This window comes from Paramisgurnus dabryanus, chromosome 16, assembly GCF_030506205.2.
Source record: "Paramisgurnus dabryanus chromosome 16, PD_genome_1.1, whole genome shotgun sequence".
Classification (NCBI taxonomy): domain Eukaryota; kingdom Metazoa; phylum Chordata; class Actinopteri; order Cypriniformes; family Cobitidae; genus Paramisgurnus; species Paramisgurnus dabryanus.
This window is the reverse complement of record NC_133352.1, coordinates 454726-526814: the sequence shown is the minus strand read 5'-3', so window position 1 is coordinate 526814 and position 72089 is coordinate 454726. Positions and strand designations below refer to the sequence as shown.

The 72089-nt window shown below is 36.5% G+C and overlaps 2 long non-coding RNA genes across 3 annotated transcripts; one reads left to right on the top strand and one right to left on the bottom strand.

Moving 5' to 3' along the window:
• The first annotated feature begins 35984 nt into the window (after positions 1-35984).
• Positions 35985-37763, top strand: LOC135731752 (uncharacterized). 2 transcript variants are annotated; one of them, XR_010526455.2, is made up of 5 exons: positions 35985-36461; positions 37003-37096; positions 37195-37327; positions 37410-37513; positions 37624-37763. It is a non-coding gene; the product is annotated as an uncharacterized lncRNA (long non-coding RNA). The 2 variants fall into 2 exon arrangements; XR_012335212.1 differs by lacking the exon at positions 35985-36461 and having other exon boundaries at positions 36607-37096.
• LOC135731753 (uncharacterized) lies at positions 37679-39117 on the bottom strand. The gene is made up of 3 exons (XR_010526456.2): positions 38613-39117; positions 38142-38278; positions 37679-37818 (listed from the first exon to the last, which is right to left on the bottom strand). It is a non-coding gene; the product is annotated as an uncharacterized lncRNA (long non-coding RNA).
• Between the last annotated feature and the right edge of the window lie 32972 nt (positions 39118-72089).

Here is a 72089-nt window from a genome sequence, read left to right as displayed (position 1 = left end):
ATGTTCCTTGGAGTTCGAATATCAATAATTATTGAAAAAAAGTTGAACTTTCGACTCACGGTCGACATGCCACGCCCAAACGTCTGAAGTGTGCGCAGCCACTAGGGATTTATTGGATATAACTGCGGACAAGAATGAAGTATTAACACGACACTTGGTACTTGTGATGACAGTCATGGCCTGAGGTGGCATGCGTCGTTTCGTCACAGCGCCACCTAGTGGTCAGACAAATCATTTAAACGCTTATAACTTAGGCTGAGTTTAACATATTTTCATGCAACTTTTTTCTTTGGAGTCCTGAATTGTTGCCGAGTCCAACGATACCAAGCATGCCAGGTTTTGCTTTACGGTTGGTTCTGCACAGGAAAATAGCGCTTAAAAAACACGCGCGAATAACTCCGCGAGGGTTATTCCGATCGACTCGAAACGACCATAGGAAGAACATTGTATTACCTTCTGAACAAAAAGTTCTATTGGCGTTATGTTAAAATTTTCATCAGAAATGGCCGAAAATTGCAAAAAACGAAAAATTACCTCAACATTTTGTGTTTTTACACATAAATGGTTATAACTCCGCAACGAAATGATATTTTTTCACCAGATTTGATACGCTGATGCCTGAGCACAGTCTGAGGCAATACAAAAAAAATGGTATGCCTGCACCACTAGTTGGCCTCATAATTTAACAAAACCTATGACATTGAGCAAACCCTATGGTCAAACAACTGTTTTTTCAATAAACTAAAGTGTACAGCCATGATACTAGCTAGATGTAACACAGTCATGACCTGAGATTCCATGCACGAGTTTGTCATAGCGCCACCTAGTGGTAATTTGTTATTTTCACTTAAAAATACTGTAACCTTACATTTAAAATCATGAGTCATCATGGATTATTCCTTTCATGGCTTTGAGTATAATCATTGATGGATTGCAAGTCACTCCCTAGCAACCAATGAGAATACCCTAGCAACCATTTAGCAAGCTGTATCTCTGTATCAGAACATCGTAGAGACGTGGGGTTCGGCTCTTTTGACTCATTAACCCTATTTTAACATTTTGTGACCCGAGTTTTGCCATTGCAAGCACCACAAACATTTCCTTCAGTGTTCCATTTGTCAATGTTCCGTGAGAAGAGAGGGAGACATTTCACTGAACGATAGCAATTTTTGCTAATAACTTTGAACACGTGTGTCTGGTATCTTATTTTTCATCATTTATTTTGTACAATGCAGCAAATCTACACAGCCATGCCCTTAATGGTCTTAATGTCCCAAATCGCTTGAACCCCGGTAATCGCTGCTTGCAGCTATATTTATTATTATTTTTATTATTTTTCTTCTGCCGTAAAACGGATCGTGCAGACCAAACCGTAAGGCCTAGAGACTTGAGACTTGGCCAAATGGTAGGTCTCATTCGTGCGCGAAGTTGACAGAGTGTCATCCCAATCGGCCTATGGGGGGCGCTACAGCGATGGCAAACGCGTTGATGCTCATAACTTCGACAATTCTTGTCCAAATGTCAAGTGTCTTATGATCCTGGATTCCTTGCGTCACGACGAACAAAATGTATATCTCCGATTTCATTTCCGTCATTAAAAATTTTCCGCTATTTTCAATTTTTTCGATAAAAATAAAAACGAACTAGTCCTAGGTTTTTCGCTCGATCGGAATCGTTTTGGTGCTAAAATGTTCCTTGGAGTTCGAATATCAATAATTATTGAAAAAAAGTTGAACTTTCGACTTACGGTCGACATGCCACGCCCAAACGTCTGAAGTGTGCGCAGCCACTAGGGATTTATTGGATATAACTGCGGACAGGAATAAAGTATCAACACGACACTTGGTACTTGTGATGATAGTCATGGCCTGAGGTGGCATGCGTCGTTTCGTCACAGCGCCACCTAGTGGTCAGACGAATCATTTAAACGCTTATAACTTAGGCTGAGTTTAACGTATTTTCATGCAACTTTTTTCCTTGGAGTCCTGAATTGTTGCCGAGTCCAACGATACCAAGCATGCCAGGTTTTGCTTTACGGTTGGTTCTGCACAGGAAAATAGCGCTTAAAAAACATGTGTGAATAACTCCGCGAGGGTTTCTCTGATCGACTCGAAACGACCATAGGAAGAACATTGTATTACCTTCTGAACAAAAAGTTCTATTGGCGTTATGTTAAAATTTCCATCAGAAATGGCCGAAAATTGCAAAAAACCAAAAAATACCTCAAAATTTTGTGTTTTTACACATAAATGGTTATAACTCCGCAACGAAATAATATTTTTTCACCAGATTTGATACGCTGATGTCTGAGCACAGTCTGAGGCAATAAAAAAAAAATGGTATGCCTGCACCACTAGTTGGCCTCATAATTGAACAAAACCTTTGACATTGAGCAAGCCCAATGGTCATAAAACTGTTTTTTCACTAAACCAAAGTGTATAGCCATGATACTAGCTCGATGTAACACAGTCATGACCTGAGATTCCATGCACAAGTTTGTCATAGCGCCACCTAGTGGTAATTTGTTGTTTTCACTTAAAAATACTGTAACCTTACATTTCAAATCATGAGTCATCATGGATTATTCCTTTCATGACTTTGAGTATAATCATTGCTGGATTGCAAGTCACTCCCTAGCAACCAATGAGCATACCCTAGCAACCATTTAGCAAGAGCTGTATCTCTGTATCAGAACATCGTAGAGACATGGGGTTCAGTTCTTTTGACTCATTAACACTATTTTAACATTTTGTGACCCGAGTTTTGCCAATGCAAGCACCACAAACATTTCTTTCAGTGTTCCATTTGTCAATGTTCCGTGAGAAGAGAGGGAGACATTTCACTAAATGATAGCACTTTTTTGCTGATAACTTTGAACACATGTGTCTGGTATCTTATTTTTCATCATTTATTTTGTACAATGCAGCAAATCTACACAGCCATGCCCTTAATGGTCTTAATGTCCCAAATAGCTTGAACCCCGGTAATCGCTGCTTGCAGCTATATTTATTAGGGTTTCGAGCACGAAGTGCTGAAAACCTATTGTATTTGTCTGTTTTATTATTATTATTATTATTATTTTTCCGCCATAAAACGCGTCGCCCAGCACAAACCGTAAGTCGTAGAAACTTGCCACTTGGTCAACTGGTTGTATATTAGCAGGCTACTCAGATACAGTGAACCAGCCAAATCGGCCCATAGGTGGCGCTATAGCAATGCCCGACGCGTTTGGGCTCATAACTCCTAAACCGGACATCCTACACTCAAGTGTTTGGTATCATTGTAATCCCTGGCTCCAAACTTAAAAAATGTATATCTCCGATTTCATTTCCGTCATGAAAAATGTTCCGCTATTTTCGATTTTGTCGAAAAAAATAAAAACGAACTAGTCCTAGGTTTTTCGCCCGATCGGAATCATTCCAGTGCTAAAATGTTCCTTGGAGTTTGAATATCAATAATTATCAAAAAAAAGTTGAACTTTCGACTCACGGTCAACATGCCACGCCCACACGTCTGAATTGTGGGCAGGCACTAGAACATTATTGGCTATAACTGGGGACAGGAATGAAGTATCAACACGACACTTGGTACTTGTGATGAGAGTCATGGCCTGAGGTTTCATGCATCGTTTCGTCACAGCGCCACCTAGTGGTCATACGAATCGAATAATGCTTATAACTTAGGCTGAGTTTAACGTATTTTCATGCGACGTTTTTCCTTGGACTCCTGAATTGTTGCCGAGTCCAATGATACCAAGCATGCCAGGTTTTGCTTTACGGTTGGTTCTGCACAGCAAAATAGCGCTTAAAAAACATGCGCGAATAACTCCGCGAGGGTTCATCCGATCGACTCGAAACAACCATAGGAAGAATATTGTATTACCTTCTGAACAAAAAGTTCTATTGTCATTATGTTAAAATTTCCATCAGAAATGGCCGAAAATTGCAAAAAACGAAAAATTTACTCCAAATTTTGTGTTTTTTACACATAAATGGTTATAACTCCGCAACGAAATGATATTTTTTTACCAGATTTGATACGCTGATGTCTGAGCAGAGTCTGAGGCAATACAAAAAAAATGGTATGCCTGCACCACTAGTTGGCCTCATAATTGAACAAAACCTTTGACGTTGAGCTAGCACAATGGTCATACAACAGTTTTTTTCACTAAACTTAAGTGTATAGCCATGATACTAGCTAGATGTAACACATTCATGACGTTGCATGCACAAGTTTTTCATAGCGCCACCTAGTGGTTATTTGTTATTTTGACTTAAAAATACTGCAACCTTATATCTAAAATCATGAGTCATCGTGGATTATGCCTTTCATGGCTTTGAGTATAATCATTGGTGGATTGCAATTCACTCCCTAGCAACCAATCAGAATACCCTAGCAACCATTTAGCAAGAGCTGTATCTTTGTATCAGAACATCGTAGAGATATGGGGTTCGGCTCGTTTGACTTTTTTACACTATTTTAACATTTTGTGACCCAAGTTTTGCCACTGTAAGCACCACAAACATTTCCTTCAGTGTTCTATTTGTCAATGCTTCGTGAGAAGAGAGGGAGACATTTCACTGAATGATAGCACCTTTTTTGCTGATGACTTTGAACAGGTGTGTGAGGTAGCTTATTTTTTATAATTTATTTTGTACAATTCAGCAAAACTACACAGGCATGCCCTTAAAGGTCTTAAGGTCCCAAATCGCTTGAACCCGACTCAATGGCCTTGTAATTCAACTAAACACGGCCATTTCTGAATTGTATTTTACGGTATAAATCTGAAAAACTAATTCTCGTTAACAAATTATCAGAATGACTTAACATTAAGGATGTGACATGTTTGTCCTATAGGTGCACCTGTGTGTAAGCTACATAGTCTGTCTGAACCGTTTCTGACCATCTCTTACGTTTTTCTGGATGCGATGTGGTGTATCAGCCTGGTCGACGACATCTGACATGTTGTATGTGCTTTAATGCTCGAAACCCGGTAAACGCTGCTTGCAGCTTTAATTATTATTATTATTATTATTATTATTATTTTTCCGCCATAAAACACGTCGCCCAGCACAAACCGTAAGTCGTAGAAACTTGCCACTTGGTCAACTGGTTGTATATTAGCAGGCTACTCAGATACAGTGAACCAGCCAAATCGGCCCATAGGTGGCGCTATAGCAATGCCCGACGCGTTTGGGCTCATAACTCCTAAACCGGCCATCATACACTCAAGTGTTTGATATCATTGTAATCCCTGGCTCCAAACTTAAAAAATGTATATCTCCGTTTTCATTTCCGTCATGAAAAATTTTCCTCTATTTTCGATTTTGTCGAAAAAAATAAAAACGAACTAGTCCTAGGTTTTTCGCCCGATCGGAATCATTCCAGTGCTAAAATGTTCCTTGGAGTTTGAATATCAATAATTATCAAAAAAAAGTTGAACTTTCGACTCACGGTCAACATGCCACGCCCACACGTCTGAATTGTGGGCAGGCACTAGAACATTATTGGCTATAACTGGGGACAGGAATGAAGTATCAACACGACACTTGGTACTTGTGATGAGAGTCATGGCCTGAGGTTTCATGCATCGTTTCGTCACAGCGCCACCTAGTGGTCATACGAATCGAATAATGCTTATAACTTAGGCTGAGATTAACGTATTTTCATGCGACGTTTTTCCTTGGAGTCCTGAATTGTTGCCGAGTCCAATGATACCAAGCATGCCAGGTTTTGCTTTACGGTTGGTTCTGCACAGGAAAATAGCGCTTAAAAAACATGCGCGAATAACTCCGCGAGGGTTCATCCGATCGACTCGAAACAACCATAGGAAGAATATTGTATTACCTTCTGAACAAAAAAGTCTATTGGCATTATGTTAAAATTTCCATCAGAAATGGCCGAAAATTGCAAAAAACGAAAAATTTACTCCAAATTTTGTGTTTTTTACACATAAATGGTTATAACTCCGCAACGAAATGATATTTTTTTACCAGATTTGATACGCTGATGTCTGAGCAGAGTCTGAGGCAATACAAAAAAATGGTATGCCTGCACCACTAGTTGGCCTCATAATTGAACAAAACCTTTGACGTTGAGCTAGCACAATGGTCATACAACAGTTTTTTTCACTAAACTTAAGTGTATAGCCATGATACTAGCTAGATGTAACACATTCATGACGTTGCATGCACAAGTTTTTCATAGCGCCACCTAGTGGTTATTTGTTATTTTGACTTAAAAATACTGCAACCTTATATCTAAAATCATGAGTCATCGTGGATTATGCCTTTCATGGCTTTGAGTATAATCATTGGTGGATTGCAATTCACTCCCAACCAATCAGAATACCCTAGCAACCATTTAGCAAGAGCTGTATCTTTGTATCAGAACATCGTAGAGATATGGGGTTCGGCTCGTTTGACTTTTTTACACTATTTTAACATTTTGTGACCCAAGTTTTGCCACTGTAAGCACCACAAACATTTCCTTCAGTGTTCTATTTGTCAATGCTTCGTGAGAAGAGAGGGAGACATTTCACTGAATGATAGCACCTTTTTTGCTGATGACTTTGAACAGGTGTGTGAGGTAGCTTATTTTTTATAATTTATTTTGTACAATTCAGCAAAACTACACAGGCATGCCCTTAAAGGTCTTAAGGTCCCAAATCGCTTGAACCCGACTCAATGGCCTTGTAATTCAACTAAACACAGCCATTTCTGAATTGTATTTTACGGTATAAATCTGAAAAACTAATTCTCGTTAACAAATTATCAGATTGACTTAACATTAAGGATGTGACATGTTTGTCCTATAGGTGCACCTGTGTGTAAGCTACATAGTCTGTCTGAACCGTTTCTGACCATCTCTTACGTTTTTCTGGATGCGATGTGGTGTATCAGCCTGGTCGACGACATCTGACATGTTGTATGTGCTTTAATGCTCGAAACCCGGTAAACGCTGCTTGCAGCTTTAATTAGGGTTTCGAGCACGAAGTGCTGAAAACCTATTGTATTTGTCTGTTTTATTATTATTATTATTATTATTATTATTATTATTATTATTATTATTATTTTTCCGCCATAAAACGCGTCGCCCAGCACAAACCGTAAGTCGTAGAAACTTGCCACTTGGTCAACTGGTTGTATATTAGCAGGCTACTCAGATACAGTGAATCAGCCAAATCGGCCCATAGGTGGCGCTATAGCAATGCCCGACGCGTTGGGGCTCATAACTCCTAAACCGGACATCATACACTCAAGTGTTTGGTCTCATTGTAATCCCTGGCTCCAAACTTAAAAAATGTATATCTCCGATTTCATTTCCGGTATGCAAATTTTTTCGCTAATTTGCATAATATGCATTTCAAGCCAAAATGAACTAGTCCTAGGTTTTTCGCCCAATCGGAATCGTTCCAACGCAGGAGAAATCTGTGGAGTGAGTAGGTGAATAATTATCGAACAGAATGTGTAATTTCGCTTCAGTGTCACTAAGGGGCGCCAAAATTCAATACCGGAAGTAGACTATCTCCAGGAAAATGGCTATAACTCGTGAACGGTTAGAGATATCTTAACGCGGTTTGGTACACATGTGTATCAGCTCACTCCCGGGTCACAGGACAAAATACGCGGATTTTGGCCACTAGGTGGCGCTATAATAAGCTTGAGGTCGAAAATGGCTATCACTACACAACCGTAAGCCCGATACACTTCATATTTGGTATGGTGTGTCTTTGTGCAATGTACCATGAGGGTCTAGAAGGACATTGGCGTATCTGCAAAAACATGGCCGTCATCGGCCAATGAAGTGTGAGGGCTGATTTGACAGGGTTAACAAAGGTCGATCGGAACGACATTCACTGTGCTTGTTCGTGTACTGCTCCAGAAGGTCTGTAAGAATTATGGTATCATTTCGCCACTAGGGGGCGTAATACCGTATTTCGGTGCCTTTATCACGTGACGTTTGACATACACACACAAACATGACATCATATGATAGATCGGTTCATGACGAAAAACTTTGCCTCTTGAAGCGTTGCTGTCAATCAAACGGTTCGTTAGTTATTGGCGATAACGTTCAAACCTACTTTTGCGAACTAGTCCTAGGTTTTTCATCCGATCTGAACCTAACGAAATCTGATTGATTCTGTGGAGTGGGAATATGAATAATTATCGAAAAAAAGTTGAAATTTGTATTCAAACACGCAAGGAGTGGCCAAAAACCGAACTGAGCGGAGCTTAAAACATTTAAACGGCCATAACTCGAGAGGCGTTTGAGATATCATCATGGGGCTTGAATCATATGTGTAGGCCATCGGTCTAAGGTCGTGATGTGAAAAGCTCGCCGATTGGACACTAGATGGCGCTATAACGGGGAAAATAGCACTAAATACTGTGATTATGCAATGGTTGCAACTTTCACGCCTATAACTTTATCTGTGGTCAAGAGATTTTCATGGGAGTTATTTTTTTAGCATCCTGAATTGTTTCTGAGTCCTACGATACTAAGCATGCCAGATTTCGCCTTACAGTTAGTTCTGCACAGGAAAATAGCGCTTAAAAAACACACGCGAATAACTCCGCGAGGGTTATTCCGATCGACTCGAAACGACCATAGGAAGAACATTGCATTACCTTCTGAACAAAAAAGTCTATTGGCGTTATGTTAAAATTTCCATCAGAAATGGCCGAAAATTGCAAAAAACGAAATTACCTCAAAATTTGTCGTTTTTTACACATAAATGGTTATATGGAGAGATTTCACTGAATGAGAGCCGTTTTTTTGCTGATAACTAATGTATTTAAGGTTGTATCTTCACCAAACGTATGCATAATGACATGGTACTTGGTAATTCTGATGGCAGTCAGGACCTGAGGGAGCCTTCAGTTTCGGAAGCATATTTTACACGCCTATAACTTTGGCTGCAGTCACCATATTTTTATGGGACTTTTTTCACAGGAGTCCTGAATTGTTGTAGAGTCCAACGATACCAAACATGCCCAGTTTTGCCTTATGCTTAGTCCTGGGGTTACTGTTCACTGTAGGTCCTTGCGGTCTGCTGCGCTGCTGTGTTTCTGTCTTATGTACACGTGTGCAGTCTGTTTGCACCATTGCACCATACCACGACTCAATGGCCTTGTAGTTCAACTAAACACGGCCATTTCTGAATTGTATGTTACATTATAAATCTGAAAAACGAATTCTAGTTAACAAATTATCCTCATAACGTCACATTAAGGACATCACATGTTTGTCTTGTAGGTGCACCTGTGTGTAAGCATACATAGTCTGTATGATCTTTTTTTGACCATCTCTTTCATTTTTCTGGAGCAAGGTGGTCTATCATTCATTGTGGCTGTGTTCTGGTGTAACTGCTCCGCCTGGTAAGCGACGTGTGAGGTTTTTGACGTTGCCTTAAAGCTCGAAACCCGGCAATTGCTGCTTGCAGCTATATTTATTATTATTTTTCCGCCATAAAACGCGTCGCCCAGCACAAACCGTAAGTCGTAGAAACTTGCCACTTGGTCAACTGGTTGTATATTAGCAGGCTACTCAGATACAGTGAATCAGCCAAATCGGCCCATAGGTGGCGCTATAGCAATGCCCGACGCGTTGGGGCTCATAACTCCTAAACCGGACATCCTACACTCAAGTGTTTGGTATCATTGTAATCCCTGGCTCCAAACTTAAAAAATGTATATCTCCGATTTCATTTCCGGTATGCAAATTTTTTCGCTAATTTGCATAATATGCATTTCAATCCAAACTGAACTAGTCCTAGGTTTTTCGCCCGATCGGAATCGTTCCAACGCAGGAGAAATCTGTGGAGTGAGTAGGTAAATAATTATCGAACAGAATGTGTAATTTCGCTTCAGTGTCACTAAGGGGCGCCAAAATTCAATACCGGAAGTAGACTATCTCCAGGAAAATGGCTATAACTCGTGAACGGTTAGAGATATCTTAACGCGGTTTGGTACACATGTGTATCAGCTCACTCCGGGGTCACAGGAAAAAATACGCGGATTTTGGCCAGTAGGTGGCGCTATAATAAGCTTGAGGGTCGAAAATGGCTATCACTACACAACCGTAAGCCCGATACACGTCATATTTGGTATGGTGTGTCTTTGTGCAATGTACCATGAGGGTCTAGAAGGACATTGGCGTATTTGCAAAAACATGGCCGTCATCGGCCAATGAAGTGTGAGGGCTGATTTGACAGGGTTAACGAAGGTCGATCGGAACGACACTCACTGTGCTTGTTCGTGTACTGCTCCATAAGGTCTGTAAGATTTATGGTGTCATTTGGCCACTAGGGGGCGTAATACCGTATTTCGGTGCCTGTATCACGTGACGTTTGACATACATACACAAACATGACATCATATGATAGATCGGTTCATGACGAAAAACTTTGCCTCTTGAAGCGTTGCTGTCAATCAAACGGTTCGTTAGTTATTGGCGATAACGTTCAAACCTACTTTTGCGAACTAGTCCTAGGTTTTTCATCCGATTTGAACCTAACGAAAGCTGATTGATTCTGTGGAGTGGGAATATGAATAATTATCGAAAAAAAGTTGAAATTTGTATTCAAACACGCAAGGAGTGGCCAAAAACCGAACTGGGCGGAGCTTAAAACATTTAAACGGCCATAACTCGAGAGGCGTTTGAGATATCATCATGGGGCTTGAATCATATGTGTAGGCCATCGGTCTAAGGTCGTGATATAAAAAGCTTGCTGATCGGACAATAGGTGGCGCTATACCGGGAAAGAAGGCATTAAATACTGTGATTATCCAACGGTTACACTTTATAAGCCTATAACTCTATCTGTGATCAACGAATTTCCATGGGAGTTGCTTTTGTATGATCCTGAACTGTTTTCGAATCCTACGATACCAAGCATGCCAGGTTTCGAATTACGGTTCGATCAGAACTACGTTTTCCCACATAAAAAACAATCACTAATAGCTTCGTAACCGTAACTCCTATCGATTCGAAAACACCATAGGAAGAACAATGCAATAGCTTCTGAACAAAAAAGTATATTGGCGTTATATTAAAATTTCCATCAGAAATGGCCGAAAATTGTGAAAAACCAAAATAGTCCTATAGGTGCACGTGTGTTTAAGCATACATAGTCTGTATGAACCGTTTCTGACCATCTCTTTCGTTTTTGTGTGATGCTGGATCAGCCTAATCGACGACGTGTGATGTCTTTGACGTGCCTTAATGCTCGAAACCCGGTAAATGCTGCTTGCAGCTTTAATTATTATTATTATTATTATTTTTCCGCCTTAAAACGCGTCGCCCAGCCCAAACCGTAAGTCGTAGAAACTTGCCACTTGGTCAACTGGTTGTATATTAGCAGGCTACTCAGATACAGTGAACCAGCCAAATCGGCCCATAGGTGGCGCTATAGCAATGCCCGACGCGTTGGGCCTCATAACTCCTAAACCGGACATCCTACACTCAAGTGTTTGGTATCATTGTAATCCCTGGCTCCAAACTTAAAAAATGTATATCTCCGATTTCATTTCCGGTATGCAAATTTTTTCGCAAATTTGCATAATATACATTTCAAGCCAAAATGAACTAGTCCTAGGTTTTTCGCCCGATCGGAATCGTTCCAACGCAGGAGAAATCTGTGGAGTGAGTAGGTAAATAATTATCGAACAGAATTTGAAATTTTGCTTCAGGGTCACTAAGGGGCGCCAAAACTCCATGCAGGAAGTAGCCTATCGTCAATGAAATGGCTATAACTGGTGAACGGTTTGAGATATCTTAACGAGGTTTGGTACACATATGTACCAGCTCACTCCGGGGTCACAGTAAAAAAGATGCGGATTTTGGCCACTAGGTGGCGCTATAACAGGCTTGAGCTCGGGAATGGCTATTACTACACAACCGTTAGCCCGATACACTTAATATTTTGTTTTGTGTGTCTTTGTGCAATGTACCATGAGGGTCTTGAAGCACATTGGCGTATCTACAAAAACATGGCCATCATCGGCCAATGAAAGTTGAGGACTGATTTGACAGGGTTAACAAGGGTCGATCGGAACAAAACGCACTGTGCTTCTTCGTGTACTGCTCTTGAAGGGCTGTAAGAATTACGGTGTCATTTGGCCACTAGGGGGCGTAATACCGTATTTTGGTGCCTGTATCACGTGACGTTTGACATACACACACAAACATGACATCATATGATAGATCGGCTCATGACGAAAAACTTTGCCTCTTGAAGCGTTGCTGTCAATCAAATGCTTCGTTAGTTATTGGCGATAACGTTCAAACCTACTTTTGCGAACTAGTCCTAGGTTTTTCATCCGATCTGAACCTAACCAAGGCTGATTGACTCTGTGGAGTGTGAATATGAATAATCATCAAAAAAAAGTTGAAATTTGTATTCATACACGCGAGGAGTGGCCAAAAACCGAACTGGGCGGAGCTTAAAACATTTAAACGGCCATAACTCGAGAGGCGTTTGAGATATCATCATGGGGCTTGAATCATATGTGTAGGCCATCGATCTAAGGCCGTGATATAAAAAGCTCGCCGATCGGACACTAGATGGCGCTATAACGGGGAAAATGGCACTAAATACTGTGATTATGCAATGGTTAAAACTTTCACGCATATAACTTCATCTGTGGTCAAGAGATTTTCATGGGAGTTGTTTTTTAAGCATCCTGAATTGTTTCCGAGTCCTACGATACCAAACATACCAGGTTTTGCCTTACGGTTAGTTCTGCAATGCAAAAACAGTGCTCACAAAACATGCGTGAATAACTCCGTGAGGGTTATTCCGATCGACTCGAAAACACCATAGGAAGAACATTGCATTACCTTCTGAACAAAAAACTCTATTGGCGTTCTGTTAAAATTTCCATCAGAAATGGCCGAAAATTGCAAAAAACAAAAAATTGCATTACATTTTTTTGTTTTCTACACATAAATGGTTATAACTCCGCAATAAAATGACATTTTTTCACCAGATTTGATACGCTGATGTCTGAGCAGAGTCTGAGGCAATACCCAAAAAATAATATGCCTGCACCTCTAGTTGGCCTCATAATTGAACAAAACCTGTGACATTGAGCGAACCCAATGGTCTTACAACTGTTTTTTCACTAAACTAAAGTGTTTAGCCATGATACTAGCTAAATATAACAAAGTCATGACCTGACGTTGCATGCACAATTTTGTCATAGCGCCATCCTGTGGTTAATTGTTATTTTCACTTAAAAGTGAGAAGAGAGCGGAGAGATTTCACTGTATGAGAGCCTTTTTTGCTGATAACTAATGTATTTAAGGTTGTATCTTCGCCAAACGTATGAGTAATGACATGCTACTTGGCAATTATGATGGCATTCAGGACCTGAGGGAGCCTGCAGTTTCATCGCAGTGCCACCTAGTGGTTGGACACATATTTTACACGCCTACAACTTTGGCTGCAGTCAGCGTATTTTCATGGGACTTTTTTCACAGGAGTCCTGAATTGTTGCAGAGTCCAAAGATACAAAACATGCCAGGTTTTGCCTTATACTTAGTCCTGGGGTTAACAGAACACAAATCAGGAGGACATTAAATAAGTCAAGCATTATCTTTCCAGCTGTGTTTGCTGTCCACTTTAGGTCCTTGCGGTCTGCTGCCCAGCTGTGTGTGTGTCTTATGTGCACGTGTGCAGTCTGTTTGCACCATTTAACCATACCACGCCTCAATGGCTTTGTAGTTCAACTTAACACGGCCATTTCTGAATTGTATGTTATGGTATAAATCTGAAAAACTAATTCTCGTTAACAAATTATCCGAATGACTTAACATTAAGGACGTGACATGTTTGTCCTATAGGTGCACCTGTGTGTAAGCATACATAGTCTGTATGAACCGTTTCTGACCATCTCTTTCGTTTTTCTGGACGCGATGTGGTGTATCAGCCTGGTTGACGACGTCTGACGTCTCTGACGTGCTTTAATGCTTGAAACCCGGTAAATGCTGCTTGTTCTTTTTATTATTTTTCTTCTGCCGTAAAACGGATCGTGCAGACCAAACCGTAAGGCCTAGAGACTTGAGACTTGGCCAAATGGTAGGTCTCATTCGTGCGCGAAGTTGACAGAGTGTCACCCCAATCGGCCTATGGGGGGCGCTACAGCGATGGCAATCGCGTTGATGCTCATAACTTCCACAATTCTGGTCCAAATGTCAAGTGTCTTATATCCCTGGATTCCTTGCGTCAAGACGAATAAAACGTATATCTCCGATTTCATTTCCGTCATTAAAAATTTTCCGCTATTTTCGATTTTGTCGAAAAAAATAAAAACGAACTAGTCCTAGGTTTTTTGTCCGATCGGAACCGTTCCAGTGCTGTAATATTCCTTGGAGTGTGAATATAAAAAGTTATCAAAAAAAAGTTGAACTTTATGTTCGTCGTCGTCAAGCCACGCCCAGACGCCCCCAATGGGCGGAGCCTCTTTGACTTAAATGGCTATAACTTGGGATTGGAAAGAGGTATCGAAACCAAATTTGGTACACATATACAGCGGGCTATTCTGGGGTGACGTGAAAAAAATTACATTGCTTGACCACTAGTTGGCGCTATAACACTACCTCAACTTTGAAGGGCTGTAACTAGAGAAATATGGGACCGATCAACTTGAGATTTGGCACGGGTACTCTTGGTCTAGGGTACTATCTGTGTGAGAAAGGAATTTCGCGTAGGTCAAAAATACATGGCCGCCATCGGCCAATCAATAAAAAGCAGCTATTAGACAGGGTTAACGGAGCCCGATCGAAACGAAACGCGGTGGGCCTGTTTGTCTCTTGGCCATGAAGGTCTGTGCAGAGTAAGAAAAAATTCGGCCTCCGGGAGGCGCTATCACGTTTTTGCGGTGTTTAAGTGATTCTGTATTATGCAGTGTTTCAGATATCAACAAGATCTTCATATCATTTAATAGAGGTACTTACAATGAATAACTTTTCCTCAAGAAGCACTTGTCTCAGTCAAATCGTTTATTAGATATTCATCATTTTCTTTGAAACCTACTTTTGCGAACTAGTCCTAGGTTTTTTGAGCGATCTGAACCAATCAAGTGCTAGAACATTCCTTAGACACTGAATATCAATAATTATCAAAAAAAAGTTGAACTTTGCACTCCTGGTAGCAACACCACGGTCAAAAGTAAGAAGAGGCGGGGCCACAAATACTACAATGGTTATCATTTATGATAGGAATGAGATATCAACACGAAACTTGGTACACATATGTATAGACCTAGGCTGAGGTCACATGCAAAAAATTCCAGAGATTGTCCACTAGGTGGCGCTATAACCTAAGAACAAAGAACGATGACTATGGCATATGTATACGACACATAAATATTTGTATGACCTACTTGTTATTTTGCACTTAACATCTGCTTTCAGATTCTTATAAGGGTCTATTAGGATAATTACATATCTTAGAAAACATGCCGACCAACAGTCAGCCAGCATTGACCATGTACGAGTCCAGCGTAATGGTGTGCGATTACAACTAAACTGATGGGCCTGTGTGTCTTATGTTCTCAAGTGTCTGTGAGGATTTTTGGCTCATCATTCCGGAAATATTTGCATCTAGAACAACGGGTGTTACGTTAACTGTCCTATTCCTGGAGGCCCACTGATCTGCACATATACAAAAGTCTTCTATTTTAAACAAATCTACTTTAATCATTAGTAGAGATTTGTATGAACTGAACTGATTGTGTCAGATGAGATAATCATACAAAATGTGCCGAGCATTGGGTCTCGAGAAACCACTGCATTTCGCTGAGTTGAAAGTACTGCTCTATGTTTATATGAAAAACAATTTTGTGAATTTGCTGTACTATCTGGGCAAATATCAATATGAAACATAAGATAAACTTTTGCCGTTGTATTCCTAGATTTGATGTGATGTCACATAGTGATGTGGGCACCATTTGTAATCTGTATTCGTTATTTCATTTGTAGCTGCTGTTATGTTCCTTTTGTCCATGGGTTTGCATCTGTATAAAAATTATTATAAGATTCAATGATTTGCAGTCATTTACCTCAAAGACTTGAGGTAATCAATTCAAGCATTTTTAAATATGACATTTTCAAAATGGACCAGACTAAGTATATATAACTAATTAACTAGTAATGTGAAGCTTATGACAAAATATTAATAGTTTTATTAAGATCAGACAATATATGTCTTTCCAAGACTAGGGCTGGTTGAATAAACATAAAGTAGCCATTCAGTTAAGACTGTGTTTTAAGGACTAGTCTGAAGAACTAGTAGTTAGTTAGGGCTAATCAGTCTTACAATTTAAACCTGTGGAAAACAACCCAATAAAGTTATAAAGCTTCAAATGTTGTCTTAGAATTCTTCAAATCCTAAAGGTATGAAAAAGATTGCTGTAAATATGTGGATCCTTAAAGAACAGGCCAACATTAGAAATAATAACTAATAATCATACATAAAGAGAATATATATTTGGTTATCAGTAGCTTTAGTATTCTAATCTATTTTCCATGACATAAACATGTCATGATGTGTCTTATAAAGTTTTTAATAATTGTTTATATAATTATTGCAATGAAATTGTAATGTTATGATACAAGTGGTTGTTTTAAATGTAAATGATTTACTGAAAACTTACTCTAGCACAGCACATGTGTGAACACAAATTAGTGCTTGATAGCAAATCTGACTGACATCTGCTTAATGACACCATATTTGTTATTAACTCCATTTGATATAAACAACACATCTGGATCAGTTATGTATGGGCATAGCCAGTGGTTAAATATAAAAATATGTACTTTAGTACTAATTTTAGGCCTACTATAATATGACAGAGACTCTGTCATCTGAAATACTTGTAAGTTTGCACACAATATCTATGTCAAAGAATATATATGTTCTATAAGAACAATTACTTTTGTTAAAAATAGTCTCAAATATTTAAACAAGCAAACAAATTTATGTAATTAAGGTGATGTATTGACATAATGCTTGTGTAGGAATTGACCTTTGCCCTGCTAAAAAACCTTGTTTTGTCTTTGTTGGTCTCTAATGGTATGTATTGGTTTTATTGGTTCTATGTATTGGTTTTGTTGGTTCTATGTATTGTTTCTAATAGAATATGGCCCAAAATACACTATAGTGTAGTGGTTTTAATGGTAAAAGCTAATGGTTCCTATTGGTATTTTAACAGAAACAATTACAATTTTCTGTAATGGTTTTATTGTTTTTTTCAGCAGGGTGGTTTCTTTCTGAATAGAAATATGAAAACTAAGAAGTAGAAATCTTACTCTAGACTGACTTTACATGTTTTATCATCTGACTTTTATAACCTATCTTATATTTGTTTTATTTTATAATCAAATCATCAAAATGTATTAAAACTGTTTTTAAAAAACAACAATAGTATTAAATGACAAATGTGTCTATTAACTTGAAATAAAATCTAATTATCTCCACTTCTGTTATCAAATTAAAATATGAATAATTTCTATATATATATATTAATTTTACAAACTCACTACTATAATATTAAAATCAAATAGTTTAAATTAAAACTTGTTTAAAGGTTGAACTGCAGATTAGAGTTAAACCAACATTAAAATCCAAACTTTGACATTTTATCCACTAGATGGCAGTAGAGGATTAATAATTGGGTAGTTGTTAAAAGCTTTTTTTATTATTCATTTCAAGATCAAAAACATTGCATACATACAAGAGGTTTATAATGTGCTTATTTAACATTCAACATAACAATGGATCAAAAAAATAATAAATAAATTAACAACAACATGGGGATATTCTACAATAATTCAATAAAAGAAAAGGTTTAAAAAATGTTATATATTTGCTTTGCTTTTTTATTTTTTAGACTTTTAATAGTTTCAAAATAATTTCTTAATTCCGTTCTAAATAAAATGCTATTGGGTTTATTATTTGCCCATTTTTGTTTATGGATGTGAAATTTTCCATATATAATCAATAAGTTGATTAACAAGTCTTTCTCCACACAGTTACTTTTATAATACAAAAATATATCCTTACCCGCCAACTGAATTAATATTTTGTGAGTTTAAATATCAAGTATTCCACATCAATCCAAAAAGATTAAGTAAATATACATGGATAAAAAAATATTTTATGGATTCTACTTCCAAATTGCAAAAAATGCAAGTAAATTCTATATCTCTTTAGAATCTAAAGACTACTTGTTTCACTGGATAAATTAAATGAACCAATTTATAAGTAATTTCTCTAACCTTATTCATGAGACAGTATTTATGTGATAAACTACAAACCTCTTTCCATACACGTTGACTATATAAGGAGTTCCAGTATGGTTTACATCTAGGCAAATATTCATTTCTACATAGTGTTCTTATAAAAAAGTTATTAATTTTTTTTTCTGGAATATTTACTTCTTTGATACATAACTGAGTATTATGTAAGGAGTTACAATCATAAGATGTATAACCTTGAAATAGTTGAATAAGTCCACTAGGTATGGCATCAAATACAACTGCAAATTCCTTAGCAGTTACTGGAATCTTATAGTGATTGAGGAATTCACAATTATTAAATAGGTGACCATCATCTTTAAATAACTGCCTCACTAATATTATTTTATTATCATACCAATTTCTATAAAATAAGGATTTGTTTTTGTATAGAATATTCTTGTTATTCCAAATAACAGATCTATGTGGAGAAAAGTTTATATCAAAATTGTATCGCAAAAAAATTCCAAACCACCCAATTTCTTAAAAATCATTTCTGGTATGATGTTCCATATACTACCTTTGCAACTTCAGTAACTTTTTATCCACTTATTTAAAAAAAACACAGTTAGCAGTATTAAAATCTAGTACATTTTAAACTCCTTCCTCAACTGGATTGCATAGAATTGACTTTTTAATGTAGTGCGGTCTGTTCTTCCATATGAAATTAAACAAAATAATATCCACCTCTTTTATAACTGATTGTGGGACTTCTAAAGCAAGAGCTGTATACACTATAGTTGTTAAAAGCTTTCACTGCTGGGTCCGTTGTTCATACGTAGATTACTCGGTTAGCTGGATTTCATTGTTGACAATTTAGCTTCATGTTGAATTATTTGGTTCTTCGAAGCTCATCCTAGAGTTGTTGTTATAGTAACATGTCTGTTAGGTTAAAACTGCTCAGGATTCAAATTCAACTCGTAATAAAAAATGATACATACTATTTTAGTAATGTTATTTAAAAAACTATATAATATAAAAAATATAATTAAGACTTTAAGGACTAGTCTGAATAACTAGTAGTTAGTTAGGGCTAATCAGTCTTACTATTTGGATTTAAATATAATTTAAATAATTTAAATATTTTTTCACATGATAATTAAAACAGTTATTTTCAATCAAAAAGGTAAAAATGTATTACTAACTTTGAATACTAGTCTTAGAGATTAATGTTAATGACCATTGGTTTAAGTGTAGTTCCAGACTAAAATTTAGGCTTAAGTTTTAGTTGTCTAACTTGAAAATAGCTTACACTGGCCTACCTTTAAATATATCAGGGCCATAGTTTTGTCTTAAGATGTACACCAGTAATGTTTTTATAAGGTTTGTTTGTAAAAAGTACCTAAATGTTTTTACATAACTAATGGCTAGTCATGCATCAATTTAAACCTGTGGGAAACAACCCAATAAAGTTATAAAGCTTCAAATGTTGTCTTAGAATTCTTAAAATCCTTTATTACCTTAGAACGAGACCTTTTTATCTACATACACCTAGGGTCCCCTTACATGGAAGTCACCATTTTGTTCTGCCATTTTTCTACAGAAGCCCTTAACGGACATTTTTTTTACTAAGTTGTCTCCGAAGATGAAATGTTTGTCTGGTGGCGGCTCCGTAGCTTCTCTATGTGTTTCAAAAGCGAGGGGTGAGCAGTGTAATAAGGCATTGGTTGCATTTCGTGACATCACCACTAGATGCCGCTAAAATTTACACACTGCACCTTTAACTTCATGATTTTACTGTTATAATATTAAAATCACATTTAGTGAAAGACTACCACTTCAATTGTTCTCAGTTATCAGTTTTAACACTCATGTCACTTTATGATAGCTGTGAAACGTGAACATAATTTTGGAGGCACTTACATGACATTTGCAGTAAGACTTTTTTTATTTTAAAAAACTACATACCAAATGAGTGTGTAACCATGTCAATTTTAAGTCTTGTTCTTTAACAGTCTTGTTTCTCCTTTCTCAGGTAAATGTGTGTGCGTACAATATACAATGCAGAATATCTATATGGCCATGTCCTTAAACGTCTTGTGATCCCAAATAGCTTGAACCCCGGTAATCGCTGCTTGCAGCTATATTTATTTTTATTATTTTTCTTCTGCCGTAAAACGGATCGTGCAGACCAAACCGTAAGGCCTAGAGACTTGAGACTTGGCCAAATGGTAGGTCTCATTCGTGCGCGAAGATGACAGAGTGTCATCCCAATCGGCCTATGGGGGGCGCTACAGCGATGGCAAACGCGTTGATGCTCATAACTTCAACAATTCTTGTCCAAATGTCAAGTGTCTTATATTCCTGGATTCCTTGCGTCAAGACGAACAAAATGTATATCTCCGATTTCATTTCCGTCATTAAAAATTTTCCGCTATTTTTGATTTTGTCGAAAAAAATAAAAACGAACTAGTCCTAGGTTTTTCGCTCGATCGGAATCGTTTCGGTGCTAAAATGTTCCTTGGAGTTCGAATATCAATAATTATTGAAAAAAAGTTGAACTTTCGACTCACGGTCGACATGCCACGCCCAAACGTCTGAAGTGTGCGCAGCCACTAGGGATTTATTGGATATAACTGCGGACAGGAATGAAGTATTAACACGACACTTGGTACTTGTGATGACAGTCATGGCCTGAGGTGGCATGCGTCGTTTCGTCACAGCGCCACCTAGTGGTCAGACGAATCATTTAAACGCTTATAACTTAGGCTGAGTTTAACATATTTTCATGCAACTTTTTTCTTTGGAGTCCTGAATTGTTGCCGAGTCCAACGATACCAAGCATGCCAGGTTTTGCTTTACGGTTGGTTCTGCACAGGAAAATAGCGCTTAAAAAACACGCGCGAATAACTCCGCGAGGGTATTTCCGATCGACTCGAAACGACCATAGGAAGAACATTGTATTACCTTCTGAACAAAAAGTTCTATTGGCGTTATGTTAAAATTTTCATCAGAAATGGCCGAAAATTGCAAAAAACGAAAAATTACCTCAAAATTTTGTGTTTTTACACATAAATGGTTATAACTCCGCAACGAAATGATATTTTTTCACCAGATTTGATACGCTGATGTCTGAGCACAGTCTGAGGCAATACAAAAAAAAATGGTATGCCTGCACCACTAGTTGGCCTCATAATTTAACAAAACCTATGACATTGAACAAACCCTATGGTCAAACAACTGTTTTTTCAATAAACTAAAGTGTACAGCCATGATACTAGCTAGATGTAACACAGTCATGACCTGAGATTCCATGCACGAGTTTGTCATAGCGCCACCTAGTGGTAATTTGTTATTTTCACTTAAAAATACTGTAACCTTACATTTAAAATCATGAGTCATCATGGATTATTCCTTTCATGGCTTTGAGTATAATCATTGATGGATTGCAAGTCACTCCCTAGCAACCAATGAGAATACCCTAGCAACCATTTAGCAAGCTGTATCTCTGTATCAGAACATCGTAGAGATGTGGGGTTCGGCTCTTTTGACTCATTAACCCTATTTTAACATTTTGTGACCCGAGTTTTGCCATTGCAAGCACCACAAACATTTCCTTCAGTGTTCTATTTGTCAATGTTCCGTGAGAAGAGAGGGAGACATTTCACTGAACGATAGCAATTTTTGCTAATAACTTTGAACACGTGTGTCTGGTATCTTATTTTTCATCATTTATTTTGTACAATGCAGCAAATCTACACAGCCATGCCCTTAATGGTCTTAATGTCCCAAATCGCTTGAACCCCGGTAATCGCTGCTTGCAGCTATATTTAGGGGTTCAAGCCCGTAGGGCTGAAACCCTATTGTAATTGTTAAGATTTTTATTTTTATTAATTATTATTATTTTGCCGTAAAACGGAACGTACAGCCCAAACCGTAAGGCCTAGAGACTTGAAACTTGGCCAAAGGGTAGGACCCAATTTGGGGAGAGGTTGATAGAGTATCAACCCGATTGGCCTATAGGTGGCGCTATAGCGATAACAAACGCGTTGATGATCATAACTCCCACAAATCTTGTCCAAATGTCAAGTGTCTTACATCACTGGAATCCTTGCGTCAAGACGAACAAAACGTATATCTCCGATTTCATTTCCATCATGAATTTTTTTTCGCTATTTTCGATTTTGTCGAAAAAAATAAAAACGAACTAGTCCTAGGTTTTTTGTCCGATCGGAACCGTTCCAGTGCTGTAATATTCCTTGGAGTGTGAATATCAAAAGTTATCAAAAAAAATGTGAACTTTTGACTCATCGTCGTAAAGCCACGCCCAAACGCCCCCAATGGGCGGAGCCTCTTGGACTTAAATGGCTATAACTTGGGATTGGAAAGAGGTATCGACACCAAATTTGGTACACATATACAGGGCACTATTCTGGGGTCACGTGCAAAAAATTGCGCCGCTTGACCACTAGTTGGCGCTATAACACCACCTCAACTTTAAAGGGCTGTAACTACAGAAATATGGGGCCGATCAACTTGACCTTTGGCACCGGTGCTCCTGGTCTAGGGTACTATCTGTGTCTAAAAGGAATTTCGCGTAGCTCAAAAAACATGGCCGCCATCGGCCAATCAAGAAAAAGCAGCTATTAGGCAGGGTTAACGGAGGCCGATCGAAACGAAACGTGGTGGGCCTGTTTGTCTCTTGGCCATGAAGGTCTGTGCAGAGTAAGAAAAAATTCGGCCTCCGGGAGGCGCTATCACGTTTTTTCAGTGTTTAAGTGATTGTGTATTATGCAGTGTTTTAGATATCAACAAGATCCTCATATCATTTAATAGAGGTACTTATAATGAACAACTTTTCCTCAAGCAGCACTTGTCTCAGTCGAATCGTTTGTTAGATATTCATCATTTTCTTATAAACCTACTTTTGCGAACTAGTCCTAGGTTTTTTGACCGATCTGAACCAATCCAGTGCTGGAATATTCCTTAGACACTGAATATCAATAATTATCAAAAAAAAGTTGAACTTTGCACTCGTCGTCGCAATACCACAGTCAAAAGTACGAAGAGGCGGTGCCACAAATACTTAAATGGCTATCATTTATGATAGGAATCAGATATCAACACGAAATTTGGTACACATATGTATAGACCTAGGCCGAGGTCACATGCAAAAAATTTCAGAGATTGTCCACTAGGTGGCGCTATAACCTAAGATCAAAGAACGATGACTATAGCATATGTATACGACACATATATATTTGTCTGACCTACTTGTTATTTTGCACTTAACATCCGCTTTTAGATTCTTATAAGGGTCTATTAGGATAATTACATATCTTAGAAAACATGAGACCAATAGCCGCCAGCATTAACCATGTACCAGTCCAGTGTAATGGTGTGCGATTACAACTAAACTGATGGGCCTGTTTGTCTTATGTTCTCAAGTGTCTGTGAGGATTTTTGGCTCATCATTCCGGAAATATTTGCATCTAGAACAACGGGTGTTACGTTAACTGTCCCCTAGATCAATGGTTCTCAAAATTATTCCTGGAGGCCCACTGCTCTGCACATATACAAAAGTCTTCTATTTTAAACAAATCTACTTTAATCATCAGTAGAGATTTGTATGAACTGAACTGATTGTGTCAGATGAGAGAATCATACAAAATGTGCCGAGCATTGGGTCTCGAGAAACCACTGCGTTTCAGTGAGTTGAAAGTACTTCTCTAGATGTTTATGTTTATATGAAAAACTATTTTGTGAATTTACTGTACTATATCTATTTTATTTTATAATCAAATCATCAAAATGTATTAAAACTAATTAAAATCTAATTATCTCCACTTCTGTTTTCAAATTAAAATACGAACAATTTATATATATATATATATATATTAATTTTAGAAACTCATTACTACAATATTACAATCAAATAGTTTAAATTAAAACTTGTTTAAAGGTTGAACTGCAGATTAGTATGGTTTACATCTAGGCAAATATTCACTTCTACATTCATTTCTGTTCTTATAAAAAAGTTATTCATTTTTTTTCTAGAATATTTACTCTATTAATACATAACTGAGTATTATGTAAGGAGTTACAATCATAAGATGTATAACATTGAAAGAGTTGAATAAGTCCACTAGGTATGGCATCAAATACAACTGCAAATTCCTTAGCAGTTACTGGAATCTTATAGTGATTGAGGAATTCACAATAATTAAAGAGGTGACCATCATCTTTAAATAACTGCCTCACTAATATTATATTATTATCATACCAATTTCTATAAAATAAGGATCTGTTTCTTGTATAGAATATTCTTGTTATTCCAAATAACAGATCTATGTGGAGAAAAGTTATGTTTTTATATGAGCATCCAAGATAAACAAACCTGTTTATGGAAACCTGACAGTTTTATGGGAAACTTGTTTATATCAAAATTGTATCGCAAAAAAAATTCCAAACCACCCAATTTCTTAAAAATCATTTCTGGTATGATGTTCCATATACTACCTTTGCAACTTCAGTAACTTTTTATCCACTTATTTTTAAAAACACAGTTAGCAGTATTAAAATCTAGTAAAAAAAAGTATCCTCCTTTCTCAACTGGATTGCATAGAATTGACTTTTTAATGTAGTGCTTCACTGCTATGTCTGTCGTTCATACGTGGATTACTCAGTTAGCTGGATTTCATTGTTGACGATTTAGCTTCATGTTGAATTATTTGTTTCTTCGAAGGTCATCCTAGAGTTGTTGTTATAGTAACATGTCCGTAAGGTTAAAACTGCTCGGGATTCAAATTCAACTCGTAATAAAAAATGATACATTTAATATTTTAGTAATGTTATTTAAAAAAACTATATAATATAAAAAACATAATTAAGACTGTGTTTTAAGGACTAGTCTGAAGAATTAGTAGTTAGTTAGGGCTAATCAGTCTAACTATTTGGATTTAAATATATTTTAAATAATTTAAATATTTTTTCACATGATACTTAAAGCAGTTATGTTCAATCATGAAGACAAAAATGTATGACTAACTTTGAATACTAGTCTTAGAGATTAATGTTACTGACCATTGGTTTAAATGTAGTTCCAGACTAAAATTTAGGCTTAAGTTTTAGTTGTCTTACTTGAAAATAGCTTACACTGGCCTACCTTTAAATATATCTGGGCCATAGTTTTGTCTTAAGATGTACACCAGAAATGTTTTTTATAAGGTTTGTTTGTAAAAAGTACCTAAATGTTTTTACATAACTAATGGCTAGTCATGCATCAATCTAAACCTGTGGGAAACAACCCAATAAAGTTATAAAGCTTCAAATGTTGTCTTAGAATTTTTCAAATCCTAAAGGTATGAAAAAAATTGCTGTAAATATGTGGATCCTTAAAGAACAATAATAGGCCAACATTAGAAATAATAACTAATAATCATACATAAAGAGAATATATATTTGGTTATCAGAAGCTTTAGTATTCTAATCTACTTTCCAGAACATAAACATGTCATGATGTATCTTATAAAGTTTTTAATAATTGTTTATAGAATTATTGCAATGAAATTGTAATGTTATTATACAATTGGTTGTTTTAAATGTAAATGATTTGCTGAAAACTTACTCTAGCACAGCACATGTGTGAACACTAATAAGTGCTTAATAGCAAATCTGACTGACATTTGCTTAATGACATCATTTGTTATTAACTCCATTTGATATAAACAACACATCTGTATCAGTTATGTATGGACATAGCCAGTGGTTAAATATAAAAAATGTAGAGCTTTAGTACTACTTTTAGACCTACTATAATATGACAGAGGCTGTTATCTGAAATACTTGTATGTTTGCACATAATATCTATGTCAAAGAATATATATGTTCTATAAGAACAATTACTTTTGTTAAAAAAATGTCTAAAAGATTTAAACAAGCAAACATTTAGTAAGACCTACAGAATAGATCTCTATGAACTAAAATGACTGTTTCAGATGAGAGAAACATACAAAATGTGCAGAGCATGTTTGTGTATATGTTCCTTTTGTCCATAAAAATATATACGGTTAAATAACTTGCATACCTCACTTTATTTACCTAATTAAAACAGAAAGCCTTCATGGTACTCGATTAAAGGACATGAACATGAATCTGCTAAATGAAATGATATTTGTTATTGACAGGATTTAATAACACCATCCACCATTCTGATAACGTATCTGGTTGTTTTAATAAATTGTTTCAGTTCTTACACTCAACAACAGTAAAGCCAGTGCAGTACAATTTTCTCTACACTGTATATATATATATATATATATATATATATATATATATATATATATATATATATATATATATATATATCAAATACAAAAACAACTTTGCAAAAGTATAGCTATCACACAGTCATTTTGAAAATGGCCCTGACGAACGGCCCCTAAAGCTTATGACAAAGCATACAATGTATTATTGAGATCAGGCAATATACTCAAATTCCTTATTGTGGATTTTAGGTGCAATTTTCTGTTATGTCCACTAGATGGCAGAAGAGGATCAATCACTGGCTGACATTTGAACTCACAGAAAACACAGAAGATGATTACTCTTTAACTAATTCTACTATTAATAGAAATCTGTTCACATTTAAATGTGCAGTGTGTAATTTTTAGAAGGATCTCTTGACAGAAATGCAAAATTATATAGAAAACTATATTATCAGGGGTGTATAAAGACCTTTCATAATGAACCGGTATGTGTTTATTAGCTTAGAACGAGACCTTTTTATCTACAAACACCAAGGTCCCCTTACATGGAAGTCAACATTTTGTGGCGCCATTTTTCTACAGAAGCCCCTAACGGACAAATTTTTTACTAAGTTGTCTCCGACGATGACATGTTTGTCTGGTGGCGGCTACCGTAGCTTCTCTATGTGTTTCAAAAGCGAGGGGTGAGCAGTGGACTAAGCCATTGGTTGCATTTCGTGACCTCACCACTAGATGCCACTAAAATGTACACACTGCACCTTTAACTTCATGATTTTACTGTTATAATATTAAAATCAAATTTAGTGAAAGACTACCACTTCAATTGTTCTGAGTTGTCAGTTTTATCACTCATGTCACTTTATGATAGCTGTGAAACGTGAACATAATTTTGGAGGCACTTACACGACATTTGCAGTAAGAATTATATTTTTATGTTTTTTATAAAAAAAAACTACATACAAAATGAGTGTGTAACCATGTCAGTATTAAGTCTTGTTATTTAACAGTCTTGTTTCTCCTTTCTCAGGTAAACGTGTATGTGTATAATATACAATGCAGAATATCTATATGGCCATGTCCTTAAACGTCTTGTGATCCCAAATAGCTTGAACCCCGCTAATCGCTGCTTGCAGCTATATTTATTATTAGGGGTTCAAGCCCGTAGGGCTGAAACCCTATTGTAATTGTTAAGATTTTTATTTATTATTATTATTTTGCCGTAAAACGGAACGTGCAGACCAAACCGTAAGGCCTAGAGACTTGAAACTTGGTCAAATGGTAGGACCCAATTTGGGGAGAGGTTGATAGAGTATCAACCCGATTGGCCTATAGGTGGCGCTATAGCAATAACAAACGCGTTGATGATCATAACTCCCACAAATCTTGTCCAAATGTCAAGTGTCTTATATCACTGGAATCATTGCGTCAAGTCGAACAAAACGTATATCTCCGATTTCATTTCCGCCATGGAAAATTTTTCGCTATTTTCGATTTTGTCGAAAAAAATAAAAACGAACTAGTCCTAGGTTTTTCGTCCGATCGGAACCGTTCCAGTGCTGTAATATTCCTTGGAGTGTGAATATGAAAAGTTATCAAAAAAAGTGGAACTTTAGACTCGCCGTCGTCAAGCCACGCCCAAACGCCCCCAATGGGCGGAGCCTCTTGGACTTAAATGGCTATAACTTGGGATTGGAAAGAGGTATCAACACCAAATTTGGTACACATATACAATGGACTATTCTGGGGTCACGAAACAAAAATTGCGCCGCTTGACCACTAGCTGGCGCTATAAGACCACCTCAACTTTGAAGGTCTGTAACTACAGAAATGTGCGACCGATCAACTTGACATTTGGCACCGGTGCTCCTGGTCTACGGTACTATCTATGTGTAAAAGGAATTTCGCTTGGATCAAAAAACATGGCCGCCATCTGCCAATCAAGGAAAAGCAGCTGTTAGACAGGGTTAACGGAGGCCGATCGAAACGAAACGCGGTGGTCCTGTTTGTCTCTTGGCCATGAAGGTCTGTGCAGAGTAAGAAAAAATTCGGCCTCCGGGAGGCGCTATCACGTTTTTTCAGTGTTTAAGTGATTGTGTATTATGCAGTGTTTCAGATAGCAACAAGATCTTCATATCATTAAATAGAGGTACTTACAATGAACAACTTTTCCTCAAGAAGCACTTGTCTCAGTCAAATAGTTTGTTAGATATTCATCATTTTCTTTTAAACCTACTTTTGCGAACTAGTCCTAGGTTTTTTGACCGATCTGAACCAATCCAGTGCTGGAATATTCCTTAGACACTGAATATCAATAATTATCAAAAAAAAGTTGAACTTTGCACTTGTCGTCGCAACACCACGGTCAAAAGTACAAAGAGGCGGTGCCACAAATACTTAAATGGCTATCATTTATGATAGGAATCAGATATCAACACGAAACTTGGTACACATATGCATAGACCTAGGCCCAGGTCATATGCAAAAAATTGCAGAGATTGTCCACTAGGTGGCGCTGTAACATAAGAACAAAGAATGATGACTATAGCATATGTATACGACACATAAATATTTGTCCGACCTACTTGTTATTTTGCACATAACATCTGCTTTCAGATTCTTATAAGGGTCTATTAGGATAATTACATATCTTAGAAAACATGCGACCAAAAGCCAGCCAGCATTAACCATGTACGAGTCCAGCGTAATGGTGTGAGATTACAACTAAACTGATGGGCCTGTTTGTCTTATGTTCGCAAGTGTCTGTGAGGATTTTTGGCTCATCATTCCCTAAATATTTGCATCTAGAACAACGGGTGTTACGTTAACTCTACCCTAGATCAGTGGTTCTCAAAATTATTCCTGGAGGCCCACTGCTCTGCACATATACAAAAGTCTTCTATTTTAAACAAATCTACTTTAATCATCAGTAGAGATTTGTATGAACTGAACTGATTGTGTCAGAAGAGAATCTTACAAAATGTGCCGAGCATTGGGTCTCGAGAAACCACTGCTTTTCACTGAGTTTGAAAGTACTGCTCTAGATGTTTATGTTTATATGAAAAATCTATTTTGTGAATTTACTGTACTATATCTATTTTATTTTATAATCAAATCATCAAAATGTATTAAAACTGTTTTTCTATTAAAAAAACAACAATAGTATTAAATGACAAATAATCGAGTAATAATTATAGTTGTCATCATCAAGACTTTTCACTGTATTCTACATTTTATTTTGAATTCAAGTGAATGTGTCTATTAACTTGAAATAAAATCTAATTATCTCTACTTCTGTTATCAAATTAAAATATGAACAATTTATATATATTAATTTTACAAACTCACTACTATAATATTACAATCAAATAGTTTAAATTAAAACTTGTTTAAAGATTGAACTGCAGATTAGTATGGTTTTCATCTAGGCAAATATTCATTTCTACATTCATTTCTGTTCTTATAAAAAAGTTATTAAATTTTTTTTCTAGAATATTTACTCCATTAATACATAACTCAGTATTATGTAAGGAGTTACAATCATAAGATGTATAACATTGACAGAGTTGAATAAGTCCACTAGGTATGGCATCAAATACAACTGCAAATTCCTTAGCAGTTACTGGAATCTTATAGTGATTGAGGAATTCACAATAATTAAAGAGGTGTCCATCATCTTTAAATAACTGCCTCACTAATATTATATTATTATCATACCAATTTCTATAAAATAAAGATATGTTTCTTGTATAGAATATTCTTGTTATTCCAAATAACATATCTATGTGGAGAAAAGTTATGTTTATATATGAGCATCCAAGATAAACAAACCTGTTTATGGAAACCTGACAGTTTTATGGGAACCCTTGTTTATATCAAAATTGTATCGCAAAAACAATTCCAAACCACCCAATTTCTTTAAAATCTTTTCTGGTATGATGTTCCATATACTACCTTTGCAACTTCAGTAACTTTTTATCCACTTATTTTTAAAAACACAGTTAGCAGTATTAAAATCTAGTAAAAAAATTGTATTCTCCTTTCTCAATTGGATTGCATAGAATTGACTTTTTAATTTAATGCGGCCTGTTCTTATATGAAATTAAACAATATAATATCCAACTCTTTTATAACTGATTGTGGGACTTCTAATGCAAGAGCTGTATACACTATAGTTGTTAAAAGCTTTCACTGCTGGGTCCGTCGTTCATACGTAGATAACTCAGTTAGCTGGATTTCATTGTTGACGATTTAGCTTCATGTTGAATTATTTGTTTCTTCTAAGGTCATCCTAGAGTTGTTGTTATAGTAACATGTCCGTAAGGTTAAAACTGCTCGGGATTCAAATTCAACTCGTAATAAAAAATGATACATTTAATATTTTAGTAATGTTATTTTAAAAACTATATAATATAAAAAACATAATTAAGACTGTGTTTTAAGGACTAGTCTGAAGAACTAGTAGTTAGTTAGGGCTAATCAGTCTAACTATTTGGATTTAAATATAATTTAAATAATTTAAATATTTTTTCACGTGATAATTAAAACAGTTATGTTCAATCGTTAAGATAAAAATGTATGACTAACTTTGAATACTAGTCTTAGAGATTAATGTTACTGACCATTGGTTTAAATGTAGTTACAGACAAAAATTTAGGTTTATGTTTTAGTTGTCTTACTTGAAAATAGCTTACACTGGCCTTTCTTTAAATATATCAGGGCCATAGTTTTGTTTTAAGATGTACACCAGTAATGTTTTTTAAAAGGTTTGTTTGTAAAAAGTACCTAAGTGTTTTTACATAACTAATGGCTAGTCATGCATCAATTTAAACCTGTGGGAAACAACCCAATAAAATTATAAAGCTTCAAATGTTGTCTTAGAATTCTTCAAATCCTAAAGGTATGAAAAAGATTGCTGTAAATATGTAGATTCTTAAAGAACAGGTCAACATTAGAAATAATAACTAATAATCATACATAAAGAGAATATATATTTGGTTATCAGTAGCTTTAGTATTCTAATCTATTTTCCATGACATGTCATGATGTGTCTTATAAAGTTTTTAATATTTGTTAATAGAATTATTGCAATGAAATTGTAATGTTATGATACAATTGGTTGTTTTAAATGTAAATGATTATCTGAAAACTTACTCTAGCACAGCACATGTGTGAACACAAATAAGTGCCTAATAGCAAATCTGACTGACATTTGCTTAATGACATCATATTTGTTATTAACTCCATTTGATATAAACAACACATCTGGATCAATTATGTATGGGCATAGCCAGTGGTTAAATATAAAAATATGCAGAGCTTTAGTGCTATTTTTAGGCCTACTATAATATGACAGAGGCTGTCATCTGAAATACTTGTACGTTTGCACATAATATCTATGTCAAAGAATATATATATGTTCTATAAGAACAATTACTTTTGTTAAAAAATAGTCTAATACATTTAAACAAGCAAACATTTAGTAAGACCTACAGAATAGATCTCTATGAACTAAAATGACTGTTTCAGATGAGAGAAACATACAAAATGTGCAGAGCATGTTTGTGTATATGTTCCTTTTGTCCATAAAAATATATACGGTTTAATAACTTGCATACCTCACTTTATTTACCTAATTAAAACAGAAAGCCTTCATGGTACTCGATTAAAGGACATGAACATGAATCTGCTAAATGAAATGATATTTGTTATTGACACGATTTAATAACACCATCCACCATTCAGATAACGTATCTGGTTGTTTTATTAAATTGTTTCAGTTCTTACACTCAACAACATTAAAGCCAGTGCAGTACAATTTTCTCTACACTGTATAAATTAATTTATATATATTTATATATATCAAATACAAAAACAACTTTGAAAAAGTATAGCTATCACACAGTCATTTTGAAAATGGCCCTGACGAACGGCCCCTAAAGTTTATGACAAAGCATACAATGTATTATTGAGATCAGGCAATATACCCAAATTCCTTATTGTGGTTTTTAGGTGCAATTTTCCGTTATGTCCACTAGATGGAAGAAGAGGATCAATCACTGGCTGACATTTGAACTCACAGAAAACACAGAAGATGATTACTCTTTAACTATTTCTACTATTAATAGAAATCTGTTCACATTTAAAGGTGCAGTGTGTAATTTTTAGAAAGATCTCTTGACAGAAATGCAAAATGATATCCAAAACTATATTATCAGGGGTGTATAAAGACCTTTCATAATGTGTTTATTACCTTAGAACGAGACCTTTTTATCTACATACACCAAGGTCCCCTTACATGGAAGTCAACATTTTGTGGCGCCATTTTACTACAGAAGCCCCTAACGGACACATTTTTTACTAAGTTGTCTCTGGCGATGACATGTTTGTCTGGTCGCGGCTACCGTAGCTTCTCTATGTGTTTCAAAAGCGAGGGGTGAGTAGTGGACTAAGCCATTGGTTGCAATTCGTGACCTCACCACTAGATGCCACTAAAATGTACACACTGCACCTTTAACTTCATGATTTTACTGTTATAATATTAAAATCAAATTTAGTGAAAGACTACCACTTCAATTGTTCTGAGTTATCAGTTTTATCACTCATGTCACTTTATGATAGCTGTAAAACGTTAACATAATTTTGGAGGCACTTACACGACATTTGCAGTAAGAATTATATTTTTATGTTTTTTATTAAAAAAAACTACATACATACAAAATGAGTGTGTAACCATGTCAATATTAAGTCTTGTTCTTTAACAGTCTTGTTTCTCCTTTCTCGGGTAAACGTGTGTGTGTACAATATACAATGCAAAATATCTATATGGCCATGTCCTTAAACGTCTTGTGATCCCAAATAGCTTGAACCCCGCTAATCGCTGCTTGCAGCTATATTTCTATTTATTATTTTTCTTCTGCCGTAAAACGGAACGTGCAGACCAAACCGTAAGGCCTAGAGACTTGAGACTTGGCCAAATGGTAGGTCTCATTCGTGCGCGAAGTTGACAGAGTGTCACCACAATCGGCCTATGGGGGGCGCTATAGCGATGGCAAACGCGTTGATGCTCATAACTTCCACAATTCTTGTCCTAATGTCAAGTGTCTTATATCCCTGGATTCCTTGCGTCAAGACGAACAAAATGTATATCTCCGATTTCATTTCCGTCATTAAAAATTTTCCGCTATTTTCGATTTTGTCGAAAAAAATAAAAATGAACTAGTCCTAGGTTTTTTGTCCGATCGGAACCGTTCCAGTGCTGTAATATTCCTTGGAGTGTGAATATAAAAAGTTATCAAAAAAAAGTTGAACTTTTTACTCGTCGTCGTCAAGCCACGCCCAAACGCCCCCAATGAGCGGAGCTTCTTGGACTTAAATGACTATAACTTGGGACTGGAAAGAGGTATCGAAACCAAATTTGGTACACATATACAGCGGACTATTCTGGGGTCACGTGAAAAAAATTGCATCGCTTGACCACTAGTTGGCGCTATAACACCACCTCAACTTTGAAGGGCTGTAACCAGAGAAATATGGAACCGATCAACTTAAGATTTGGCACCGGTGCTCCTGGTCTAGGGTGCTATCTATGTCTCAAAGGAATTTCGCGTAGCTCAAAAAACATGGCCGCCATCGGCCAATCAAGAAAAAGCAGCTATTAGGCAGGGTTAACGGAGGCCGATCGAAACGAAACGCGGTGGGCCTGTTTGTCTCTTGGCCATGAAGGTCTGTGCAGAGTAAGAAAAAATTCGGCCTCCGGGGGGCGCTATGACGTTTTTTCAGTGTTTAAGTGATTGTGTATTATGCAGTGTTTCAGATATCAACAAGATCCTCATATCATTTAATAGAGGTACTTAAAATGAACAACATTGCCTCAAGAAGCACTTGTCTCAGTCGAATCGTTTGTGAGATATTCATCATTTTCTTTTAAACCTACTTTTGCGAACTAGTCCTAGGTTTTTTGACCGATCTGAACCAATCCAGTGCTGGAATATTCCTTAGACACTGAATATCAATAATTATCAAAAAAAAGTTGAACTTTGCACTCGTCGTCTCAACACCATGGTCAAAAGTACGAAGAGGCGGGGGCACAAATACTTAAATGGCTATCATTTATGATAGGAATGAGATATCAACACAAAACTTGGTACACATATGTATAGACCTAGGCCGAGGTCACATGCAAAAAATTGCAGAGATTGTCCACTAGGTGGCGCTATAAACTAAGAACAAAGAACGATGACTATAGCATATGTATACGACACATAAATATTTGTCTGACCTACTTGTTATTTTGCACATAACATATGCTTTCAGATTCTTATAATGGTCTATTAGGATAATTACATATCTTAGAAAACATGCCGACCAACAGCCAACCAGCATTTACCATGTACGAGTCAAGCGAAATGGTGTGAGATTACAACTAAACTGATGGGCCTGTTTGTTTTATGTTCTCAAGTCTCTGTGAGGATTTTTAGTTCATCTTTCTGAAAATCTTTGCGTCTAACACAATGTGTGCAAAGTAAACAGATCAGTGGTTCTCAACACACCTGCTTCAAATAATCAGCACAATAGTAGAGATTTCTATGAACTAAACTGATTGTGTCAGATGAGAGAAACATACAAAATGTGCAGAGCAGTGGTCCTCCAGAAACAGAGTAGAGAACCATTCCTCTAGATGTTCATGTTTATATGAAAAAAAATATTTTGTGAACTAATACTTGGTTTTTCACTCAACAACAGTAAAGCCAATGCAGTACAATTTCCTGTAGTCTGTGAGCCAATATAAATGCCAAATTTTGATCACCAATTGTAAGTCTTATTCCTTTAGTTGTTTAAGTTTGAATTACAAAAACAATTTTTCAAAACTCATCCTAGGTTTTTCAGTCAACAAAAATAAAATCAGTGTAGTAAATTTTTTCTGTCCTCTGTGTGTATAGATTTATCAAGTACAAAATGTAATGAATTTGAATATCTGCTGTTGTATGCATAGATTTCATGTGATGTCACACAGTGGTGTAGGTGCCATTTGTACGATTGAATTGCAGCATGCATGTTTAAAGGAAATCATAAAGATATGGATTAAAGTTTTCCATTATCCCCAAAACTCTGAGCATAATCAGAAATGAATTGCTGCTATCAAGATGATATACAGTCTTGTTCAAAATAATAGCAGTACAATGTGACTAACCAGAATAATCAAGGTTTTTAGTATAATTTTTATTGTTACGTGGCAAACAAGTTACCAGTAGGTTCAGTAGATTCTCAGAAAACAAACAAGACCCAGCATTCATGATATGCACGCTCTTAAGGCTGTGCAATTGGGCAATTAGTTGAAAGGGGTGTGTTCAAAAAAATAGCAGTGTCTACCTTAAAGAGCACCTATTATGGGATACACGTTTTTAAACATCCTTTTGTGTGTAAGTGTGCATTAGTACATGCTAACGATATTCAAAAAGTACAAACCTCAAAGAAAACGATGACGCGAGTTATCGTCTCTAACGTTCGAGGACTACAAAAAACACTCGGATTGTAGGCAACAGTTTACTTCCTGGGATTAGTGACGTAGATAAGACCAACATTATCATAGTTCAGCCCTCTCTGCTTTGCTTGGGTACGCCCTCAAAGACGGGGGTGGGGAGCGCCGAGTCAGAAGAGAGCTAAAATGGCGGAGGTTGTGAGTCCCTGCTTTGACTCTGTTTGCAAACTCTTATTTCATTGTTTAAGCGATTAAATCTCTTGAGTAGACGCTGTCTCTTTAGATGCGAGGGCAAAATAGCACTTTATGGACTTCCACAGAGGACATCATGTTTAATACGGTTCCGGAAAAATCCAGTCAGAAGTTGTTCACGGAGTTTTCACAATAACTGCTTCTCATGAACCGAAGCTGGATTTGCGCGACGTATCCTCTTGAAAGTTGGATTACTGTGCACTTCTGGATCACAGGCTGTAAGTATTCACGTTTATTATTTGCCTTTTACTGTACGTTACGTAACCGGTAACCGGAGATTAACATAATGTGCGTGTAGAGCTAAGCTTGCAAGCTAATTGTCTTGTTTTGTAATACTGCATTTCATAAACAACGTACCATATTTACACACGTGTATGTTGAATTATGCAGACTATCGTTTTTTTTATCGATGTTGGTTTAGACATGTTTACAAACTTGCTAAGTTGCTAAGCTAAATACAAATACAAATGCCAGCTAAACTGTTACCAGTAAAATTTGTTCTCATGATCAAACTCAAGAAACTCTAAGTACAGATGATTTTTTTAAAGTTATATGTATTTTACTGTTGTATTTACTTGAAGCTTTCTTAGATTTTGAAACGAAGTAAACACATAATGTGTGTTGCTAATGTTGGGCCATGTAATATGTAATACATTTACGTTTTAATGAATAGTCTAACGATTTATAGTCGTTGTACTCTATTGTTATAATATGTCTTTTTGACTGAATACATGTTTGTTTTATTTGTCTATATCCTAGATTCGCAGCTGGACACATCCTTCTACACTGTATGCAAACATGCAACATCATAACACACAGTACAAGGAGTCAGACTGGCATATGAGGAGCAAAGGTGTGTAACACATATGATGTATTTAGCTAGTGAAACCACTACCAGTCTTAAATGTATAACTGATGATGACAAAGTTTTTTTTCTCTGCATAATAATAGGAACCCAGGCAGTAGCATCGTTTCACAATGTTTCCATCACCATCATCAGTGGATGCCTTTGCTGTCCGTAGCCTGAGATTTCAGATTTGCAGCAAAAAAATTTGATTTTCTCATTTATTGGAATGCTGTGCAGGTATTTAAGAATTTTAGTAACTTTGTTATATAAAGTAGTATTTACTTTTACAATAAATTAATTGCTTGTTTATATTTTACAGGTATTTGTACCTTGCAGCCATCCATTACAATGTCACCAAGCCGTAACAAAAGCAGGAGAGGGAAAGTACAAGGCTATGTTCCCAAAACACACAAGTGACATACCGTAAGCAGTAATGTTTTATTTCAAATACATTCATAATTAAAAACTTAATGTATGAAGCAGGGAAATAAATGATCAAAACAAAAGATTTATTGACTGCAATATTTCTACAGTTATGTGGATGATGTGATCAGGCTTGTATTTGATGAGGTATTTGAAGATAAGCTGAAGGAAGCCCTGATTCCAATGGACCTGGCATCACAGTTTGAGAGACCTTCAAAGGAGGACGTGATTGCATGCCATCTTCAGTGCAGGGGTCGTCGAAAGCCAAAATTGTGACCGATCTGATCAGGAAGCTCCAAGCGTATCTGGAGAACAACACACGACAGGATGATAACCTTATAGTGTTGTCTTAAATAGCACCAGCTGACAAAGCTTTGATATGCCATTTATCTGAATAGATAGCTGTAAGAAATGAATTGAACAATTTTTGAAAGAATAGCACAATATGGTTACTAAAGTATGTTTATTTGTATATTGTTTAACATTTAAATATATATTTGTAATAAATAAAAAAAACTTTTGACTGACTATTATATTTTCTTTAAAGTTACATCTTTTGTTCTTTTGGGTACTTTGTTACTATAATGATACTTTAGTGTTATTGGTTTAAAAATGTAATAAAACTTACTCTAGTCCTGCACCTCAAAGGCTTATAGTCGGTACAATAAATGTTCTGTGTGTAGGGATTTAGACAATTTGTGCAAAACCTGGATGATGAATCACGCAGGTAAGAAGCCCTGGAACCTGTTGCATTCTCCTTAAAACCTAATAAGTAAAAACATGGTGTTTCCATATAGTTTGCACAGTGATATAGTATGTAACAGTCTTTTATAATAAAGTTTACTATAGTAAAATAATGTTAACAAATGCAATAGTTTTATAATCATTTCAACAAATACTTTCTATGTGCTACATTTGGTGTTTCCATATAGTTTGCACAGTAATATAGTATGTAAGCGGTCTTTTATAATAAAGTTTACTATAGTAAAATAATGTTAATAAGTGAAATAGTTTTATAATCATTTCAAAAAATACTTTCTATGTGCTACATTTGGTGTTTCCATATAGTTTGCAAAGTAATGTAGTACGTTATAATTACCTTTTGGATGTCTTTGCAACACATTTTCGTCTTCGTTTAGCATTCTGGCAGAGCTAAGGACACCTAAAAAAGTTAAATCCAATCGCGTTCATTGACGGAGATCGTTTATATTGTAACGGCCTTCTGAACTCTCTGGATCGAGCTCGAAGTGGTAAGGCAGTACAGACACCATCGTTTATAGAGAAATATAGCGCTTGTTTACGTTGCCTGTGACTCTCAGTCAGAACCGGAAAACCCACGCGTAGTCAGGGGCGTAACCTTTCAAACACACGCCGAACCCAGTTGACCAATAACAGTTGAGTAGTCATCTGACCAATCCGAATACACTAGACATTTTGGGAGGCGGAGACAGGAACTAAATCCAAGCGTTTTCCAGACATGCAGAAATCGGTGAGGTATGTAAGCAATTTATAAGACTCAAAGTGCATTAGTTCAAGTTTTAATAACATGTATGTACTATGGGATATTACAATAACGTGCTAACGTGCTAATTTATTAGCATAATTGGTGCTCTTTTGACTGTACAAACTCAAAACTATTTTGTACAAACATTTTTTTTTTCTGGGATTTAGCAATCCTGTGAATCACTAAACTAATATTTAGTTGTATGACCACAGTTTTTTAAAACTGCTTGACATCTGTGTGGCATGGAGTCAACCAACTTGTGGCACCTCTCAGCTGTTATTCCACTCCATGATTCTTTAACAACATTCCACAATTCATTCACATTTCTTGGTTTTGCTTCAGAAACAGCATTTTTGATATCACCCCACAAGTTCTCAATTTGATTAAGGTCTGGAGATTGGGCTGGCCACTCCATAACATAAATTTTGTTGGTTTGGAACCAAGACTTTGCCCATTTACTAGTGTGTTTTGGGTCATTGTCTTGTTGAAACAACCATTTCAAGGGCATGTCCTCTTTAGCATAGGGCAACATGACCTCTTCAAGTATTTTAACATATGCAAACTGATCCATGATCCCTGGTATGCGATAAATAGGCCCAACACCATAGTAGGAGAAACATGCCCATATCATGATGCTTGCACCTCCATGCTTCACTGTCTTCACTGTGTACTGTGGCTTGAATTCAGAGTTTGGGGGTCGTCTCACAAACTGCCTGTGGCCCTTGGACCCAAAAAGAACAATTTTACTCTCATCAGTCCACAAAATGTTCCTCCATTTCTCTTTAGGCCAGTTGATGTGTTCCTTGGCAAATTGTAACCTCTTCTGCACATGCCTTTTTTTAACAGAGGGACTTTGCGGGGGATCCTTGAAAATAGATTAGCTTCACACAGACGTCTTCTAACTGTCACAGTACTTACAGGTAACCCCAGACTGTCTTTGATCATCCTGGAGGTGATCATTGGCTGAGCCTTTGTCATTCTGGTTATTCTTCTATCCATTTTGATGGTTGTCTTCCGTTTTCTTCCACGTCTCTCTGGTTTTGCTCTCCATTTTAAGGCATTGGAGATAATTTTAGCTGAACAGCCTATCATTTTTTGCACCTCTTTATAGGTTTTCCCCTCTCCAATCAACTTTTTAATCAAAGTACGCTGTTCTTCTGAACAATGTCTTGAACGACCCATTTTCCTCAGCTTTCAAATGCATGTTCAACAAGTGTTGGCTTCATCCTTAAATAGGGGCCACCTGATTCACACCTGTTTCTTCACAAAATTGATGACCTCAGTGATTGAATACCACACTGCTATTTTTTTGAACACACCCCTTTCAACTAATTCAACTAATTGCCCAATTGCACAGCCTTAAGAGCGTGCATATCATGAATGCTGGGTCTCATTTGTTTTCTGAGAATCTACTGAACCTACTGGTAACTTGTTTGCCACGTAGCAATAAAAAATAAACTAAAAACCTTGATTATTCTGGTTAGTCACATTGTACTGCTATTATTTTGAACAAGACTGTATGTCTGGCTGTATTTACATCAGTAGCATTAGGATTCTAGTCTACCTTCCATGACATAAACGTGTCATGACATGATGTATAATACAAAGTAGTTACATTTTTATACGTTCTTTTTAAAATATTGCAGCCCAAAACTTCACGTAATAATGCATTTGGATATTATTCACACAAATGACCTGCCAGAACCCAACTAAATGGCTGCACTTTATGAAAGTGACCACAGACAAATGCTCACCAGCAAATATGCTGCAAGTCTACTAAATGACATGACATTTGTTATTGACAGAATTTGATATTGAAAACATAGTTGGATCAGTTATGTATTGGCCCAGCCTATGATCACATACCAATGATTGCAGAGCTATACCACTATTTGACAATTTAACATGACAGAGCCTGAAAATGTTTTTATTAAAATATGTAACATTGCTTTATTGTTTCCAAATCCAAAATGTGTTCACAGGTTTCATCAATGGATACATGATTTATGAAGTCCCTATTATTATGTTAAAATAACATTTCATCAATCATTCTGTTGGTATCCGTTTTAACAGTCATGTGACAATCGGACAAGGGTTAAACATTTAAATAGGTTGATGGAATCTTCAAGGACACCAAGCATATGGAGATTGGTCATTTATTTCAAAGTATTATTTCCTAACCCTGCCATTTCTGCTTCTGTGTGTGTGTTAGCTTATTCTTCACCATTGCTGTGTTATAGGTTAGCCCTGTGAGACGTATATCTCTATATCAGAACATCGTATAGAACTTGTGGTGGGCTGTTTTGTCTCTTGTTAACAATTTTTGAAACCTTTTGTGTGGCAAATCTTGCCATGGCATGCACCACATCATATTCTCTACAGAAAATTGGTAACATGTTAGTATTCCAGATTCTAAGTAGCAGCAAATCTACACAGGCATGCCCTTAAAGGGGTCATATTATGAGATTTTATTAAGATGTAAAATAAATTGTTTGTGTCCCCAGAGTGTGTATGTGAAGTGTTACCTCAAAATACTCCACAGACCATTTATGATTGCATGTTAAAATTGACACTTTGTAGGCCGGAGCAAAAGTGTGCCGTTTTTGGCTGTTTCCTTTAAAATGCAAATGAGTGGATGAAATGCAAACACTAATCACAATGATGGTGGTTTGTTGTAATTGAATCTCAATTGTGAGGTCAATTATTTTTTTCCCTTCTTTCTCTCTGCACTAAATGGCAGTGCTGTGGTTGGATAGTGCAGATAAAGGGGGCAGTATTATTGTAATTCGCTTTGCTACCTACCTCACAAAACAGGTCAAATTTGAACTACGTAAATTTTCACATGCTTACAGAGAATGGTTTTCCCAAAGAAAGTTACTGGGTTGATCTGTTTTACGTTGTCTAGGTTGATAGAAGAACTGGGGACCCAATTATAGCACTTCCACATGGAAAAGTGAGATTTTCACGCTATGACCCCTTTAAGGTCCCAGATCGCTTGAACCCCGCTAATCGCTGCTTGCAGCTATATTTATTATTCTAGTTATTATTTTTCTTCTGCCGTAGAACGGATCGTGCAGACCAAACCGTAAGGCCTAGAGACTTGAGACTTGGCTAAATGGTAGGACCCAATTTGGGGAGAGGTTGATAGAGTATCAACCCGATTGGCCTATAGGTGGCGCTATAGCGATAACAAACGCGTTGATGCTCATAACTCCCAGAATTCTTGTCCAAATGTCAAGTGTCTTATATCCCTGGATTCCTTGCGTCAAGACGAACAAAACGTATATCTCCGATTTCATTTCCGTCATGAAATTTTTTTCGCTATTTTCGATTTTGTCGAAAAAAATAAAAACGAACTAGTCCTAGGTTTTTTGTCCGATCGGAACCATTCCAGTGCTGTAATATTCCTTGGAGTGTGAGTATGAAAAGTTATCAAAAAAAAGTTGAACTTTATACTCGTCGTCGTCAAGCCACGCCCAAACGCCCCCAATGGGCGGAGCCTCTTGGACTTCAATGGCTGTAACTTGGGATTGGAAAGAGGTATCGAAACCAAATTTGGTACACATATACAGCGGACTATTCTGGGGTCACGTGCAAAAAATTGCATCGCTTGACCACTAGTTGGCGCTATAACACTACTTCAACTTTGAAGAGCTGTAACTAGAGAAATATGGGACCGATCAACTTGAGATTTGGCACGGGTGCTCTTGGTCTAGGGTACTATCTGTGTGGGAAAGGAATTTCGCGTAGCTCAAAAAACATGGCCGCCATTGGCCAATCAAGAAAAAGCAGCTATTGGGCAGGGTTAACGGAGGCCGATCGAAACGAAACGTGGTGGACCTGTTTGTCTCTTGGCCATGAAGGTCTGTGCAGAGTAAGAAAAAATTCGGCCTCCGGGAGGCGCTATCACGTTTTTTCAATGTTTAAGTGATTGTGTATTATGCAGTGTTTCAGATATCAACAAGATCTTTATATCATTTAATAGAGCTACATTTAATGAACAACTTTTCCTCAAGAAGCACTTGTCTCAGTCGAATCGTTTGTTAGATATTCATAATTTTCTCTTAAACCTACTTTTGCAAACTAGTCCTAGGTTTTTTGACCGATCTAAACCAATCCAGTGCTGGAATATTCCTTAGACACTGAATATCAATAATTATCAAAAAAAAGTTGAACTTTGCACTCGTCGTCGCAACACTACGGTCAAAAGTACGAAGAGGCGGGGCCACAAATACTTAAATTGCTATCATTTATGATAGGAATGAGATATCAACATGAAACTTGGTACACATATGTATAGACCCAAGCTGAGGTCACATGCAAAAAATTGCAGAGATTGTCCATTAGGTGGCGCTATAACTTAAGAACAAATAACCATAACTATAGCATATGTATATGACACATAAATATTTGTCTGACCTACTTGTTATTTTGCACATTACATCTACTTTCAGGTTCTTATAATGGTCTATGAGGATAATTATTTATCTTTGAAAACATGCCACTCAACAGCCAACCAGTATTAACCATGTACGAGTCAAGCCTAATGGTGTGTGATTACAACTAAACTCATGGGACTGTTGGTCTTATGTTTCCAAGTGTCTGTGAGGATTTTTAGTTCATCTTTCTGAAAATCTTTGCATCTAACACAATGTGTGCAAAGTAAACAGTTCTCTAGATCAGTGGTTCTCAACACACCTGCTTCACATAATCAGCACAATAGTAGAGATCTCTATTAACTAAACTGATTGTGTCAGATGAGAGAAACATACAAAATGTGCAGAGCAGTGGTTCTCTAGAAACGGAGTAGAGAACCACTGCTCTATATGTTTATGTTTATATGAAAAAACTATTTTGTGAACTAATACTTGGTTTTTCACTCAACACCACTAAAGCCAATGCAATACAATTTCCTGTAGTCTGTGAGCAAATATGAATGCCAAATTGTTATCACCAATTGTACGTCTTATTCCTTTAGTTGTTTAGCTTTGAATTACAAAAACAACTTTTCAAAACTACTAGAATTTTTTCAGTCAACAACAATAAAATCAGCGCAGTACATTTTTCTGTCCTCTGTGTGTAAAGGTATATCAAATACAAAATGTAATGAATTTGAATACCTGCTTTTGTAAGCATAGATTTCATGTGATGTCACACATTGGTGTAGGTGCCATTTGTACGACTGAATTGCAGCATGTGTGTTTAAAGGAACTCATAAAGATATGGATTAAAGTTTTTCATTATCTCCATTTATTTACATCAGTAGCATTAGGATTCTATTCTACCTTCCATGACATAAACGTGTCCTGACATGATGTATAATACAAAGTTGTTACATTTTTATATGTTATTTTTCAAATATTGCACCAAAAACTTCATGTGATAATGCAATTGGTTATTATTCACATAAATGACCTGCTAGAACCCAACTAAAAAGCAGCACTTTATGAAAGTAACACAGACAAATGCTCACCAGCAAATCTGCTGCAAATCTACTAAATAACATGACATTTGTTATTGACATAATTTGATATTGAAAACATATCTGGATCAGTTATTTATTGGCCCAGCCTAAAATCACATGAAAATAATTGCAGAGCTATACCACTATTTGACAATTTAACATGACAGAGCCTAAAAATGTTTCTATTAAAATATGTAACTTTGCTTTATTGTTTCCAAATCCATAAATTAGTATTCTCTTACAATAACACAATAAAAGGATTATATGAAAAATATATACTCTCTGTGTGAAACACAGACCCTCATTAATATACTTAAGAGCATGCTTATCAGGATTTGAGTTAAAAATGTGTCTACCTTTATTTACTTTTAAATATTCAATACTAATTTTATGTTAAATTAATTGTAAAAGGAAAACAATAATTTTAGCCAACAGATGGCAGAAGGTCATCTTCTGCCATCTGCTGGCTAAAATTATTATTTATTATTTAAAATGTATACTCAATGAAATTGTGTTCACAGGTTTCATCAATGGATGCATGATTTAACTTTATGAAGTCAGTATTATTATGTTAAAATAACATTTCGTCAATCATTCTGACGGTATCCGTTTTAACAGTCATGTGACATTCGAACATAGGATAAACATTTAAATAGGTTGATGAACTCTTAAAGGACACCAAGCATATGGAGATTGGTCATTTATTTCAAAGTCTTATTTCCTAACCCTGCCATTTCTGCTTCTGTGTGTAAATGCATGTATGTGTTTTAGCTTATTCTTCATCATTGCTGTGTTATAGATTAGCCATATGAGACCTTATATCTCTATATCAGAACATCGTAGAGAAATTGTGGTGGGCTGTTTTGTCTCATGTTAACAATTTTTGAAACATTTTGTGTGACAAATCTTGCAACAGCATGCACCACATAATTTTCTCTTCAGAAAATTTACCTAATTGGTAACATGTTAGTATTTCATATTCTAAGTATATTTGATAACAATGCAGCAAATCTAAACAGGCATGCCCTTAAAGGTCTTAAAGGTTCATATAATGAGATTTTTTAAAGATGTAAAATAAATTGTTTGTGTACCCAGAGTGTGTATGTGAAGTGTTATCTCAAAATACTCCACAGATCATTTATTATAGCATGTTAAAATTGACACTTTGTAGGCCTGAGCAAAATTGTGCAGTTTTTGGGTGTTTCCTTTAAAATGCAAATGAGTGGATGAAATGCAAACACTGATCACAATGATGGTGGTTTGTTGTAATTGAAATTCAATTGTGCTCTCGATTATTTTATTTTTTATCTTTTTCATGTTTTCTAGGTTGATATAAGCACTGGGGACCCAATTATAGCACTTACACTTGGAAAAAGTCAGATTTTCACGCTATGACCCCTTTAAGGTCCCAGATCGCTTGAACCCCGCTAATCGCTGCTTGCAGCTATATTTAGGGGTTCAAGCCCGAAGGGCTGAAACCCTATTGTATTTGTACTGATTTTTATTATTATTATTATTATTAGGGTTTCGAGCACGAAGTGCTGAAAACCTATTGTATTTGTCTGTTTTATTATTATTATTAGGGTTTCGAGCACGAAGTGCTGAAAACCTATTGTATTTGTCTGTTTTATTATTAGGGGTTCAAGCCCGTAGGGCTGAAACCCTATTGTATTTGTATGGATTTTTATTATTCTTTTTATTATTTTTCTTCTGCCGTAAAACGGATCGTGCAGACCAAACCGTAAGGCCTAGAGACTTGAGACTTGGCCAAATGGTAGGTCTCATTCGTGCGCGAAGTTGACAGAGTGTCACCCCAATCGGCCTATGGGGGGCGCTACAGCGATGGCAAACGCGTTGATGCTCATAACTTCCACAATTCTGGTCCAAATGTCAAGTGTCTTATATCCCTGGATTCCTTGCGTCAAGACGAATAAAACGTATATCTCCGATTTCATTTCCGTCATTAAAAATTTTCCGCTATTTTCGATTTTGTCGAAAAAAATAAAAACGAACTAGTCCTAGGTTTTTTGTCCGATCGGAACCGTTCCAGTGCTGTAATATTCCTTGGAGTGTGAATATAAAAAGTTATCAAAAAAAAGTTGAACTTTATGTTCGTCGTCGTCAAGCCACGCCCAGACGCCCCCAATGGGCGGAGCCTCTTTGACTTAAATGGCTATAACTTGGGATTGGAAAGAGGTATCGAAACCAAATTTGGTACACATATACAGCGGGCTATTCTGGGGTGACGTGAAAAAAATTACATTGCTTGACCACTAGTTGGCGCTATAACACTACCTCAACTTTGAAGGGCTGTAACTAGAGAAATATGGGACCGATCAACTTGAGATTTGGCACGGGTACTCTTGGTCTAGGGTACTATCTGTGTGAGAAAGGAATTTCGCGTAGGTCAAAAATACATGGCCGCCATCGGCCAATCAATAAAAAGCAGCTATTAGACAGGGTTAACGGAGCCCGATCGAAACGAAACGCGGTGGGCCTGTTTGTCTCTTGGCCATGAAGGTCTGTGCAGAGTAAGAAAAAATTCGGCCTCCGGGAGGCGCTATCACGTTTTTGCGGTGTTTAAGTGATTCTGTATTATGCAGTGTTTCAGATATCAACAAGATCTTCATATCATTTAATAGAGGTACTTACAATGAATAACTTTTCCTCAAGAAGCACTTGTCTCAGTCGAATCGTTTATTAGATATTCATCATTTTCTTTGAAACCTACTTTTGCGAACTAGTCCTAGGTTTTTTGAGCGATCTGAACCAATCAAGTGCTAGAACATTCCTTAGACACTGAATATCAATAATTATCAAAAAAAAGTTGAACTTTGCACTCCTGGTAGCAACACCACGGTCAAAAGTAAGAAGAGGCGGGGCCACAAATACTACAATGGTTATCATTTATGATAGGAATGAGATATCAACACGAAACTTGGTACACATATGTATAGACCTAGGCTGAGGTCACATGCAAAAAATTCCAGAGATTGTCCACTAGGTGGCGCTATAACCTAAGAACAAAGAACGATGACTATGGCATATGTATACGACACATAAATATTTGTATGACCTACTTGTTATTTTGCACTTAACATCTGCTTTCAGATTCTTATAAGGGTCTATTAGGATAATTACATATCTTAGAAAACATGCCGACCAACAGTCAGCCAGCATTGACCATGTACGAGTCCAGCGTAATGGTGTGCGATTACAACTAAACTGATGGGCCTGTGTGTCTTATGTTCTCAAGTGTCTGTGAGGATTTTTGGCTCATCATTCCGGAAATATTTGCATCTAGAACAACGGGTGTTACGTTAACTGTCCTATTCCTGGAGGCCCACTGATCTGCACATATACAAAAGTCTTCTATTTTAAACAAATCTACTTTAATCATTAGTAGAGATTTGTATGAACTGAACTGATTGTGTCAGATGAGATAATCATACAAAATGTGCCGAGCATTGGGTCTCGAGAAACCACTGCATTTCGCTGAGTTGAAAGTACTGCTCTATGTTTATATGAAAAACAATTTTGTGAATTTGCTGTACTATCTGGGCAAATATCAATATGAAACATAAGATAAACTTTTGCCGTTGTATTCCTAGATTTGATGTGATGTCACATAGTGATGTGGGCACCATTTGTAATCTGTATTCGTTATTTCATTTGTAGCTGCTGTTATGTTCCTTTTGTCCATGGGTTTGCATCTGTATAAAAATTATTATAAGATTCAATGATTTGCAGTCATTTACCTCAAAGACTTGAGGTAATCAATTCAAGCATTTTGAAATATGACATTTTCAAAATGGACCAGACTAAGTATATATAACTAATTAACTAGTAATGTGAAGCTTATGACAAAATATTAATAGTTTTATTAAGATCAGACAATATATGTCTTTCCAAGACTAGGGCTGGTTGAATAAACATAAAGTAGCCATTCAGTTAAGACTGTGTTTTAAGGACTAGTCTGAAGAACTAGTAGTTAGTTAGGGCTAATCAGTCTTACAATTTAAACCTGTGGAAAACAACCCAATAAAGTTATAAAGCTTCAAATGTTGTCTTAGAATTCTTCAAATCCTAAAGGTATGAAAAAGATTGCTGTAAATATGTGGATCCTTAAAGAACAGGCCAACATTAGAAATAATAACTAATAATCATACATAAAGAGAATATATATTTGGTTATCAGTAGCTTTAGTATTCTAATCTATTTTCCATGACATAAACATGTCATGATGTGTCTTATAAAGTTTTTAATAATTGTTTATATAATTATTGCAATGAAATTGTAATGTTATGATACAAGTGGTTGTTTTAAATGTAAATGATTTACTGAAAACTTACTCTAGCACAGCACATGTGTGAACACAAATTAGTGCTTGATAGCAAATCTGACTGACATCTGCTTAATGACACCATATTTGTTATTAACTCCATTTGATATAAACAACACATCTGGATCAGTTATGTATGGGCATAGCCAGTGGTTAAATATAAAAATATGTACTTTAGTACTAATTTTAGGCCTACTATAATATGACAGAGACTCTGTCATCTGAAATACTTGTAAGTTTGCACACAATATCTATGTCAAAGAATATATATGTTCTATAAGAACAATTACTTTTGTTAAAAATAGTCTCAAATATTTAAACAAGCAAACAAATTTATGTAATTAAGGTGATGTATTGACATAATGCTTGTGTAGGAATTGACCTTTGCCCTGCTAAAAAACCTTGTTTTGTCTTTGTTGGTCTCTAATGGTATGTATTGGTTTTATTGGTTCTATGTATTGGTTTTGTTGGTTCTATGTATTGTTTCTAATAGAATATGGCCCAAAATACACTATAGTGTAGTGGTTTTAATGGTAAAAGCTAATGGTTCCTATTGGTATTTTAACAGAAACAATTACAATTTTCTGTAATGGTTTTATTGTTTTTTTCAGCAGGGTGGTTTCTTTCTGAATAGAAATATGAAAACTAAGAAGTAGAAATCTTACTCTAGACTGACTTTACATGTTTTATCATCTGACTTTTATAACCTATCTTATATTTGTTTTATTTTATAATCAAATCATCAAAATGTATTAAAACTGTTTTTAAAAAAACAACAATAGTATTAAATGACAAATGTGTCTATTAACTTGAAATAAAATCTAATTATCTCCACTTCTGTTATCAAATTAAAATATGAATAATTTCTATATATATATATTAATTTTACAAACTCACTACTATAATATTAAAATCAAATAGTTTAAATTAAAACTTGTTTAAAGGTTGAACTGCAGATTAGAGTTAAACCAACATTAAAATCCAAACTTTGACATTTTATCCACTAGATGGCAGTAGAGGATTAATAATTGGGTAGTTGTTAAAAGCTTTTTTTATTATTCATTTCAAGATCAAAAACATTGCATACATACAAGAGGTTTATAATGTGCTTATTTAACATTCAACATAACAATGGATCAAAAAAATAATAAATAAATTAACAACAACATGGGGATATTCTACAATAATTCAATAAAAGAAAAGGTTTAAAAAATGTTATATATTTGCTTTGCTTTTTTATTTTTTAGACTTTTAATAGTTTCAAAATAATTTCTTAATTCCGTTCTAAATAAAATGCTATTGGGTTTATTATTTGCCCATTTTTGTTTATGGATGTGAAATTTTCCATATATAATCAATAAGTTGATTAACAAGTCTTTCTCCACACAGTTACTTTTATAATACAAAAATATATCCTTACCCGCCAACTGAATTAATATTTTGTGAGTTTAAATATCAAGTATTCCACATCAATCCAAAAAGATTAAGTAAATATACATGGATAAAAAAATATTTTATGGATTCTACTTCCAAATTGCAAAAAATGCAAGTAAATTCTATATCTCTTTAGAATCTAAAGACTACTTGTTTCACTGGATAAATTAAATGAACCAATTTATAAGTAATTTCTCTAACCTTATTCATGAGACAGTATTTATGTGATAAACTACAAACCTCTTTCCATACACGTTGACTATATAAGGAGTTCCAGTATGGTTTACATCTAGGCAAATATTCATTTCTACATAGTGTTCTTATAAAAAAGTTATTAATTTTTTTTTCTGGAATATTTACTTCTTTGATACATAACTGAGTATTATGTAAGGAGTTACAATCATAAGATGTATAACCTTGAAATAGTTGAATAAGTCCACTAGGTATGGCATCAAATACAACTGCAAATTCCTTAGCAGTTACTGGAATCTTATAGTGATTGAGGAATTCACAATTATTAAATAGGTGACCATCATCTTTAAATAACTGCCTCACTAATATTATTTTATTATCATACCAATTTCTATAAAATAAGGATTTGTTTTTGTATAGAATATTCTTGTTATTCCAAATAACAGATCTATGTGGAGAAAAGTTAATATCAAAATTGTATCGCAAAAAAATTCCAAACCACCCAATTTCTTAAAAATCATTTCTGGTATGATGTTCCATATACTACCTTTGCAACTTCAGTAACTTTTTATCCACTTATTTAAAAAAAACACAGTTAGCAGTATTAAAATCTAGTACATTTTAAACTCCTTCCTCAACTGGATTGCATAGAATTGACTTTTTAATGTAGTGCGGTCTGTTCTTCCATATGAAATTAAACAAAATAATATCCACCTCTTTTATAACTGATTGTGGGACTTCTAAAGCAAGAGCTGTATACACTATAGTTGTTAAAAGCTTTCACTGCTGGGTCCGTTGTTCATACGTAGATTACTCGGTTAGCTGGATTTCATTGTTGACAATTTAGCTTCATGTTGAATTATTTGGTTCTTCGAAGCTCATCCTAGAGTTGTTGTTATAGTAACATGTCTGTTAGGTTAAAACTGCTCAGGATTCAAATTCAACTCGTAATAAAAAATGATACATACTATTTTAGTAATGTTATTTAAAAAACTATATAATATAAAAAATATAATTAAGACTTTAAGGACTAGTCTGAATAACTAGTAGTTAGTTAGGGCTAATCAGTCTTACTATTTGGATTTAAATATAATTTAAATAATTTAAATATTTTTTCACATGATAATTAAAACAGTTATTTTCAATCAAAAAGGTAAAAATGTATTACTAACTTTGAATACTAGTCTTAGAGATTAATGTTAATGACCATTGGTTTAAGTGTAGTTCCAGACTAAAATTTAGGCTTAAGTTTTAGTTGTCTTACTTGAAAATAGCTTACACTGGCCTACCTTTAAATATATCAGGGCCATAGTTTTGTCTTAAGATGTACACCAGTAATGTTTTTATAAGGTTTGTTTGTAAAAAGTACCTAAATGTTTTTACATAACTAATGGCTAGTCATGCATCAATTTAAACCTGTGGTAAACAACCCAATAAAGTTATAAAGCTTCAAATGTTGTCTTAGAATTCTTAAAATCCTTTATTACCTTAGAACGAGACCTTTTTATCTACATACACCTAGGGTCCCCTTACATGGAAGTCACCATTTTGTTCTGCCATTTTTCTACAGAAGCCCTTAACGGACATTTTTTTTACTAAGTTGTCTCCGAAGATGAAATGTTTGTCTGGTGGCGGCTCCGTAGCTTCTCTATGTGTTTCAAAAGCGAGGGGTGAGCAGTGTAATAAGGCATTGGTTGCATTTCGTGACATCACCACTAGATGCCGCTAAAATTTACACACTGCACCTTTAACTTCATGATTTTACTGTTATAATATTAAAATCACATTTAGTGAAAGACTACCACTTCAATTGTTCTCAGTTATCAGTTTTAACACTCATGTCACTTTATGATAGCTGTGAAACGTGAACATAATTTTGGAGGCACTTACATGACATTTGCAGTAAGACTTTTTTTATTTTAAAAAACTACATACCAAATGAGTGTGTAACCATGTCAATTTTAAGTCTTGTTCTTTAACAGTCTTGTTTCTCCTTTCTCAGGTAAATGTGTGTGTGTACAATATACAATGCAGAATATCTATATGGCCATGTCCTTAAACGTCTTGTGATCCCAAATAGCTTGAACCCCGGTAATCGCTGCTTGCAGCTATATTTATTATTATTATTATTAGGGTTTTGAGCACGAAGTGCTTAAAAACCTATTGTATTTGTCTGTTTTATTATTATTATTATTTATTATTTTTCCACTGTAAAACGCGTTGCCCAGGCCAAACCGTAAGTCGTAGAAACTTGCCACTTGGTCAACTGGTTGTATATTAGCAGGCTACTCAGATACAGTGAATCAGCCAAATCGGCCCATAGGTGGCGCTATAGCAATGCTCGACGTGTTGGGGCTCATAACTCCTAAACCGGACATCATACACTCAAGTGTTTGGTCTCATTGTAATCCCTGGCTCCAAACTTAAAAAATGTATATCTCCGATTTCATTTCCGGTATGCAAATTTTTCCGCTAATTTGCATAATATACATTTCAAGCCAAAATGAACTAGTCCTAGGTTTTTCGCCCGATCGGAACCGTTCCAATGCAGGAGAAATCTGTGGAGTGAGTAGGTAAATAATTATCGAACAGAATTTGAAATTACGCTTTAGGGTCACTAAGGGGCGCCAAAACTCCATACAGGAAGTAGCCTACCATCAATGAAATGGCTATAACTGGTGAACGGTTTGAGATATCTTAACGAGGTTTGGTACACATGTGTACTAGCTCAGTCCGGGGTCACAGTAAAAAAGATGCAGATATTGGCCACTAGGTGGCGCTATAACAGGCTTGAGCTCGGGAATGGCTATTACTACACAACCGTTAGCCCGATACACTTAATATTTTGTATGGTGTGTCTTTGTGCAATGTACCATGAGGGTCTAGAAGGACATTGGTGTTTCTCCAAAAACATGGCCGTCATCAGCCAATGAATGTTGAGGACTGATTTGACAGGGTTAACGGAGGTCGATCGGAAAGAAATGCACTGTGCTTCTTTGTGTACTGCTCCTGAAGGCCTGTAAGATTTGTGGTGTAATTTGGCCACTAGGGGGCGTAATACCGTATTTCGGTGCCTGTATCACGTGACGTTTGACATACACACACAAACATGACATCATATGATAGATCGGCTCATGACGAAAAACTTTGCCTCTTGAAGCATTGCTGTCAATCAAACGGTTCGTTAGTTATTGACGATAACATTCAAATATACTTTTGCGAACTAGTCCTAGGTTTTTTGCCCGATCCGAACCTAACCAAGGCTGATTGATTCTGTGGAGTGTGAATATGAATAATTATCGAAAAAAAGTTGAAATTTGTATTCAAACATGCAAGGAGTGGCCAAAAACCGAACTGGGCGGAGCTTAAAACATTTAAACGGCCATAACTCGAGAGGCGTTTGAGATATCATCATAGGGCTTGAATCATATGTGTAGGCCATCGGTCTAAGGTCGTGATATAAAAATCTCGCCGATCGGACACTAGATGGCGCTATAACGGGGAAAATGGCACTAAATACTGTGATTATGCAATGGTTCCAACTTTCACGCCTATAACTTTATCTGTGGTCAAGAGATTTTCATGGGAGTTGTTTTTTTTAGCATCCTGAATTGTTTCCGAGTCCTACGATACCAAGCATGCCAGGTTTCGCCTTACAGTTAGTTCTGCACAGGAAAATAGCGCTTAAAAAACACGCGTGAATAACTCCGCGAGGGTTATTCCGATCGACTCGAAACGACCATAGGAAGAACATTGCATTACCTTCTGAACAAAAAAGTCTATTGGCGTTATGTTAAAATTTTTATCAGAAATGGCCGAAAATTACAAAAAACGAAAAATTACCCCAAAATTTGTCGTTTTTACACATAAATGGTTATACCTCTGCAACGAAATGACATTTTTTCACCAGATTTGATACACTGATGTCTGAGCAGAGTCTGAGGCAATACCCAAAAAATAATATGCCTGCACCACTAGTTGGCCTCATAATTGAACAAAACCTTTGACATTGAGCGAGCCCAATGGTCTTACAACAGTTTTTTCACTAAACTGAAGTGTTTAGCCATGATACTAGCTAGATGTAACAAAGGTATGACCTGACGTTGCATGCACAATTTTGTCGTAGCGCCAGCCTGTGCTTATTTGTTATTTTCACTTAGAAGTGAGTAGAGAGCGGAGAGATTTCACTGAATGAGAGCCGTTTTCTTGCTGATAACTAATGTATTTAAGGTTGTATCTTCACCAAACGTATGCGTAATGACATTGTACTCGGTAATTCTGATGGCAGTCAGGACCTGAGGGAGCCTGCAGTTTCGGACGCATATTTTACATGCCTACAACTTTGGCTGCAGTCACCGTATTTTCATGGGACTTTTTTCACAGGAGTCCTGAATTGTTGCAGAGTCCAACGATACCAAACATGCCCGGTTTTGCCTTGTGCTTAGTCCTGGGGTCAAGGCCGCCTTAATGCACGGGCTTACCTGGGCTGAAGCCCAGGGGCCTCCCAAGTTCAAGGGCCTCCCAAGTTTGCGTTCATGATGAGCTGAAAAGGTCATATTGTTTTGTAACTTGTCAGGTTTTCTGTCAATCACTCTAATTGCACGTTACATGGCTGCTGATTGGTCCGTTGTAACTTACGTGAAATAAAATGTTAGACGTAACATATTTTTTATTCCGCGTGATGTAATTAAGTGCGCGTTGTCAACTTGACATTCCTGCATGTTAGACTGAGTGTGACAGAGAAACGGGAAATAATCCACCAACAAATGTAAGAGTAATTTCTGAAATTTCATAATAAGCACTGAGGTGCAGGTCTCTCTCTCTTTCGCGCGCACGCTCGCTCGTTTGCTCTCTCTGTGCTCCTGCAGCTGTCTGAGTCTCTGGCATGCAGAAGTCTCTCCAAACGTGCACAAGAAACTGTGCCGCTAAATTAAGAAAGGAGTTCCCGCACATAATGCTGTTAATTGTTATAAAGTTTAAGTTTACTCGCGTTTATATCAGTGACGCGTGCGCAGCTGGAGCGATGTTTGATGCGACGTTAGCTCACAGTACACACATCTGTTGGTTTAGAAAGACGAGAAAGAGACGTAACGGTAAAGGTGCAAGTCTAAGAAAGTAAAGAGCGACTAGACCATCTCAAATGATCATCCCCTGATAGCACCATTATAATCTCATTATCTTAAGATCTTATATACAGGTATGTTCCCTGTCTGTCTTGTGCATATTCATACTTGGTCGTTTTACATGCTTATGTATGCATAAATACTAAATACAATGCATACTATATCTTCAATAGCCTACAAAATAAATAACTGATTAAAAAACAAGATTCTGTCTAAAGACTTATCTTTTGTTATCATTAATGCATTTAACAAGATTCTGTCTATAAAGACTTATCTTTTGTTATCATTAATGCATTTTCACTTTAAAACTAACTTTAACTTATTATATTTTTAAAACTGTGGTGAGCATTTAGTTGTGAGTGGCAATTTTCTGCAAATTTGTATTTTCCAAAAACTATATAAATATAAAGCTTATAAACATATATACTTTCACACATTTTGGTTTTATTATCACCACATGTTGCTGTGTGTGGTTGTTAAATAAAGTGTCTTGTGTTTATGCTCAAGTGGGCTCAGTGATATGTTAATAACAATATTATGGTGTTTTCTGGCTCAAAGAGGGAAAACTCACTGTTGTATGTCTCGAAAGAAACTAATGCATTTTGTGATGTACCTAGATATTACACTTTAAAAAAAAATTAGACTATAAATCGAGGGGAAGGGGGGCCTACAAAACCTCTTAGCCCCGGGGCCTCACATTAGGTTAAGGCGGCCCTGCCTGGGGTTATCATAACACAATTCAGGAGGACATTAAATAAGTCAAGCATTATCTTTCCAGCTGTGTTTGATGTTCACTGTAGGTCCTTGCGGTCTGCTGCGCTGCTGTGTTTGTTTCTTATGTACACTTGTGCAGTCTGTTTGCACCATTGCACCATACCACGACTCAATGGCCTTGTAGTTCAACTAAACACGGCCATTTCTGAATTGTATGTTACGTTATAAATCTGAAAAACTAATTCTCCTTAACAAATTATCCTCATAACGTCACATTAAGGACATTACATGTTTGTCTTATAGGTGCACCTGTGTGTAAGCATACATAGTCTGTATGATCCTTTTTTGACCATCTCTTTCATTTTCTGAAGCGAGGTGGTCTAACATTCATTGTGGCTGTGTTCAGGTTTAACTGCTCAGCCTGGTAAGCGAAGTGTGAGGTTTTTGACGTTGCCTTAAAGCTCGAAACCCGGCAATTGCTGCTTGCAGCTATATTTATTATTATTTTTCCGCCATAAAACGCGTCGCCCAGCACAAACCGTAAGTCGTAGAAACTTGCCACTTGGTCAACTGGTTGTATATTAGCAGGCTACTCAGATACAGTGAACCAGCCAAATCGGCCCATAGGTGGCGCTATAGCAATGCCCGACGCGTTTGGGCTCATAACTCCTAAACCGGCCATCATACACTCAAGTGTTTGGTATCATTGTAATCCCTGGCTCCAAACTTAAAAAATGTATATCTCCGTTTTCATTTCCGTCATGAAAAATTTTCCGCTATTTTCGATTTTGTCGAAAAAAATAAAAACGAACTAGTCCTAGGTTTTTCGCCCGATCGGAATCATTCCAGTGCTAAAATGTTCCTTGGAGTTTGAATATCAATAATTATCAAAAAAAGTTGAACTTTCGACTCACGGTCAACATGCCACGCCCACACGTCTGAATTGTGGGCAGGCACTAGAACATTATTGGCTATAACTGGGGACAGGAATGAAGTATCAACACGACACTTGGTACTTGTGATGAGAGTCATGGCCTGAGGTTTCATGCATCGTTTCGTCACAGCGCCACCTAGTGGTCATACGAATCGAATAATGCTTATAACTTCGGCTGAGTTTAACGTATTTTCATGCGACGTTTTTCCTTGGAGTCCTGAATTGTTGCCGAGTCCAATGATACCAAGCATGCCAGGTTTTGCTTTACGGTTGGTTCTGCACAGGAAAATAGCGCTTAAAAAACATGCGCGAATAACTCCGCGAGGGTTCCTCCGATCGACTCGAAACGACCATAGGAAGAATATTGTATTACCTTCTGAACAAAAAGTTCTATTGGCATTATGTTAAAATTTCCATCAGAAATGGCCGAAAATTGCAAAAAACGAAAAATTTACTCCAAATTTTGTGTTTTTTACACATAAATGGTTATAACTCCGCAACGAAATGATATTTTTTTACCAGATTTGATACGCTGATGTCTGAGCAGAGTCTGAGGCAATACAAAAAAAATGGTATGCCTGCACCACTAGTTGGCCTCATAATTGAACAAAACCTTTGACGTTGAGCTAGCACAATGGTCATACAACAGTTTTTTTCACTAAACTTAAGTGTATAGCCATGATACTAGCTAGATGTAACACATTCATGACGTTGCATGCACAAGTTTTTCATAGCGCCACCTAGTGGTTATTTGTTATTTTGACTTAAAAATACTGCAACCTTATATCTAAAATCATGAGTCATCGTGGATTATGCCTTTCATGGCTTTGAGTATAATCATTGGTGGATTGCAATTCACTCCCTAGCAACCAATCAGAATACCCTAGCAACCATTTAGCAAGAGCTGTATCTTTGTATCAGAACATCGTAGAGATATGGGGTTCGGCTCGTTTGACTTTTTTACACTATTTTAACATTTTGTGACCCAAGTTTTGCCACTGTAAGCACCACAAACATTTCCTTCAGTGTTCTATTTGTCAATGCTTCGTGAGAAGAGAGGGAGACATTTCACTGAATGATAGCACCTTTTTTGCTGATGACTTTGAACAGGTGTGTGAGGTAGCTTATTTTTTATAATTTATTTTGTACAATTCAGCAAAACTACACAGGCATGCCCTGAAAGGTCTTAAGGTCCCAAATCGCTTGAAGCCGACTCAATGGCCTTGTAATTCAACTAAACACGGCCATTTCTGAATTGTATTTTACGGTATAAATCTGAAAAACTAATTCTCGTTAACAAATTATCAGAATGACTTAACATTAAGGATGTGACATGTTTGTCCTATAGGTGCACCTGTGTGTAAGCTACATAGTCTGTCTGAACCGTTTCTGACCATCTCTTACGTTTTTCTGGATGCGATGTGGTGTATCAGCCTGGTCGACGACATCTGACATGTTGTATGTGCTTTAATGCTCGAAACCCGGTAAACGCTGCTTGCAGCTTTAATTATTATTATTATTATTATTTTTCCGCCATAAAACGCGTCGCCCAGCACAAACCGTAAGTCGTAGAAACTTGCCACTTGGTCAACTGGTTGTATATTAGCAGGCTACTCAGAAACAGTGAATCAGCCAAATCGGCCCATAGGTGGCGCTATAGCAATGCCCGACGCGTTGGGGCTCATAACTCCTAAACCGGACATCCTACACTCAAGTGTTTGGTATCATTGTAATCCCTGGCTCCAAACTTAAAAAATGTATATCTCCGATTTCATTTCCGTCATGAAAAATGTTCCGCTATTTTCGATTTTGTCGAAAAAAATAAAAACGAACTAGTCCTAGGTTTTTCGCCCGATCGGAATCATTCCAGTGCTAAAATGTTCCTTGGAGTTTGAATATCAATAATTATCAAAAAAAAGTTGAACTTTCGACTCACGGTCAACATGCCACGCCCACACGTCTGAATTGTGGGCAGGCACTAGAACATTATTGGCTATAACTGGGGACAGGAATGAAGTATCAACACGACACTTGGTACTTGTGATGAGAGTCATGGCCTGAGGTTTCATGCATCGTTTCGTCACAGCGCCACCTAGTGGTCATACGAATCGAATAATGCTTATAACTTAGGCTGAGTTTAACGTATTTTCATGCGACATTTTTCCTTGGACTCCTGAATTGTTGCCGAGTCCAATGATACCAAGCATGCCAGGTTTTGCTTTACGGTTGGTTCTGCACAGCAAAATAGCACTTAAAAAACATGCGCGAATAACTCCGCGAGGGTTCATCCGATCGACTCGAAACAACCATAGGAAGAATATTGTATTACCTTCTGAACAAAAAGTTCTATTGGCATTATGTTAAAATTTCCATCAGAAATGGCCGAAAATTGCAAAAAACGAAAAAATTTACTCCAAATTTTGTGTTTTTTACACATAAATGGTTATAACTCCGCAACAAAATGATATTTTTTTACCAGATTTGATACGCTGATGTCTGAGCAGAGTCTGAGGCAATACAAAAAAAATGGTATGCCTGCACCACTAGTTGGCCTCATAATTGAACAAAACCTTTGACGTTGAGCTAGCACAATGGTCATACAACAGTTTTTTTCACTAAACTTAAGTGTATAGCCATGATACTAGCTAGATGTAACACATTCATGACGTTGCATGCACAAGTTTTTCATAGCGCCACCTAGTGGTTATTTGTTATTTTGACTTAAAAATACTGCAACCTTATATCTAAAATCATGAGTCATCGTGGATTATGCCTTTCATGGCTTTGAGTATAATCATTGGTGGATTGCAATTCACTCCCTAGCAACCAATCAGAATACCCTAGCAACCATTTAGCAAGAGCTGTATCTTTGTATCAGAACATCGTAGAGATATGGGGTTCGGCTCGTTTGACTTTTTTACACTATTTTAACATTTTGTGACCCAAGTTTTGCCACTGTAAGCACCACAAACATTTCCTTCAGTGTTCTATTTGTCAATGCTTCGTGAGAAGAGAGGGAGACATTTCACTGAATGATAGCACCTTTTTTGCTGATGACTTTGAACAGGTGTGTGAGGTAGCTTATTTTTTATAATTTATTTTGTACAATTCAGCAAAACTACACAGGCATGCCCTTAAAGGTCTTAAGGTCCCAAATCGCTTGAACCCGACTCAATGGCCTCAATTCAACTAAACACGGCCATTTCTGAATTGTATTTTACGGTATAAATCTGAAAAACTAATTCTCGTTAACAAATTATCAGAATGACTTAACATTAAGGATGTGACATGTTTGTCCTATAGGTGCACCTGTGTGTAAGCTACATAGTCTGTCTGAACCGTTTCTGACCATCTCTTACGTTTTTCTGGATGCGATGTGGTGTATCAGCCTGGTCGACGACATCTGACATGTTGTATGTGCTTTAATGCTCGAAACCCGGTAAACGCTGCTTGCAGCTTTAATTATTATTATTATTATTAGGGGTTCAAGCCCGAAGGGCTGAAACCCTATTGTATTTGTATGGATTTTTATTATTATTATTATTATTATTATTAGGGGTTCAAGCCCGAAGGGCTGAAACCCTATTGTATTTGTACTGATTTTTATTATTATTAGGGGTTCAAGCCCGAAGGGCTGAAACCCTATTGTATTTGTACTGATTTTTATTATTATTATTATTATTATTATTATTATTATTATTATTATTATTTTTATTATTTTTCTTCTGCCGTAAAACGGATCGTGCAGACCAAACCGTAAGGCCTAGAGACTTGAGACTTGGCCAAATGGTAGGTCTCATTCGTGCGCGAAGATGACAGAGTGTCATCCCAATCGGCCTATGGGGGGCGCTACAGCGATGGCAAACGCGTTGATGCTCATAACTTCGACAATTCTTGTCCAAATGTCAAGTGTCTTATATTCCTGGATTCCTTGCGTCAAGACGAAAAAAATGTATATCTCCGATTTCATTTCCGTCATTAAAAATTTTCCGCTATTTTTGATTTTGTCGAAAAAAATAAAAACGAACTAGTCCTAGGTTTTTCGCTCGATCGGAATCGTTTCGGTGCTAAAATGTTCCTTGGAGTTCGAATATCAATAATTATTGAAAAAAAGTTGAACTTTCGACTCACGGTCGACATGCCACGCCCAAACGTCTGAAGTGTGCGCAGCCACTAGGGATTTATTGGATATAACTGCGGACAGGAATGAAGTATTAACACGACACTTGGTACTTGTGATGACAGTCATGGCCTGAGGTGGCATGCGTCGTTTCGTCACAGCGCCACCTAGTGGTCAGACGAATCATTTAAACGCTTATAACTTAGGCTGAGTTTAACATATTTTCATGCAACTTTTTTCTTTGGAGTCCTGAATTGTTGCCGAGTCCAACGATACCAAGCATGCCAGGTTTTGCTTTACGGTTGGTTCTGCACAGGAAAATAGCGCTTAAAAAACACGCGCGAATAACTCCGCGAGGGTTATTCCGATCGACTCGAAACGACCATAGGAAGAACATTGTATTACCTTCTGAACAAAAAGTTCTATTGGCGTTATGTTAAAATTTTCATCAGAAATGGCCGAAAATTGCAAAAAACGAAAAATTACCTCAAAATTTTGTGTTTTTACACATAAATGGTTATAACTCCGTAACGAAATGATATTTTTTCACCAGATTTGATACGCTGATGTCTGAGCACAGTCTGAGGCAATACAAACAAAAATGGTATGCCTGCACCACTAGTTGGCCTCATAATTTAACAAAACCTATGACATTGAGCAAACCCTATGGTCAAACAACTGTTTTTTCAATAAACTAAAGTGTACAGCCATGATACTAGCTAGATGTAACACAGTCATGACCTGAGATTCCATGCACGAGTTTGTCATAGCGCCACCTAGTGGTAATTTGTTATTTTCATTTAAAAATACCGTAACCTTACATTTAAAATCATGAGTCATCATGGATTATTCCTTTCATGGCTTTGAGTATAATCATTGATGGATTGCAAGTCACTCCCTAGCAACCAATGAGAATACCCTAGCAACCATTTAGCAAGCTGTATCTCTGTATCAGAACATCGTAGAGACGTGGGGTTCGGCTCTTTTGACTCATTAACCCTATTTTAACATTTTGTGACCCGAGATTTGCCATTGCAAGCACCACAAACATTTCCTTCAGTGTTCTATTTGTCAATGTTCCGTGAGAAGAGAGGGAGACATTTCACTGAACGATAGCAATTTTTGCTAATAACTTTGAACACGTGTGTCTGGTATCTTATTTTTCATCATTTATTTTGTACAATGCAGCAAATCTACACAGCCATGCCCTTAATGGTCTTAATGTCCCAAATCGCTTGAACCCCGGTAATCGCTGCTTGCAGCTATATTTAGGGGTTCAAGCCCGAAGGGCTGAAACCCTATTGTATTTGTATGGATTTTTATTATTCTTATTAGGGGTTCAAGCCCGAAGGGCTGAAACCCTATTGTATTTGTACTGATTTTTATTATTATTATTATTATTATTATTATTATTATTATTATTATTATTTTTATTATTTTTCTTCTGCCGTAAAACGGATCGTGCAGACCAAACCGTAAGGCCTAGAGACTTGAGACTTGGCCAAATGGTAGGTCTCATTCGTGCGCGAAGATGACAGAGTGTCATCCCAATCGGCCTATGGGGGGCGCTACAGCGATGGCAAACGCGTTGATGCTCATAACTTCGACAATTCTTGTCCAAATGTCAAGTGTCTTATATTCCTGGATTCCTTGCGTCAAGACGAAAAAAATGTATATCTCCGATTTCATTTCCGTCATTAAAAATTTTCCGCTATTTTTGATTTTGTCGAAAAAAATAAAAACGAACTAGTCCTAGGTTTTTCGCTCGATCGGAATCGTTTCGGTGCTAAAATGTTCCTTGGAGTTCGAATATCAATAATTATTGAAAAAAAGTTGAACTTTCGACTCACGGTCGACATGCCACGCCCAAACGTCTGAAGTGTGCGCAGCCACTAGGGATTTATTGGATATAACTGCGGACAGGAATGAAGTATTAACACGACACTTGGTACTTGTGATGACAGTCATGGCCTGAGGTGGCATGCGTCGTTTCGTCACAGCGCCACCTAGTGGTCAGACGAATCATTTAAACGCTTATAACTTAGGCTGAGTTTAACATATTTTCATGCAACTTTTTTCTTTGGAGTCCTGAATTGTTGCCGAGTCCAACGATACCAAGCATGCCAGGTTTTGCTTTACGGTTGGTTCTGCACAGGAAAATAGCGCTTAAAAAACACTCGCGAATAACTCCGCGAGGGTTATTCCGATCGACTCGAAACGACCATAGGAAGAACATTGTATTACCTTCTGAACAAAAAGTTCTATTGGCGTTATGTTAAAATTTTCATCAGAAATGGCCGAAAATTGCAAAAAACGAAAAATTACCTCAAAATTTTGTGTTTTTACACATAAATGGTTATAACTCCGTAACGAAATGATATTTTTTCACCAGATTTGATACGCTGATGTCTGAGCACAGTCTGAGGCAATACAAAAAAAAATGGTATGCCTGCACCACTAGTTGGCCTCATAATTTAACAAAACCTATGACATTGAGCAAACCCTATGGTCAAACAACTGTTTTTTCAATAAACTAAAGTGTACAGCCATGATACTAGCTAGATGTAACACAGTCATGACCTGAGATTCCATGCACGAGTTTGTCATAGCGCCACCTAGTGGTAATTTGTTATTTTCACTTAAAAATACCGTAACCTTACATTTAAAATCATGAGTCATCATGGATTATTCCTTTCATGGCTTTGAGTATAATCATTGATGGATTGCAAGTAACTCCCTAGCAACCAATGAGAATACCCTAGCAACCATTTAGCAAGCTGTATCTCTGTATCAGAACATCGTAGAGACGTGGGGTTCGGCTCTTTTGACTCATTAACCCTATTTTAACATTTTGTGACCCGAGTTTTGCCATTGCAAGCACCACAAACATTTCCTTCAGTGTTCTATTTGTCAATGTTCCGTGAGAAGAGAGGGAGACATTTCACTGAACGATAGCAATTTTTGCTAATAACTTTGAACACGTGTGTCTGGTATCTTATTTTTCATCATTTATTTTGTACAATGCAGCAAATCTACACAGCCATGCCCTTAATGGTCTTAATGTCCCAAATCGCTTGAACCCCGGTAATCGCTGCTTGCAGCTATATTTTATTATTCTTTTTATTATTTTTCTTCTGCCGTAAAACGGATCGTGCAGACCAAACCGTAAGGCCTAGAGACTTGAGACTTGGCCAAATGGTAGGTCTCATTCGTGCGCGAAGTTGACAGAGTGTCATCCCAATCGGTCTATGGGGGGCGCTACAGCGATGGCAAACGCGTTGATGCTCATAACTTCGACAATTCTTGTCCAAATGTCAAGTGTCTTATATTCCTGGATTCCTTACGTCAAGACGAACAAAATGTATATCTCCGATTTCATTTCCGTCATTAAAAATTTTCCGCTATTTTCGATTTTGTTGAAAAAAATAAAAACGAACTAGTCCTAGGTTTTTCGCTCGATCGGAATCGTTTCGGTGTTAAAATGTTCCTTGGAGTTCGAATATCAATAATTATTGAAAAAAAGTTGAACTTTCGACTCACAGTCGACATGCCACGCCCAAACGTCTGAAGTGTGCAAAGCCACTAGGGATTTATTGGCTATAACTGCGGACAGGAATGAAGTATCAACACGACACTTGGTACTTGTGATGACAGTCATGGCCTGAGGTGGCATGCGTCGTTTCGTCACAGCGCCACCTAGTGGTCAGAAAAATCATTTAAACACTTATAACTTAGGCTGAGTTTAACGTATTTTCATGCAACTTTTTTCCTTGGAGTCCTGAAATGTTGCCGAGTCCAACGATACCAAGCATGCCAGGTTTTGCTTTACGGTTGGTTCTGCACAGGAAAATAGCGCTTAAAAAACACGCGCGAATAACTCCGCGAGGGTTATTCCGATCGACTCGAAACGACCATAGGAAGAACATTGTATTACCTTCTGAACAAAAAGTTCTATTGGCGTTATTTAAAAATTTCCATCAGAAATGGCCGAAAATTACAAAAAACGAAAAATTACCTCAAAATTTTGTGTTTTTACACATAAATGGTTATAACTCCGCAACGAAATGATATTTTTTCACCAGATTTGATACGTCGATGTCTGAGCACAAGCTGAGGCAATACAAAAAAAATGGTATGCCTGCAACACTAGTTGGCCTCATAATTTAACAAAACCTATGACATTGAGCAAACACAATGGTCATACAACTGTTTTTTCAATAAACTAAAGTGTACAGCCATGATACTAGCTAGCTGTAACACAGTCATGACCTGAGATTCTATGCACGAGTTTGTCATAGCGCCACCTAGTGGTAATTTGTTATTTTCACTTAAAAATACTGTAACCTTACATTTAAAATCATGAGTCATCATGGATTATTCCTTTCATGGCTTTGAGTATAATCATTGATGGATTGCAAGTCACTCCCTAGCAACCAATGAGAATACCCTAGCAACCATTTAGCAAGAGCTGTATCTCTGTATCAGAACATCGTAGAGACATGGGGTTCGGCTCTTTTGACTCATTAACCCTATTTTAACATTTTGTGACCCGAGTTTTGCCAATGCAAGCACCACAAACATTTCCTTCAGTGTTCTATTTGTCAATGTTCCGTGAGAAGAGAGGGAGACATTTCACTGAAGGATAGCACTTTTTTGCTGATAACTTTGAACACGTGTGTCTGGTTTCTTATTTTTCATCATTTATTTTGTACATTGCAGCAAATCTACACAGCCATGCCCTTAAAGGTCTTAATGTCCCAAATCGCTTGAACCCCGGTAATCGCTGCTTGCAGCTATATTTATTATTATTATTATTATTTTTATTATTTTTCTTCTGCCGTAAAACGGATCGTGCAGACCAAACCGTAAGGCCTAGAGACTTGAGACTTGGCCAAATGGTAGGTCTCATTCGTGCGCGAAGTTGACAGAGTGTCATCCCAATCGGCCTATGGGGGGCGCTACAGCGATGGCAAACGCGTTGATGCTCATAACTTCCACAATTCTTGTCCAAATGTCAAGTGTCTTATATCCCTGGATTCCTTGCGTCAAGACGAACAAAATGTATATCTCCGATTTCATTTCCGTCATTAAAAATTTTCCGCTATTTTCGATTTTGTCGAAAAAAATAAAAACGAACTAGTCCTAGGTTTTTCGCTCGATCGGAATCGTTTCGGTGCTAAAATGTTCCTTGGAGTTCGAATATCAATAATTATTGAAAAAAAGTTGAACTTTCGACTCACGGTCGACATGCCACGCCCAAACGTCTGAAGTGTGCGCAGCCAATAGGGATTTATTGGCTATAACTGTGGACAGGAATGAAGTATCAACACGACACTTGGTACTTGTGATGACAGTCATGGCCTGAGGTGGCATGCGTCGTTTCGTCACAGCGCCACCTAGTGGTCAGACGAATCATTTAAACGCTTATAACTTAGGCTGAGTTTAACGTATTTTCATGCGACTTTTTTATTTGGAGTCCTGAATTGTTGCCGACTCCAACGATACCAAGCATGCCAGGTTTTGCTTTACGGTTGGTCCTGCACAGGAAAATAGCGCTTAAAAAACATGTGCGAATAACTCCGCGAGGGTTATTCTGATCGACTCGAAACGACCATAGGAAGAACATTGTATTACCTTCTGAACAAAAAGTTCTATTGGCGTTATGTTAAAATTTCCATCAGAAATGGCCGAAAATTGCAAAAAACGAAAAATTACCTCAAAATTTTGTGTTTTTACACATAAATGGTTATAACTTCGCAACGAAAAGATATTTTTTCCCCAGATTTGATACGCTGATGTCTGAGCACAGTCTGAGGCAATACAAAAAAAATGGTATGCCTGCACCACTAGTTGGCCTCATAATTGAACAAAACCTTTGACATTGAGCAAGCCCAATGTTCATAAAACTGTTTTTTCACTAAAACAAAGTGTAAAGCCATGATACTAGCTCGATGTAACACAGTCATGACCTGAGATTCCATGCACAAGTTTGTCATAGCGCCACCTAGTGGTAATTTGTTGTTTTCACTTAAAAATACTGTAACCTTACATTTAAAATCATGAGTCATCATGGATTTTTCCTTTCATGACTTTGAGTATAATTATTGGTGGATTGCAAGTCACTCCCTAGCAACCAATGAGCATACCCTAGCAACCATTTAGCAAGAGCTGTATCTCTGTATCAGAACATCGTAGAGACATGGGGTTCAGTTCTTTTGACTCATTAACCCTATTTTAACATTTTGTGACCCGAGTTTTGCCAATGCAAGCACCACAAACATTTCCTTCAGTGTTCTATTTGTCAATGTTCCGTGAGAAGAGAGGGAGACATTTCACTGAAGGATAGCACTTTTTTGCTGATAACTTTGAACACGTGTGTCTGGTTTCTTATTTTTCATCATTTATTTTGTACATTGCAGCAAATCTACACAGCCATGCCCTTAAAGGTCTTAATGTCCCAAATCGCTTGAACCCCGGTAATCGCTGCTTGCAGCTATATTTAGGGGTTCAAGCACGAAGTGCTGAAACCCTATTGTAATTGCCAAGGTTTTTATTAGGGGTTCAAGCCCGTAGGGCTGAAACCCTATTGTAATTGTTAAGATTTTTATTTATTATTATTATTTTGCCGTAAAACGGAACGTGCAGACCAAACCGTAAGGCCTAGAGACTTGAAACTTGGTCAAATGGTAGGACCCAATTTGGGGAGAGGTTGATAGAGTATCAACCCGATTGGCCTATAGGTGGCGCTATAGCAATAACAAACGCGTTGATGATCATAACTCCCACAAATCTTGTCCAAATGTCAAGTGTCTTATATCACTGGAATCATTGCGTCAAGTCGAACAAAACGTATATCTCCGATTTCATTTCCGCCATGGAAAATTTTTCGCTATTTTCGATTTTGTCGAAAAAAATAAAAACGAACTAGTCCTAGGTTTTTCGTCCGATCGGAACCGTTCCAGTGCTGTAATATTCCTTGGAGTGTGAATATGAAAAGTTATCAAAAAAAAGTGGAACTTTAGACTCGCCGTCGTCAAGCCACGCCCAAACGCCCCCAATGGGCGGAGCCTCTTGGACTTAAATGGCTATAACTTGGGATTGGAAAGAGGTATCAACACCAAATTTGGTACACATATACAATGGACTATTCTGGGGTCACGAAACAAAAATTGCGCCGCTTGACCACTAGCTGGCGCTATAAGACCACCTCAACTTTGAAGGTCTGTAACTACAGAAATGTGCGACCGATCAACTTGACATTTGGCACCGGTGCTCCTGGTCTACGGTACTATCTATGTGTAAAAGGAATTTCGCTTGGATCAAAAAACATGGCCGCCATCGGCCAATCAAGGAAAAGCAGCTGTTAGACAGGGTTAACGGAGGCCGATCGAAACGAAACGCGGTGGTCCTGTTTGTCTCTTGGCCATGAAGGTCTGTGCAGAGTAAGAAAAAATTCGGCCTCCGGGAGGCGCTATCGCGTTTTTTCAGTGTTTAAGTGATTGTGTATTATGCAGTATTTCAGATAGCAACAAGATCTTCATATCATTAAATAGAGGTACTTACAATGAACAACTTTTCCTCAAGAAGCACTTGTCTCAGTCGAATCGTTTGTTAGATATTCATCATTTTCTTTTAAACCTACTTTTGCGAACTAGTCCTAGGTTTTTTGACCGATCTGAACCAATCCAGTGCTGGAATATTCCTTAGACACTGAATATCAATAATTATCAAAAAAAAGTTGAACTTTGCACTCGTCGTCGCAACACCACGGTTAAAAGTACGAAGAGGTGGTGCCACAAATACTTAAATGGCTATCATTTATGATAGGAATCAGATATCAACACGAAACTTGGTACACATATGCATAGACCTAGGCCCAGGTCATATACAAAAAATTGCAGAGATTGTCCACTAGGTGGCGCTATAACATAAGAACAAGGAATGATGACTAAAGCATATGTATACGACACATAAATATTTGTCCGACCTATTTGTTATTTTGCACATAACATCTGCTTTCAGATTCTTATAAGGGTCTATTAGGATAATTACATATCTTAGAAAACATGCGACCAACAGCCAGCCAGCATTAACCATGTACGTGTCCAGTGTAATGGTGTGCGATTACAACTAAACTGATGGGCCTGTTTGTCTTATGTTCTCAAGTGTCTGTGAGGATTTTTGGCTCATCATTCCGGAAATATTTGCATCTAGAACAACAGGTGTTACGTTAACTGTACCCTAGATCAGTGGTTCTCAAAATTATTCCTGGAGGCCCACTGCTCTGCACATATACAAAAGTCTTCTATTTTAAACAAATCTACTTTAATGATAAGTAGAGATTTTTATGAACTGAACTGATTGTGTCAGATGAGAGAATCATACAAAATGTGCCGAGCATTGGGTCTCGAGAAACCACTGCTTTTCACTGAGTTTGAAAGTACTGCTCTAGATGTTTATGTTTATATGAAAAACAATTTTGTGAATTTACTGTACTATATCTATTTTATTTTATAATCAAATCATCAAAATGTATTAAAACTGTTTTCTATTAAAAAACAACAATAGTATTAAATGACAAATAATCGAGTAATAATTATAGTTGTCATCATCAAGACTTTTCACTGTATTATACATTTTATTTTGAATTCAAGTGAATGTGTCTATTAACTTGAAATAAAATCTAATTATCTCTACTTCTGTTATCAAATTAAAATATGAACAATTTATATATATTAGTTTTACAAACCATCATCTTTAAATAACTGCCTCACTAATATTATATTATTATCATACCAATTTCTATAAAATAAGGATCTGTTTCTTGTATAGAATATTCTTGTTATTCCAAATAACATATCTATGTGGAGAAAAGTTATGTTTATATATGAGCATCCAAGATAAACAAACCTGTTTATGGAAACCTGACAGTTTTATGGGAACCCTTGTTTATATCAAAATTGTATCGCAAAAACAATTCCAAACAACCCAATTTCTTTAAAATCTTTTCTGGTATGATGTTCCATATACTTCCTTTGCAACTTCAGTAACTTTTTATCCACTTATTTTTAAAAACACAGTTAGCAGTATTAAAATCTAGTAAAAAAATTGTATCCTCCTTTCTCAACTGGATTACATAGAATTGAATTATTAATGTAATGCGATCTGTTCTTCCATATGAAATTAAACAAAATAATATCCAACTCTTTTATAACTGATTGTGGGACTTCTAATGCAAGAGCTGTATACACTATAGTTGTTAAAAGCTTTCACTGCTGGGTCCGTCGTTCATACGTAGATTACTCAATTAGCTGGATTTCATTGTTGACGATTTAGCTTCATGTTGAATTATTTGTTTCTTCTAAGGTCATCCTAGAGTTGTTGTTATAGTAACATGTCCGTAAGGTTAAAACTGCTCGGGATTCAAATTCAACTCCTAATAAAAAATGATACATTTAATATTTTAGTAATGTTATTTTAAAAACTATATAATATAAAAAACATAATTAAGACTGTGTTTTAAGGACTAGTCTGAAGAACTAGTAGTTAGTTAGGGCTAATCAGTCTTACTATTTGGATTTAAATATAATTTAAATATTTTAAATATTTTTTCACGTGATAATTAAAACAGTTATGTTCAATCGTGAAGATAAAAATGTATGACTAACTTTGAATACTAGTCTTAGAGATTAATGTTACTGACCATTGGTTTAAGTGTAGTTCCAGACTAAAATTTAGGCTTAAGTTTTAGTTGCCTTACTTGAAAATAGCTTACACTGGCCTACCTTTATATATATCTGGGCTATAGTGTTGTCTTAAGATGTACACCATTAATGTTTTTTAAAAGGTTTGTTTGTAAAAAAGTACCTAAATGTTTTTAAATAACTAATGGCTAGTCATGCATCAATTTAACCTGTGGGAAACAACCCAATAAAGTTATAAAGCTTCAAATGTTGTCTTAGAATTCTTCAAATCCTAAAGGTATGAAAAAGATTGCTGTAAATATGTGGGTTCTTAAAGAACAGGCCAACATTAGAAATAATAACTAATAATCATACATAAAGAGAATATTTATTTGGTTATAAGTAGCTTTAGTATTCTAATCTATTTTCCATGACATAAACATGTCATGATGTGTCTTATAAAGTTTTTAATAATTGTTTATAGAATTATTGCAATGAAATTGTAATGTTATGATGCAATTGGTTAATTTAAATGTAAATTATTTACTGAAAACTTACACTAGCACAGCGCATGTGTGAAAACAAATAAGTGCTTAATAGCAAATCTGACTGACATTTGCTTAATGACATCATATTTGTTATTAACTCCATTTGATATAAACAACACATCTGGTTCAGTTATGTATGGACATAGCCAGTTGTTAAATATAAAAAATGTAGAGCTTTAGTACTATTTTTAGGCCTACTATAATATGACAGAGGCTGTCATCTGAAATACTTGTATGTTTACACATAATATCTATGTCAAAGAATATATATGTTCTATAAGAACAATTACTTTTGTTTAAAAAAAATGTCTAAAAGATTTAAACAAGCAACTATTTAGTAAGACCTACAGAATAGATCTCCATGAACTAAAATGACTGTTTAAGATGAGAGAAACATACAAAATGTGCAGAGCATGTTTGTGTATATGTTCCTTTTGTGGACTAAGCCATTGGTTACAATTCGTGACCTCACCACTAGATGCCGTTAAAATTTACACACTGCACCTTTAACTTCATGA